Source organism: Anomaloglossus baeobatrachus, chromosome 4 (genome assembly GCF_048569485.1).
Source record: "Anomaloglossus baeobatrachus isolate aAnoBae1 chromosome 4, aAnoBae1.hap1, whole genome shotgun sequence".
Classification (NCBI taxonomy): domain Eukaryota; kingdom Metazoa; phylum Chordata; class Amphibia; order Anura; family Aromobatidae; genus Anomaloglossus; species Anomaloglossus baeobatrachus.
In genome coordinates, this window is record NC_134356.1 from 398,470,219 (window position 1) to 398,542,307 (window position 72,089).

Sequence of the window (72,089 nt, forward strand, 5' to 3'; positions counted from 1 at the left end):
AAAAATACGCTATTCTTAGCCGTCCCCAGGATGACACCGGGGTAGGTAGCAAAGTCTTTGCTGACCCATGACTTGTTCATCTTGGCTTCTTTTAAAAACAATGTAAGCAAGGGTTACTCCAAGCGGAGTCTCCCTTTTTTCCAAAAATTGGGCCACACAGACACCCACCCCATCAGTGGCAGCACTTGGGCCCTAGTTGCAAACAGGATGTTTTGATTTGCATCAAGCACATTCAAAAATACGCTATTCTTAGCCGTCCACAGGATGACACCGGGGTAGGTAGCAAAGTCTTTCCTGATCCCAGCTCTGTTCATCTTGGCTTCTTTTAAAAACACAGCAAGCAAGGGTTACTCCAAGCGGAGTCTCCCTTTTTTCCAAAAATTGGGCCACACAGACACCCACCACATCAGTGGCAGCACTTGGGCCCTAGTTGCAAACAGGATGTTTTGATTTGCATCAAGCACATTCAAAAATACGCTATTCTTAGCCGTCCCCAGGATGACACCGGGGTAGGTAGCAAAGTCTTTGCTGACCCATGACTTGTTCATCTTGGCTTCTTTTAAAAACAATGTAAGCAAGGGTTACTCCAAGCGGAGTCTCCCTTTTTTCCAAAAATTGGGCCACACAGACACCCACCCCATCAGTGGCAGCACTTGGGCCCTAGTTGCAAACAGGATGTTTTGATTTGCATCAAGCACATTCAAAAATACGCTATTCTTAGCCGTCCCCAGGATGACACCGGGGTAGGTAGCAAAGTCTTTCCTGATCCCAGCTCTGTTCATCTTGGCTTCTTTTAAAAACACAGCAAGCAAGGGTTACTCCAAGCGGAGTCTCCCTTTTTTCCAAAAATTGGGCCACACAGACACCCACCCCATCAGTGGCAGCACTTGGGCCCTAGTTGCAAACAGGATGTTTTGATTTGCATCAAGCACATTCAAAAATACGCTATTCTTAGCCGTCCCCAGGATGACACCGGGGTAGGTAGCAAAGTCTTTGCTGACCCATGACTTGTTCATCTTGGCTTCTTTTAAAAACAATGTAAGCAAGGGTTACTCCAAGCGGAGTCTCCCTTTTTTCCAAAAATTGGGCCACACAGACACCCACCCCATCAGTGGCAGCACTTGGGCCCTAGTTGCAAACAGGATGTTTTGATTTGCATCAAGCACATTCAAAAATACGCTATTCTTAGCCGTCCACAGGATGACACCGGGGTAGGTAGCAAAGTCTTTCCTGATCCCAGCTCTGTTCATCTTGGCTTCTTTTAAAAACACAGCAAGCAAGGGTTACTCCAAGCGGAGTCTCCCTTTTTTCCAAAAATTGGGCCACACAGACACCCACCCCATCAGTGGCAGCACTTGGGCCCTAGTTGCAAACAGGATGTTTTGATTTGCATCAAGCACATTCAAAAATACGCTATTCTTAGCCGTCCCCAGGATGACACCGGGGTAGGTAGCAAAGTCTTTCCTGATCCCAGCTCTGTTCATCTTGGCTTCTTTTAAAAACACAGCAAGCAAGGGTTACTCCAAGCGGAGTCTCCCTTTTTTCCAAAAATTGGGCCACACAGACACCCACCCCATCAGTGGCAGCACTTGGGCCCTAGTTGCAAACAGGATGTTTTGATTTGCATCAAGCACATTCAAAAATACGCTATTCTTAGCCGTCCCCAGGATGACACCGGGGTAGGTAGCAAAGTCTTTCCTGATCCCAGCTCTGTTCATCTTGGCTTCTTTTAAAAACACAGCAAGCAAGGGTTACTCCAAGCGGAGTCTCCCTTTTTTCCAAAAATTGGGCCACACAGACACCCACCCCATCAGTGGCAGCACTTGGGCCCTAGTTGCAAACAGGATGTTTTGATTTGCATCAAGCACATTCAAAAATACGCTATTCTTAGCCGTCCCCAGGATGACACCGGGGTAGGTAGCAAAGTCTTTCCTGATCCCAGCTCTGTTCATCTTGGCTTCTTTTAAAAACACAGCAAGCAAGGGTTACTCCAAGCGGAGTCTCCCTTTTTTCCAAAAATTGGGCCACACAGACACCCACCCCATCAGTGGCAGCACTTGGGCCCTAGTTGCAAACAGGATGTTTTGATTTGCATCAAGCACATTCAAAAATACGCTATTCTTAGCCGTCCCCAGGATGACACCGGGGTAGGTAGCAAAGTCTTTCCTGATCCCAGCTCTGTTCATCTTGGCTTCTTTTAAAAACACAGCAAGCAAGGGTTACTCCAAGCGGAGTCTCCCTTTTTTCCAAAAATTGGGCCACACAGACACCCACCCCATCAGTGGCAGCACTTGGGCCCTAGTTGCAAACAGGATGTTTTGATTTGCATCAAGCACATTCAAAAATACGCTATTCTTAGCCGTCCCCAGGATGACACCGGGGTAGGTAGCAAAGTCTTTGCTGACCCATGACTTGTTCATCTTGGCTTCTTTTAAAAACAATGTAAGCAAGGGTTACTCCAAGCGGAGTCTCCCTTTTTTCCAAAAATTGGGCCACACAGACACCCACCCCATCAGTGGCAGCACTTGGGCCCTAGTTGCAAACAGGATGTTTTGATTTGCATCAAGCACATTCAAAAATACGCTATTCTTAGCCGTCCACAGGATGACACCGGGGTAGGTAGCAAAGTCTTTCCTGATCCCAGCTCTGTTCATCTTGGCTTCTTTTAAAAACACAGCAAGCAAGGGTTACTCCAAGCGGAGTCTCCCTTTTTTCCAAAAATTGGGCCACACAGACACCCACCCCATCAGTGGCAGCACTTGGGCCCTAGTTGCAAACAGGATGTTTTGATTTGCATCAAGCACATTCAAAAATACGCTATTCTTAGCCGTCCCCAGGATGACACCGGGGTAGGTAGCAAAGTCTTTCCTGATCCCAGCTCTGTTCATCTTGGCTTCTTTTAAAAACACAGCAAGCAAGGGTTACTCCAAGCGGAGTCTCCCTTTTTTCCAAAAATCGGGCCACACAGACACCCACCCCATCAGTGGCAGCACTTGGGCCCTAGTTGCAAACAGGATGTTTTGATTTGCATCAAGCACATTCAAAAATACGCTATTCTTAGCCGTCCCCAGGATGACACCGGGGTAGGTAGCAAAGTCTTTCCTGATCCCAGCTCTGTTCATCTTGGCTTCTTTTAAAAACACAGCAAGCAAGGGTTACTCCAAGCGGAGTCTCCCTTTTTTCCAAAAATTGGGCCACACAGACACCCACCCCATCAGTGGCAGCACTTGGGCCCTAGTTGCAAACAGGATGTTTTGATTTGCATCAAGCACATTCAAAAATACTCTATTCTTAGCCGTCCCCAGGATGACACCGGGGTAGGTAGCAAAGTCTTTCCTGATCCCAGCTCTGTTCATCTTGGCTTCTTTTAAAAACACAGCAAGCAAGGGTTACTCCAAGCGGAGTCTCCCTTTTTTCCAAAAATTGGGCCACACAGACACCCACCCCATCAGTGGCAGCACTTGGGCCCTAGTTGCAAACAGGATGTTTTGATTTGCATCAAGCACATTCAAAAATACGCTATTCTTAGCCGTCCACAGGATGACACCGGGGTAGGTAGCAAAGTCTTTCCTGATCCCAGCTCTGTTCATCTTGGCTTCTTTTAAAAACACAGCAAGCAAGGGTTACTCCAAGCGGAGTCTCCCTTTTTTCCAAAAATTGGGCCACACAGACACCCACCCCATCAGTGGCAGCACTTGGGCCCTAGTTGCAAACAGGATGTTTTGATTTGCATCAAGCACATTCAAAAATACGCTATTCTTAGCCGTCCCCAGGATGACACCGGGGTAGGTAGCAAAGTCTTTCCTGATCCCAGCTCTGTTCATCTTGGCTTCTTTTAAAAACACAGCAAGCAAGGGTTACTCCAAGCGGAGTCTCCCTTTTTTCCAAAAATTGGGCCACACAGACACCCACCCCATCAGTGGCAGCACTTGGGCCCTAGTTGCAAACAGGATGTTTTGATTTGCATCAAGCACATTCAAAAATACGCTATTCTTAGCCGTCCCCAGGATGACACCGGGGTAGGTAGCAAAGTCTTTCCTGATCCCAGCTCTGTTCATCTTGGCTTCTTTTAAAAACACAGCAAGCAAGGGTTACTCCAAGCGGAGTCTCCCTTTTTTCCAAAAATTGGGCCACACAGACACCCACCCCATCAGTGGCAGCACTTGGGCCCTAGTTGCAAACAGGATGTTTTGATTTGCATCAAGCACATTCAAAAATACGCTATTCTTAGCCGTCCCCAGGATGACACCGGGGTAGGTAGCAAAGTCTTTCCTGATCCCAGCTCTGTTCATCTTGGCTTCTTTTAAAAACACAGCAAGCAAGGGTTACTCCAAGCGGAGTCTCCCTTTTTTCCAAAAATTGGGCCACACAGACACCCACCCCATCAGTGGCAGCACTTGGGCCCTAGTTGCAAACAGGATGTTTTGATTTGCATCAAGCACATTCAAAAATACGCTATTCTTAGCCGTCCACAGGATGACACCGGGGTAGGTAGCAAAGTCTTTCCTGATCCCAGCTCTGTTCATCTTGGCTTCTTTTAAAAACACAGCAAGCAAGGGTTACTCCAAGCGGAGTCTCCCTTTTTTCCAAAAATTGGGCCACACAGACACCCACCCCATCAGTGGCAGCACTTGGGCCCTAGTTGCAAACAGGATGTTTTGATTTGCATCAAGCACATTCAAAAATACGCTATTCTTAGCCGTCCCCAGGATGACACCGGGGTAGGTAGCAAAGTCTTTCCTGATCCCAGCTCTGTTCATCTTGGCTTCTTTTAAAAACACAGCAAGCAAGGGTTACTCCAAGCGGAGTCTCCCTTTTTTCCAAAAATTGGGCCACACAGACACCCACCCCATCAGTGGCAGCACTTGGGCCCTAGTTGCAAACAGGATGTTTTGATTTGCATCAAGCACATTCCAAATCCACAAGCATTTACTCTCCCCAGGATGACACAGGGGTAGTAAATTCCTTCTGGATCCATGACTTGTTCATTTTGATGAACGTCAGTCTGTCCACATTGTCACTGGACAGACGCGTGCGCTTATCTGTCAGCACACACCCAGCAGCACTGAATACACGTTCAGAGACAACGCTGGCAGCTGGACACGACAAAATCTCCAAGGCGTAAGTTGCGAGCTCTGGCCATTTTTGTAGGTTTGAAGCCCAAAAGGAGCAAGGCTCCAGTTGCACAGTCATGGCATCGATGTTCATTTGGAGATACTCCTGTATCATCCTCTCCAGCCGTTGACTATGTGTCAGACTTGTTGTCTCTGGTGGCCTTGCAAAAGAGGGTCTAAAAAAATTATGAAAAGATTCCATAAAATTGCTGTTACCGGCACCAGAAAAGGTCCTACTGGTACGGGTAGACTGTTGAAGATGACGAGACCGTCCCATGTTTGTCAAGTTACAACTGGGAGATTCACTCCCTGCACCTGCACGGTTGTTTGGTGGAAAAGCCGAGCTAAGATCTAGTAACAGCTTCTGCTGATACTCCTGCATACGTGCGTCCCTTTCTATGGCTGGAATTATGTCACAAAATTTGGACTTGTACCGGGGATCTAATAGTGTGGCAATCCAGTAGTCATCATCACTTCTAATTTTGACAATACGACTGTCATGTTGGAGGTAGTGCAACAAAAAGGCACTCATGTGTCTTGCGCAGCCATGCGGACCAAGTCCATGCTGTGTTTGTGGCATAGAGGTGCTACCCGTTCTTTCTTCCTCTGACATCTGACCCCAACCTCTTTCAACTGAAATTTGACCAAGGTCTCCCTCATCCGCTGAGTCTTCCATGTCCATGGACAGTTCGTCCTCCATTTCTTCATGTTCTCCTGCACCTTGCTCAACATTTCGCCTGCTACTATGCGCCCTTGTCGATCCCTGTCCCCCATGGTCCCATGCCTGCTGCGTTGGTGATGATGAACGTCTGGACCTTCGTGATGTTGTTGTCCCTTGCGCATATGAATCCTCCTGTAGTTCCTCCCCTTCATGTTGTCCCACCCCCTGACTCCGAATAGTGTTTAGCGTGTGCTCCAGCATGTAAATGACTGGAATCGTCATGCTGATAATGGCATTGTCAGAGCTAAACATATTCGTCGCCATGTCGAAACTGTGCAGAAGGGTGCATAGGTCCTTGATCTGAGACCACTCCATCAGGGTGATCTGCCCCACCTCTGCATCTCGTTGGCCCAGGCTATACGTCATGACGTATTGCACCAGGGCTCTGCGGTGCTGCCACAGTCGCTGTAACATGTGGAGAGTTGAATTCCAGCGTGTCGCCACATCGCATTTCAGGCGATGAACCGGCAGGCCGAAAGACTTCTGGAGCGATGCAAGTCGCTCTGCTGCGGCGCTTGAACGGCGGAAGTGAGCTGACAGTTTTCGTGCCCTGTTCAGAAGGCCATCTAGGCCGGGATAGTGTGTTAAAAATTGCTGCACGACAAGGTTCAACACGTGAGCCATACAAGGTACGTGTGTCACCTTGCCCAGGCGAAGTGCCGCACCCAGGTTTGCAGCATTGTCGCACACGGCCTTACCAGGCTGCAGTTTGAGTGGAGACAACCATTTATTAAACTCGGACCGCAAAGCTGACCACAACTCCTCAGCTGTGTGACTCTTATTACCAAGACATGTCAAGCTAAAGACCGCCTGATGCCGTTGCGCTCTGCTGCCAGCATAGTAATGAGGGGTGCGTGATTCCTTCTGCGCAGTGAGAACGCTGGTGGCCTGACCAGGCAGGCTTGGGGCGGAGGTGGAGGACCCAGATGAGGTGGAGGATGCAGAAGCAGTGGCGGAACTTGGACAGACAGAGGATTGACACACAAGTCGTGGGGACGGCAAGACTTGTGCAGCAGACCCTTCACCATCTATCACCATAGTTACCCAGTGCCCAGTCAGCGACATGTAACGTCCCTGTCCATGCTTACTGGTCCAAGTATCGGTGGTGAAATGCACCCGTTCACACACAGAGTTTCTCAAGGAAGCGGTGATGTTGTGTGCGACATGCTGGTGTAGCGCGGGCACACCTTTCTTAGAGAAGTAGTGGCGACTAGGCATCTGGTACTGGGGCACAGCGACAGACATAAGGTCTCTAAAATCCTGTGTGTCCACTAGGCGGAAAGGCAGCATTTCGGTAGCCAACAGCTTACAGAGGGATAGAGTCAACCTCTTAGCTTTGTCATGGGTCGGAGGAAGTGGCCTTTTATTTGACCACATCTGAGGGACAGAGATCTGGCTGCTGTGTGTAGACGGTGTTGAGTAGGGTGTCCCTTGAAAAATGCAGGTTTGTGAGGAAAGTGCAGGCGGAGACATGATGTTGCCTTCATCCAACGTTGGTGCTATCGATGTCTGAGAGAGCTGTACACACTCACTTGTTTCCCCTTCCAAACCAACTGACGACCTTACAAGCAAACTGCCTGTTGCGGTTACAGTGGTGGAAGTTTTGCGTGGAAAAACAGGTGTGGCAGCTGTCCCCACAGTCCTAGAAGATGAAGAGCGCGCGGATGCAGTGGAAGGGGCGGGCGGTGGATGGTTCGCTCCACTAGGCCGCATTGCAGCACGGTGAGCTTCCCACCGGGACTTATGATATTTAGTCATGTGACGATTCATGGAAGAAGTTGTCAAACTGCTGAGGTTTTGACCTCTACTAACAGAATCATGACAAATGTTACATATCACATGAGTTGGGCGATCTTTTTCGATGTGAAAAAAGGACCAGGCTAGGCAAGGCTTAGAGGCCATGCGACCTGTTGATCCACCCCGAATAATGCTCATAGGCAGAGTGGTGGCTGAGGATGCAGTTGTAGACGTGCTACCAGTGCTCCGACTCTGTCCAGGAAGGCGCAAGGTAACTTCGTCGTCGGTTGCATCCTCCTCCACCGCCTCTGTTGACCTCCTCGAGTGCCTGACTGGGGGTTGACAGTAGGTGGGATCTAGAACGTCATCATCAATTGTTGTGTTTGCACTCCCCTCCCCCTCAGACCGAGCCTCTTCTTGCCCTGACGGAATATTTAAGTTGTCATCCCAATCGGGTATCTGCGTCTCATCTTCATCAGTATGTTCCTCATTGTCTATAACCACAGGTGTTACAGTTTGTGACAAAGGGTCAACATTATGCTCAGAAACTTGGTCCTCACGGCCTGAATCTGAGTCACAAAGGTTCTGGGCATCACTGCAGACCATTTCCTGTTCTGTACTCACTGTAGCTTGGGAGCAGACCTCTGATTCCCAGGCTATAGTGTGACTGAACAGCTCTGCAGACTCAGCCATCTCAGTTCCACCATACTGTGCAGGGCTGATGGAGACTTCAGAGCTGGGAGAAAGCAAGTTTGATTGGGATGACAACTCAGAGGACTGGTGTTTTTTGGATGCGGTACTTGAAGTGGCAGAGAGGGCACTTGTTGGACCACTTGAGATCCATTCAAGCATTTTCCTTTTTTGCCCATCATCTACCTTTGTTCCTGTTGTTCGTGTCCGTAACAAAGGGAGCACATCGGATTGTCCACGGTAAGTAGTAGACATCTTACTTTTGCTGGTAGATGGTCTATCTTCAGCAGATGATAATGGAGCTTTGCCACCTTCCCCACGGACAAAACCTTTTTTGCCTTTTCCACCACGCCTCTTCCCCTTTCCACCAGCATCTGTCATTTTGCCACTCATGTTGATTGCGACAAGATTGTGGACTGAAAATGTGGTAGTAAAAATTGAGAGGTGGTGAAGATTGCAGTGGTGGTCTAGCTTTATTAACAGCAGAATAATAAAGAATAAATATCCCTGACAATGCAACTTAGTTATAATTAGTTGGAGTGTGCAACGCAGGCAGACGTGCTGCAAATGTCTTTGCACTAGTGGGACTATAGCAAAGTCCAATAGCCACGTATAGGATGCCACTAGGTACACTGAGTGTTTGCTAGTATAATGGCTTGGTTAGAATGAGTTGTAGTGTGCAACGCAGGCAGACGCGCTCTGCAAATGTCTTTGCACTAGTGGGACTATAGCAAAGTCCAATAGCCACGTATAGGATGCCACTAGGTACACTGAGTGTTTGCTAGTATAATGGCTTGGTTAGAATGAGTTGTAGTGTGCAACGCAGGCAGACGCGCTCTGCAAATGTCTTTGCACTAGTGGGACTATAGCAAAGTCCAATAGCCACGTATAGGATGCCACTAGGTACACTGAGTGTTTGCTAGTATAATGGCTTGGTTAGAATGAGTTGTAGTGTGCAACGCAGGCAGACGCGCTCTGCAAATGTCTTTGCACTAGTGGGACTATAGCAAAGTCCAATAGCCACGTATAGGATGCCACTAGGTACACTGAGTGTTTGCTAGTATAATGGCTTGGTTAGAATGAGTTGTAGTGTGCAACGCAGGCAGACGCGCTCTGCAAATGTCTTTGCACTAGTGGGACTATAGCAAAGTCCAATAGCCACGTATAGGATGCCACTAGGTACACTGAGTGTTTGCTAGTATAATGGCTTGGTTAGAATGAGTTGTAGTGTGCAACGCAGGCAGACGCGCTCTGCAAATGTCTTTGCACTAGTGGGACTATAGCAAAGTCCAATAGCCACGTATAGGATGCCACTAGGTACACTGAGTGTTTGCTAGTATAATGGCTTGGTTAGAATGAGTTGTAGTGTGCAACGCAGGCAGACGCGCTCTGCAAATGTCTTTGCACTAGTGGGACTATAGCAAAGTCCAATAGCCACGTATAGGATGCCACTAGGTACACTGAGTGTTTGCTAGTATAATGGCTTGGTTAGAATGAGTTGTAGTGTGCAACGCAGGCAGACGCGCTCTGCAAATGTCTTTGCACTAGTGGGACTATAGCAAAGTCCAATAGCCACGTATAGGATGCCACTAGGTACACTGAGTGTTTGCTAGTATAATGGCTTGGTTAGAATGAGTTGTAGTGTGCAACGCAGGCAGACGCGCTCTGCAAATGTCTTTGCACTAGTGGGACTATAGCAAAGTCCAATAGCCACGTATAGGATGCCACTAGGTACACTGAGTGTTTGCTAGTATAATGGCTTGGTTAGAATGAGTTGTAGTGTGCAACGCAGGCAGACGCGCTCTGCAAATGTCTTTGCACTAGTGGGACTATAGCAAAGTCCAATAGCCACGTATAGGATGCCACTAGGTACACTGAGTGTTTGCTAGTATAATGGCTTGGTTAGAATGAGTTGTAGTGTGCAACGCAGGCAGACGCGCTCTGCAAATGTCTTTGCACTAGTGGGACTATAGCAAAGTCCAATAGCCACGTATAGGATGCCACTAGGTACACTGAGTGTTTGCTAGTATAATGGCTTGGTTAGAATGAGTTGTAGTGTGCAACGCAGGCAGACGCGCTCTGCAAATATCTTTGCACTAGTGGGACTATAGCAAAGTCCAATAGCCACGTATAGGATGCCACTAGGTACACTGAGTGTTTGCTAGTATAATGGCTTGGTTAGAATGAGTTGTAGTGTGCAACGCAGGCAGACGCGCTCTGCAAATGTCTTTGCACTAGTGGGACTATAGCAAAGTCCAATAGCCACGTATAGGATGCCACTAGGTACACTGAGTGTTTGCTAGTATAATGGCTTGGTTAGAATGAGTTGTAGTGTGCAACGCAGGCAGACGCGCTCTGCAAATGTCTTTGCACTAGTGGGACTATAGCAAAGTCCAATAGCCACGTATAGGATGCCACTAGGTACACTGAGTGTTTGCTAGTATAATGGCTTGGTTAGAATGAGTTGTAGTGTGCAACGCAGGCAGACGCGCTCTGCAAATGTCTTTGCACTAGTGGGACTATAGCAAAGTCCAATAGCCACGTATAGGATGCCACTAGGTACACTGAGTGTTTGCTAGTATAATGGCTTGGTTAGAATGAGTTGTAGTGTGCAACGCAGGCAGACGCGCTCTGCAAATGTCTTTGCACTAGTGGGACTATAGCAAAGTCCAATAGCCACGTATAGGATGCCACTAGGTACACTGAGTGTTTGCTAGTATAATGGCTTGGTTAGAATGAGTTGTAGTGTGCAACGCAGGCAGACGCGCTCTGCAAATGTCTTTGCACTAGTGGGACTATAGCAAAGTCCAATAGCCACGTATAGGATGCCACTAGGTACACTGAGTGTTTGCTAGTATAATGGCTTGGTTAGAATGAGTTGTAGTGTGCAACGCAGGCAGACGCGCTCTGCAAATGTCTTTGCACTAGTGGGACTATAGCAAAGTCCAATAGCCACGTATAGGATGCCACTAGGTACACTGAGTGTTTGCTAGTATAATGGCTTGGTTAGAATGAGTTGTAGTGTGCAACGCAGGCAGACGCGCTCTGCAAATGTCTTTGCACTAGTGGGACTATAGCAAAGTCCAATAGCCACGTATAGGATGCCACTAGGTACACTGAGTGTTTGCTAGTATAATGGCTTGGTTAGAATGAGTTGTAGTGTGCAACGCAGGCAGACGCGCTCTGCAAATGTCTTTGCACTAGTGGGACTATAGCAAAGTCCAATAGCCACGTATAGGATGCCACTAGGTACACTGAGTGTTTGCTAGTATAATGGCTTGGTTAGAATGAGTTGTAGTGTGCAACGCAGGCAGACGCGCTCTGCAAATGTCTTTGCACTAGTGGGACTATAGCAAAGTCCAATAGCCACGTATAGGATGCCACTAGGTACACTGAGTGTTTGCTAGTATAATGGCTTGGTTAGAATGAGTTGTAGTGTGCAATGCAGGCAGACGCGCTCTGCAAATGTCTTTGCACTAGTGGGACTATAGCAAAGTCCAATAGCCACGTATAGGATGCCACTAGGTACACTGAGTGTTTGCTAGTATAATGGCTTAGTTATCAGTTGGAGTGTGCAGAGGACAAGAGGGTACAGTGGCAGGATTGTGGTGCTCTGGGTAGAGGAATGGAAGACTGCCTTTCTATTCCCTCCTAATGGTGAAATGCAGGTAGGAAATCCCTGACCTGGGCTACACAGACGCTGTTGCTGTTTGCAGGACCTGTCACCTATGGCTCTCTGACCCTGCCGGTTGGAGCCCTTAAAAGGACTGCTATAAAGTGCTCTCCCTAAGCTGTCTAACGCTGTGTATGCAGCGCATACAGCTGTATCGGCTATAGTACTCAGGAAGACGGAGCTGCGACAGTGATGTCTGACACCAAAGACGCAGAAGGCAGATAATGGCGTCCGTGAAGAAAATGTCCGGTTTTATAATGCAGGGACATGTGACATGCAGATCCTATCACACATGCCGTTGCTTCTCTGGCTCAAAGTCCACTTAGCTGTGTGTGTGTCTGGGATTGGCTGACATGCTGGCCCGCCCCACAAGACGCGCGCGCTTAGGGAAGGAAGACAAGAAAAAAAAAAAAAAAAAATGGCGATCGCCATTATAGAAACAGCAGTGATCTGAAGGCGCTGTTCACGCACACTATACACTGAAATGTGATAATAGTTTGATTCACAGAGTGACTTACACTATTACAGCAGAAACCAAGCTATGATTTAGCTGTTTTTTGGCTGCTAGAACCGTTCTCGAACGTTTCTAGAACTACCGAGCTTTTGCAAAAAGCTCGAGTTCTAGTTCGATCTAGAACATGCCCCAAAATCACTCGAGCCGCGAACTGGAGAACCACGAACCACGAACCGCGCTCAACTCTAGTGAGCACTGCATAAACTCAATTGGCAGCTTTGTACCTCAGTAATGACACAACAGAAGTTCAGCCATACTCTGTGTCAGTGTGCACTTTAATCTCTGGCTCGACTCTGCAGTGCCAGTGATTAGCGTGCAGTCTGACACTGTATGAGTGAGGAGTGGCTGAGCTTCTGTAGTGTTAATGCACACAATCATTGCCGGTTCCTGTCTGTAATTGACACTCTGCAAACAGAAGTCACCAATGAGTATTCATAAGTAGAGTTGATTGAACCCGTCAAAACCCGGGATCGGCGGATCACTGCCATGCAGCACCTCAACAGAGACACAGTAGGAGCTCAGGGATTCTTAGTGTCAGTGTGTATTTTAATCTCTAGCTCATCACTGCAGCACAAGTGATGCGCGTGCATTCTGACACATTATGAGTGGGAATGGCTGAGCTTCTGCAGTGTCAGTGTGCACAATCATTGCTTGTCCCTGTCTGTAATTGCCATGCAGTAGTGTGCTGCAAACAGAAGCCATCAATGAGTATTGATAAGTAGCGTTGATCGAACCCATCAAAAACCGGGACCGGCGGATTTTGAAAAGAGCCCGATCCACTCCGAAGTCAATGGGGACCAGAATCCAGAGATTAAAAACATTTGTGGAGAGGATAGGGGGGTTGGAGCATGCGTGGCATACTCACAGAGGCGCTGTCATGGCGGCACACTCCTTCCGGGTCACTCTTTTCTTTTACGGAGCCGACAATTCAATATTCACTACTTTGCTTGCCCACTGGCATGTGTAATTGGTTGCAATTAGATGCACCCCTACCCTGAGTGTCAGCGTGTCAGCTGACTGCAAGCAATCACAGGTGGCAGGATGGCCGGTGGGTGGGGAAAGCAGTGTATCGCTTGCAAGTGTGACTCTGTTTTTTTTTTGTTTTATTTATTGAAATAAATAATTAAAAAAAATCAAAAAAAGATGTGTGGTCCCCTCTAATTTTCATCCCCAGCCATGATAATGCCGGCTGGGGGCTGGTATTTTCAGCCCGCAGCCGCCCGGTATTGCCGCATCTATTAGATGTGACAATTCCGGTGCATTACTGGCTCTTCCCTGTGGCCTGGTGCTGTGCTAATTGGGGTAATAAGGGGTTAATAGCAGCGCATAGCTCCTACTAAGCCCTAGGTTTGTAATGGCACAGGCATCTATCAGATACCTGCATCACACTAACCTGTAAGTGAATGTAAATAAACAGACACAGAGAAAAATACTTTATTTGGAATAAAGTACAAAACACACACCCTCCTTCACCTCTGTATTAACCCCCAACACCCTGCAGCTCCGGCGTAATACACATGAGGTCCCACGACGACACATCCAGCTCGGTTACATCTCACAGCTAGCAGCCATAGAGAAGATTGCCAGCTATGAGTGTAGCCTATTACTGAGCCGTGATGAGCGATAACTGCAGCAGACACTGTCACAGGCTGGGGGCGCATCAGTCTGCAACCAATCACAGATGAGAGGACGGCCTGTGAGCGGGGAAAACACGCAAAGCTGTGTGTATGCGATTCACAGTACAGGAAGTGAATGCGCGACCCGGAAGCAGTGTGCTGCCATGACACCGAGTCCCAGTAAGTATAAAACTGTCACTTATTTGTTCTTTCGTTGATTTCTACTTTAATTGCCGAATCTGGATCATGCACCCGGAATCCTGGGTCCGTGTCCGGCACCCAAATATCATTTTTACAGTCCGTATCCGCTCAACCCTATTCATAAGGACAATGATCAGAGCTGTGCTCATACAGTGTCACTACAGAGCCTGTGATTGAGTTTAAGCAGTGCTTTCTTGAGTGCTGTCAGGTTATAAAAAAGTGCTTAGTATGAAAACTAAAGGGGCGTAAGAGTGCACCGAGCCATTGGCCATGCCAAAAGTGTGAACTGAACCCCCTCGATTGCATAAACATTTTTTTTATGGCAACTAAAGCAGTTTAATCTATACTACAGGTATTATTTTCAAAGGGGCTAAGATCCCCACATAATTGTATAAGTAGTTTAATTAGCTTTTGGAGGAGAAAGACTTTAAATCTTGTTATAGGGATATTGGAACATATCATAACATAAACGTTTCTAGTATATTGTGCTAAAAAGCCTAGATTTATCATTTTACTTGTGCCAATTTTTAATAAATGCCTCAGGTAATATATGGCCTGCAAGCACCCTGAAGTCAAATTATTCCATTATTTTTTTATTCAAGCGGTAGAGCTCTAAGCTTCATTTCAGCAGGAAATGAAAAGGACGTAGTTTAAAATATGTGCCTATTTTTTCATGTCTTCTATTCTAAATAAAGAAAGATTTGGCTTTAATATTCGTAGCATATTGGATGCAAAACAGATTTAAGTGAGTCAGTGCAAAATGACAGATTCACTGTCATGCTTCAATCAATCTGACATCTCTTTGTTTTGTTACATTGCAAGACTTCCAACACATCAGATGGTGGGAAATGTGGTCATATGGTGTGTAGTTAGTATGAATGTGTTTACCAGAAGTCTGAAACTAGTCGTCAGATTTTGGGGTCAAAATTTGTACAATCACGCATATTGTAAAATCTGTTTAAGTAATTTAATGTTATAATAGTTATTAAAGTGAGCAAAAGAACAGAAATTGGATTTAAAACCAATAATATAAAAGAAAGATAAATACTAAATTCGTACATACATAGAATATACTGCAAAATGTCTTTATAGCTTTGTTCGGTTGGAAATATAAAAACATCTTTCAAGTAAAATATTACACATACAAAATGTTATAGGGTTGTGGATATTCTTCACATGACATGTAAAATAACAAAATAACTCTGAAGGTATGAGCCCAGAGCTATGATGTGTGGTTGATTTTCCACCTAGATTTTCTTGTTGAAAAATCTGCAGCATGTAACAGTATTGTGCATGAAATCTCACCACATACTACTAAAAAAAACCTGAGGGAGAAATGACCTTATGGCTATGTGCGCACTGGAAAATGGAATTTTCTCAAGAAAATTCCGCAGGTATTCAAAGATTACCGCACCCGCAGTAAAAAAAAACGCGGCAAACCGCACCCGAAAACCGCATGCGGTTTGCTGCGGTTTTATCGCGGTATTGTTCGCGGTATTGCCGGGGTTTTGCCACGTGCGGGTTGGGATGTGCTTTATTGCATTCAATGCAATAAAGCACATTGAAGAAAAAAAAAAAAGTCATTTCATTCTGAGATAGTAGATAGATGAAGAGACAGAAGAATAGATAGAGGGATAGATAGATAGATAGACAGATAGAGGGATAGATAGATAGAGGGATAGACAGACAGATGGATAGAGGACAGATCGCTGCATTTCCCACGGTCGGCAGTGAGTTCACATTACCGGCCGTGGGAAATGACCGGTAATTACCTCTGCTGTCTCGCTGCGAGACAGCAGAGGTAATTCAGCGCTGTGTGTCAGTCGCGGCTGGATGTAAGCCTCGCAGGACGCCAGAGCTGTGGATTACGCTGGAGCTTTGTTTTGGGAGGGGTTAATAAAATGGTGAATGAGGCTTGTTTGTTTTATTTAAAATAAAGGATTTTTCTGTGTGTGTGTTTTATTCACTTTACTTACGGGTTGATCATGTCAGCTGTCACATAGACGCTGCCATGATCAAGCCTGGAGTTAATGGCGGCGATCCGCCACCATTAACTCTTTGTATTACCCTGACCGCCACTGCTACACGGCGGCAGGAAGAGCCGGGGACACTCCGGTAGTGCCGCATAATGCATGCGACAGTCCCGGGGCAGCTGCGGATGATATTCTCGGCTGCAGGAGGTGGGAGTGAGGCGGGGGACATTAACCCTTCCCCTCTCCCTCCCCAGCCTGAAAATACCGGGCCGCCGCTGTGTGCTTACCTCGGCTGGACGGTAAATATGCAACGGAGCCCACGTGCTTTGTTTTCTATATTTCCGTTTTCTTTCTATGTGTGTTCTATGTGTCTGTGTTCTATGTCTGTGATCTCTGTGTGTGTTTACTCTCTGCTTTGCTTCCTGTTCCTGTAATGACATCACTTCCCTGCAAAACCGCAGACAAGCGATGTACATTACCGGAGGTAAACCGCGAAATACCGCAGGGAATAACGCAGAAAAATGCAGTGAACCACACAGAATTTGCTGCCTGCGTTATTCCCTGTGGGATTTCACGATTAACATTGGAGTCAATGTAGTGAAATCCCGCAGCGACGTGTGGAAAAGAATTGACATGCAATTGTTTTTGCTGCGGGAATCCCGCAGCAAAACATGCAGCTGTCAAATTCCGCCTAGTGCGCACAGGATTTTTTTTGCCCATAGGTTTTGCTGGTGATTAACTGCAGAGATGTTATGAACATTTTCTGCAGCAAAACATGCAGCAAAACCGCAAAAAATCCGCGGCAAAATCCGGTAAGTGCGCACAGGGCCTATTAGTCCTATTAGGTCATGTTCTAAATACAGATTCTGTATTGAATATCATTAGTGATGAGCGAACGTGCTTGGCACCACTCGATATTCAATCTAGCATAGGGGTCCTCAGGACTCTCTGTACTCAATCGAATATCACTCGACATTCTCGTGTTCCCACTCGGGAGATAGTTATTCTTTTAATGTATTCTGGTGAAAATTTGGTAGTGCATAAATTCCTTAAAAATAACCCACATACAGCTGAAATCAAAAGTTTACATATACTTTCTGAAAAGACACATATGGATTTTTTCTCACTATCTGCCATGATATCAGAATAAAATTTTCCCGTTTTAACTTAATTACAGTTACTGAAATTATTCATATTTGCCAAATGCCAGAATAATGAAAGAGAATGTTTTAAGGCATTTTTATTACTTTCTGCAAAGTCAAAACTTTACATAGACTCAGAGTATTATGCCTTTAAACAATATGGGACAGCCCATATGATGATGGCATGTCTTTGTAAGTTTCTGATAGGTTTATTGGAAGATCTGAGTTAATAAAGCCAGCTTTACACCTTACAATTAGGTATGCGATCTCGTATGCGATGTGACACGCCCAGGTCGCATATGCGATTGAATGAGATTGCACATAGGTCGTTCATTTGCTGTTACACGTGCGTTAGTAGTCTATGTTAAATTGATCAATTTTGTGTGCGATCCTTTAGATCATGTGCTCTGCGACGTATGCATTGGGCACCTTTTTTTTTTCTTTATTTATTGACTTGCCAAGCGTGTGTAATGTGTAGGGATGTGTTTTTACTATGTCATCTGCCATTCAGCTCTGCTACATGGCCGCTGACAGCAGCCACAGACAGCCATGTAGCAGAGCTGAATGGCAGATGACAGCAGACACAGACAGAGCCGCACTGTCAGAATGAACTCGGGTGAACTTCACCCGACTTCATTGTCATGCTGCGGCTCTGTCTGTGTCGCGCCCTGATTAGCGGTCACCAGTGAAGGACTCACCGGTGACCGCTAAACTCCTGAGTAACTGAATTGAGCAGCCCTCTCTCATACCCACCAATCCCCGGCGCTGCACGGCATTCACACTGCTCCGGCGGCTTTTACTATTTTGAAAAAGCCGGCCGCCCATTAAACAATCTCGTATTCCCTGCTTTCCCCGCCCACCGGCGCCTATGATTGGTTGCAGTGAGACACGCCCCCACGCTGAGTGACAGGTGTCACACTGCACCCAATCACAGCAGCCGGTGGGCGTGTCTATACTGTGTAGTGAAATAAATAATTAAATAATTAAAAAAAACGGCGTGCGGTTCCCCCCCAATTTTAAAACCAGCCAGATAAAGCCATACGGCTGAAGGCTGGTATTCTCAGGATGGGGAGCTCCACGTTATGGGGAGCCCCCCAGCCTAACAATATCAGCCAACAGCCGCCCAGAATTGCCGCATACATTATATGCGACAGTTCTGGGACTGTACCCGGCTCTTCCCGATTTGCCCTGGTGCGTTGGCAAATCGGGGTAATAAGGAGTTATTAGCAGCCCATAGCTGCCAATAAGTCCTAGATTAATCATGTCAGGCGTCTATGAGACACCCTCCATGATTAATCTATAAATTACAGTAAATAAACACACACACGCCAGAAAAAATCCTTTATTAGAAATAAAAAACACACACATATACCCTGGTTCACCACTTTAATCAGCCCCAAAAAGCCCTCCATGTCCGGCGTAATCCAGGATGCTCCAGCGTCGCTTCCAGCGCTGCTGCATGGAGGTGACCGGAGCTGCAGAAGACACAGCCGCTCCGGTCACCTCCACGCAGGTAATGAAGACAGCCGCGCGATCAGCTGCTGTCACTGAGGTTACCCGCTGTCACTGGATCCAGCGGTGGCCGCGGGTAACCTCAGTGACAGCTCAGCTGATCGCGCTACTCACCGCCGCTCTTATCACCTACACGCAGCAACTGAGGTGAGTAGCGCGATCAGCTGAGCTGTCACTGAGGTTACCCGCGGCCACCGCTGCATCCACCGCTGGATCCAGTGACAGCGGGTAACCTCAGTGACAGCAGCTGATCGCGCGGCTGTCTTCATTAGCTGCGTGGAGGTGACCGGAGCGGCTGTGTCTGCTGCAGCTCCGGTCACCTCCATGCAGCAGCGCTGGAAGCGACGCTGGAGCATCCTGGATTACGCCGGACATGGAGGGCTTTTTGGGGCTGATTAAAGTGGTAAACCAGGGTATATGTGTGTGTTTTTTATTTCTAATAAAGGATTTTTTCTGGCGTGTGTGTGTTTATTTACTGTAATTTACAGATTAATCATGGAGGGTGTCTCATAGACGCCTGACATGATTAATCTAGGACTTATTGGCAGCTATGGGCTGCCAATAACTCCTTATTACCCCGATTTGCCAACGCACCAGGGCAAATCGGGAAGAGCCGGGTACAGTCCCAGAACTGTCGCATATAATGTATGCGGCAATTCTGGGCGGCTGTTGGCTGATATTGTTAGGCTGGGGGGCTCCCCATAACGTGGAGCTCCCCATCCTGAGAATACCAGCCTTCAGCCGTATGGCTTTATCTGGCTGGTTATAAAATTGGGGGGAACCGCACGCCATTTTTTTAAATTATTTAATTATTTATTTCACTACACAGTATAGACACGCCAACCGGCTGCTGTGATTGGGTGCAGTGTGACACCTGTCACTCAGCGTGGGGGCGTGTCTCACTGCAACCAATCATAGGCGCCGGTGGGCGGGGAAAGCAGGGAATACGAGATTGTTTAATGGGCGGCCGGCTTTTTCAAAACAGTAAAAGCTGCCGGAGCAGTGTGAATGCCGTGCAGCGCCGTGGATCGGGGATCGGTGAGTATATGAGAGAGGGGGATAGACTGACATGGACAGAGAGAGAGGGACAGAGATAGTGACCGACTGACAGAGATTAGGGAATGACAGACATTGTGAGGCGCTTCAGAACGCAGCTTTTCAGCTGCACTCTGAAACAGAGCTTTTTTAAGCTGCGGTGCAGAGCGCACACCTGCGCACATAGCATCAGACACCAAAATCGTATGAGGGATGTCACACGTTACAATTCACTAGGTTCATACAACAAAACGCTCAATGTATGAGGAATAAACAACGTGTATGCGATCACCGTATTTTCGGTCAATCTTGATCGCACGTAGGTTTCACACGCAAATACGTCACGAACGATGCAGGATCTGTGTCACTTACAACTTGACTCCGACGACGGATTGAAAGATTTATTGAAGCGTGTAAAGCAGGCATAAGAGACACATCTGTGGATGTATTTTAATGCACACCTGAAACACACTGCTTCTTTGTGTAGCATCATGGAAAAGTCACGGTAGCTCAGTACTTCGCTCTGTAGTCTTGCAGCGCTGGTGTCCTAGGTTCATATTCCACTAAGAACAATATCTGCCAGGGGTTTGTATGTTCCCTCCATGTTTGCATGGGTTTCCTCCTAGTACTCCGGTTTCCTCCCACACTTCAAAGACATACTGATAAATGATTTAGATTGTAAGCCACAATGGGGACAGTGATGCTTATGTATGTAAAATGCTGTGGAATATGTTAACGCTATAGAAAAAATAAAGATTATTATTATTATAAAGTCAAAAGAAATCAGCCAAGATCTCAGGTAGAGAATTGTGGCATTTTTGCAAGTCTGGTCCATCCTTGGGTCCAATTTCCAGCTACCTGAAGGTGCCTCGTTCATCTGTACAAACAATTACACCCAAGTACAAACAAGAAAACAAGATGGAATGTGAAGCTATCATACCACTCAGGAAGGAGACAGGTTCTGTGTACCAGAGATGAATGTGCTTTGGTCAGACATGTGCATATCAATCCTAGAACAAAAGCAAAAGACGTTGTGAAGATGCTGGCAGAAGCTGGTAAGATTGTGTCATTATCCACAGTGACAGGAGTACTGCATCGATATGGGCTGAAATGCCACTCTGCCAGGAAGAAACCATTAAGGTACCGTCACACTAAGCAACGCTCCAGCGATCCCACCAGCAAACTGACCTGGCAGGGATCGCTAGAGCGTTGCTACACGGGTTGCTGATGAGCTGTCACACAGGCAGATCTCACCAGCAACCAGTGACCAGCCCCCAGCCAGCAGCGACGCATGGAAGCGATGCTGTGCTTGGTAACTAAGGTAAATATCGGGTAACCAACCCGATATTTACCTTGGTTACCAGCGCACACCGCTTATTACTGGCTCCCTGCACTCCTAGCCAGAGTACACATCGGGTTAATTTGCCCGATGTATATTCTGCTACGTGTGCAGGCAGCAGGAAGCCGGCTTCTGCAGACGCTGGTAACCATGGTAAACATCGGGTAACCAAGAAGCCCTTACCTTGGTTACCTGATATTTACCTTCATTACCAGCGTCCGCCGCTCTCACGCTACCAGTGCTGGCTCCCTGTTCCCTGCACTGCTAGCCACAGTACACATCGGGTTAATCACCCGATGTGTACTCCGGTTACGTGTGCAGAGAGCAGGGAGCCGGCACTGGCAGCGTGAGAGCGGCAGACGCTGGTAACAAAGGTAAATATCGGGTAACCAAGGTAAGGGCTCCTTGGTTACCCGATATTTACCGTGGTTACCAGAGTCCGCAGAAGCCGGCTCCTGCTGCCTGCACATTCAGTTGTTGCTGTCACACACAGCGATGTGTGCGGGAGAGCAACAGCTAAAAAATGGTCCAGGACATTCAGCAACAACCAGCAACCTCACAACAGGGGCCAGGTTGTTGCTGGATGTCACACACAGCGACATCACTAGCAACATCGCTGCTATGTCACAATAGTCGTGCCTCAGCAGCGATGTTGCTAGCGATGTTGCTTAGTGTGACGTGGCCTTTACTCTCAAAGAAACATAAAAAACCCAGATTAGTGTTTGCAAATGCACACAGCAATAAAGACCTGTATTTTTGAGACATGTCCTGTGGTCTGAAAAAACTACAATTGAACTGTTTGGCCATAATGACAATGGTTATTACATTTGGATGGAAAAAGGGAGAAGCTATGAAACCTAAGAACACCATCCCAATTGTGAAACACTGTGGTGGCAGCATCATTTTCTGGGGTTGTTTTGCTGGAGGAGGGACTAGTGCACTTCACAAAATAGATGGCATCATGAGGAAGGAATATTATGTGGCAATACTGAAGCAACATTTCAAGACATTAGCCAGGAACTTAAAGTTGGGCAGAAATGGGACTTACAAATGGACAATGATCCAAAGCATACTGCCAAACTGGTTATAAAGTGGATTAACTATAACAAAGTCAATGTTTTGGAGTGGCCATCACAAAACCCTGATATCAATTCTTTTGAAAATTTCTGGGTAAAGCTAAAAAGGCAGGTGCGAGTAAGGCGACCTGAAAACATGGCTCAGTTACAACAGTTCTGTCAGAAGGAATGGGCACAAATTCCTACCAACTATTGTGAGAAGCTTGAAAAAGGATATAAAAAATGTTTGACCCAAGTCATAGCTTAATGGCCATGGTACCAAATACTAATGAAATGTATGTAAACTTTTGACTTTGCAGAAAGTAATAAAAATGCCTTAAAACATTTTGACTCTCATTAATATGGCATTTGGCAAATATAAATAATTTTGGGAATCATAATTGACCAAAAAAAGGAAATATTTATTCTAATTTCATATCAGATAGTGAGAAAAACATGTAAAGCTCTGGCAAGAATTAAGAAACCACTGCAAATTTTTCAGTTTTTCAGATTTTTCTCTTGATAGGTATATTTTTGAGTAAAATGTAAATTGTTCTTTTATTCTATAAACTACTGGCAACATGTCTCCAAATTTCGAAGCAATACATTTTGTATTTTTTTTCTGAAAATGAGAAATGGTCAAAATAGCAAAAAAAGCATTGCTTTCAGACCTCAAATAATGAAAAGAAAACAAGTTCATAATCATTAAAAAACAACAATACTAATGTTTTAACTCAGGAAGAGTTCAGAAATCAATATTTTGTGGAATAATCATGATTTTAATCACAGCTTTCATGCTTCTTGGCATGGTTTCCACTAGTCTTTCATACTGCTTTTGGGTGACCTTATGCCACTCCTGGTGCAAAAATGTAAGCAGTTCTTTTTTGTTTGATAGCTTGTGACTATCTTCCTCTTGATTACATTTCAGAGGTTTTCAATGGGGTTCAGGTCTGGAGATTGGATTGGCCATGACAATGATCTACAAAAGGAATGGCAAATGGCAGCTGGGGTCAAGTACACGGCTAGAACAGATCGTAACAGACTCCTAGAAGCAAGGCTGCACACACTGTGCAGACTCGGCGATGGTGTACTTCTCAGTGTGCTGCAATGATCTCACAATATTGCAGTCTGTGGCACCTTTGATATATACCTACAATTGACTCATAGTTGCATATATAAAAATATAAATTAGTCTCCAAGTGGATTCTTTATATCAATTTATTTTATTAGTAGAAAAATTATGTTTTTATGGATACACACAGTGCAGATAGTGCTTATAAAACCCAAAAATATGTTAAGGTAAACAACTCACAGGGCAGCGTAACCTAGGTTCCATGCACAGCAAATTCATTTATATATATATATATTTGTACATATAGTAGAACCAGACATGAATAAATTATATCAAAAAGAGCAGTATTCAGTATTATATTGAGCAAATAAATATACATATAGGTAAATAAAGTGCTTAGTTATTGTGCTTCTATGCTTGCTTCGCATATTGCCATATTGCACTTTACCATATTGCACGCACACATCCCAAATATTATACAAAAAATTCTACAAAAAATTATTATTATCAAATGGGATTTGTATTACGTTATTAAAATACACATATATATATATATATATATATATATATATATATATATATATATATATATATATACAGTATATATATATATATATTGCATATAAATTAGCCCAATTGCAAAGTTGATGCTCAGATCTTGACAATCCACTTACACAAGAAGTCTCAAAACTCCACTGTATTAAACAACACACGGGTGGCCATGATAATAACAGATTACATGAGAAGATACAAATCCCATTTGATAATAATTTTTTGTATAATTTTTCTACTAATAAAATAAATTGATATAAAGAATCCACTTGGAGACTAATTTATATTTTTATGTATGCAACTATGAGTCAATTGTAGGTATATACTAATGTTGGGGACCATAGTAAATAAGACAACATAATTATAATATGGATCTGGTGATTCTAATCTTAAGGTTCTTGTGGCACCTTTGATGTGGCTTCTTTGGCTGCTGTTGCTAATGCTGCTGATGTTACTAACAAGTGCTTTAGTGGCACTACCTTCAAAGGTATATTAACAGCTGTTAATTTTACAATTTAGCTTTTTTTGGTGTATGAAGAACTTAATATCTTTCTTTTACTCATTGTTTTGTGTTCTCCTTAGTTACATTTTTTGTAAATAGAGACTCTTTTTCGGGTGTCCTTGTGTATTGCCAGTAGTGGCAGGGTTCTCACAGCACTAGGCCTACACCTGTCACTCATCCACCTCTGACCGATCAATGATTAAGCTAGAAATGCTGGGCCAGGCCTTGTTCCAGGCCTTGTCCCATGCATCCATGCTGCCCTATTATACTATTGTTTATTTGTGCCAGGCGCACAGTTATGAATAAGCATTTATCTTCAGTGATATACATGTGTTGGTGACCCACACAAGTATAAAAATCTTTTTATCTCTACTCGGATATTTTACCAGAACCACAGAATTATCAATCCGTATTTATATGCTGAGATGTCTATTTGTGGCAGTATGCAGGAACACAGATTTAGCAGTCAGAATTTAAATGCTGAAATTTCAATTGCTGCTAGAACCACAGAATTGGCAATCAGTGTTTAGATGCTGAAATGCGTATTTGTGCCAAGAGCACAAAGGTGTGAATTAGTATTTATCTGAAGTGAAATATATGCTGCACCAGCATCCTCCCCAATCTGTAGCAATCTCAAAATGGAGCTGACAGCACATGTCCACTTCTTATATGCAAAGAGACATGTGATTTAGGTAGCCAATGACACAAGCCCTTGTGTCTAAATGTTGTGGATGGGTTCTCCACCCTGATTGGATTCTGGAACATCCACACATTAAGTTAAGAAAAAGAAAACAGTCCTCCGTGGGGAGAAGTCAGCTCTGACCTCTCCCCACCCAGTTCCCTCATCAAACACCTCCCCCACTTAACATACAGGACAACTAAGCCAAAGTGATAATAAGGTAGAAAAAAAGCATTAGTGCAAATGTGAACAGTTACTGAGCAAAGGACAAATTTTACCAATTTTGAGAAAAGTGATCAGGAATCTAAACTCTTATCCAAATAGGGTTTTCAGATTTTGTAACCTTTTTCAAACAAGTTCACTCATCTCTAATTACTGGATCTTGCTGTAAAAATGTTACTTTCATTTGCAAAGAGAGATGCCAGCAGCGAATTTTGATGATTTATGTGACTGATCAATCCACAGACAATCATTAGTAATCTCATTGATAGCATGCTTGGCATATAACGTTATGTATTTCTGCCCATGGGACACATTTGAAACTAAATAAATCAAAATATTTTTAAAATGTTGTTTTCAGATTTTTCATAATTTTATAATTTCCATATCAATAACATTTCTATCAATCCCATGATTTCCATTATTTCATGCCTCTTTTTTTCAGTCTGTTGCAAATTCAATGTTGAGGATTGTGGCTTAGTCAAATAACTATAGAAAAGAAACATTAAAGCTGTAATTATAAGCCATACTGCATTATAATGGCATTAAAATGTGAAAAGTCACCAAATATGATTGAACAGAATATCACAATATTAACAGTTTAATACCAATTTTCACATATATCACTAACATTTTCAGTTATTTTATTTTAATATTAAAAAAAAAACAACAAAAAAAAATGCCTTGGATTATGTGGATGACAAAATTAACTACGCCAATTATAATTATCAATACATTACTTAGCGAGGAAACTGCTGTGAGCATTGTCACTTTCGAAAGATGTACTCAAGCTAAATTATATGTTTTATAATTACACGCTTGCTTATGTCTCTTGTTTGTCTAATAGGTACAATGAGCACATTGTTGCATTCCATGTTTCGAGTTTAAACTCCATAAGAAATATATTTTTTAAGAATTTGTAAATAATCAGAATTAGGACTTGTTGAGATGACCGAATAAACTGAATGTGTGCTATCCATTTTTTATTGCATAACCCACTGAACTATGTTATTCAGTGGGGCAGTGCAGATGACCGATTTTTTTGGTAGGGGCAGTGTAGAATGGCATCTGATTTTTACAGACATATTATAACTCTGTTGCATATGAAACTGTGAATGGTCCTGTAAATATTTAATAACTGCTGAGTGAAAAACCATAGTTGCATAATGATCTCAGATGCAGCAGTTGTGACCACGACTTTGCCTGATGGAAAAGGTGGCTCACCAACCCGGTACCTACGTCAGCTGAATGTACATCCAGGGACTGATTGCTCTCACTGACAGAAACAAAATTATAGTCTTGTACTTCTGATACGTTTTAATGGCTAACTAAAATAAAATAAATAATGTTACAAATCAAGCTTTAGAGACTTCTCAGGTTCTTTCATCAGGCATGGGGTGTGCATCGAGCTGAAAAATATTGCTACACAGAGACCTGTTGGGTCCCTGCACTGCAATATATGGCACCAGCCAAACAGAGGCTGGCAACTGATGTCAGTGTGCCCGTGGCAATGAGGTCATGTATCGTCATTGCAGATAAGCCAATGTCAGCTGCCAGCCACTATGCCAGCTACATATTAGGATTCCACACAATATGGGAGCCGAGAAAGGTGAGTAAAATGTTTTTTGTTTTATGCGTTAGAGACAGAACAGGGACTATATATACCAGGAAGGTTCCTAAGATAAGGACATATCTACCAAGAAGGGGCCCAAGGTAAGGACACATATATCAGGATGGGGACATACAGTATTTCACAAAAGTAAGTACACCCATTTTGTTTTTGTAAATATTTTTGATCTTTTCATGGAACAACACTGAAGATATGATACTTTGCTACAATGAAAAGTAGTCAGTGTACAACTTGTACAGCAGTGTAAAGTAAGTGTGTCCTCTAATTAACTCAACACATAGCTGTTAATGTGTAAACTGCTACCAACACACTAAGTACACCCCTAAGTGAAAATGGTTAAATTGTGCCCAATTAGCCATTTTCCCTCCAAAGTGTCATGTGACTCATTAGTGTTACAAGGTCTCAAGGGTGAATAGGGAGCAGGTGTGAAAAATGTGGTGTTACCATATCCTCTCATACTGGTCACTGTAAGTTCAATAGTTCAATATGGCACCTCATGGCAGAGAATTCTTTGAGTATCTGAGAAAAGGAATTGTTGCTCTATGTGGCGCCCCTGATTGTCAGGTGCCACAGGGTACTACAACTAACCTCGGATTCCTTGAAGACCAGTGCCGGTACCCACCACAACACACACACAAATCCATTCCCTCTTCCCCAGACTGGGTGACAGGCTAGAGATAGAACTGATGGATGGCCACCTATTGGTCGGGACTCATCCAATCCACTACTCAGAAACCTGGAAGGAGGAGGGGCTAGTCAGTGGAGTGATGGGAAACGGACATCTTGTCAGACATTCAGTCAGTTAGACGTGAAGTGAGTAAGACGTTCAGTCAGAAGTCAGTACACAGACGGAAAGTGTAAAGTGACTGATTGAGTAAAAAGGAGTACGGTTGCCAGGAAGCGTACAGTAAGAGTACTCATTGGACCGCGCACCGGCAGAATACAGAGCCCTAGTTCAGGAAGATGCTTCAGGCTCACCTGATAAGAATCTTCCCGGTGAGGGGACCATCAAGGACCTTACCGACATTAGTGTCCGGGGCACAGCAGCAAAGAGGAAACCTGGAAACGGGGACAGAGGTCTGACCCAAGAGAGGTTCATGCCGCCTGCCATATTTTTGCTAGAACTCTAAAACTGGAGGCGACCCCAAAACGCACCAAGCTAAGGGGACCCACCAACTACCAACCGATGCATGGAAGTAAAGCTCACCAGATCACTACATCGGCACTGGAACAAAGGGAATACCGGATTGGTAGAGACTAGCATCAGTCGGGTTGCAGACACTCTAAACCAGTGAGTAAAGCACAAGTTAAACCACAGCCCCTGTGTTGTCTGAATTCTTCCTACAGCTCTGCATCTATATACTACAACCACCATCATCCTCCCATGGGACCTAGCTCTACTTGCGGAGAGCCATCCCATCAAAGCTGCCTAATACCACCAGCCCCAGCAGTGAGAGACTTTGCTGCTGCAGCTTTCCCTATATAGCCGAATACCGCAAGTGGCGTCACGAAAAACTAATTATTTTAATTTTTCCTTGTACAAAACCCCTTTTAAGCGACCCCCAGGTTCACGGAACCAGGCAATTGCCACCCGTGATACATCCCAGTGAATAAAAGGCCTGGGACCGAGTACCCCAAAGTCCTGGGGTGCGTCACTCTACATAAATATGCCTAGGATATAAGAAGATTAAAACTGAGCTGCAGCATGGTGGCCAAGACCATACACATATGAGTGCTGCCAGCATTGTTGCAGAGGATGAAGTGGTGTTAGGATCAGATCATACCCTGCATACTGCATAAAATTGATCTCCATGGCTGTTGTCCCAGAATGAGACTTCTTTTAAAGAAGATGCACAAGAAAACCCACAAAGATAGCTGAAGACAAGCAGACTAAGGACATAGATTACTGTAACAATGTCCTGTGGTCTGATGAGACAAAATAAATATGTTTGGTTACCTACCATGGTGTCAAGCGTGTGGCAGCAACCAGGTGAGGCTTACAATGACAAGTGTGTCTTGCCTTCAGTCAAGCATGGTGGTAGCTTGGTGGTGGAAGTCATGTTTTTGGGCTGAATGAGTGCTTCTGGCTGTGAGGTGCTACAGATTATTGAGTAAATCTAAATAGGAGAGAAAAGGCGCAATAGGGTCTTACCCGATATATTGGGTGGGAAAGATCATGTAAAAGTGATGCACTCACCTGATCGGGTTGTGCCAGTCACAACTAGAGATGAGCGAACCGGTCCCGGTTCGGCTCGAGGTCGGTTCGCCGAACGGACCTCCCGTTCGAGTTCGGCTCGTCGAACGTTCGACGAACCGAACTCGAGCCAATAGGAAACAATGGCAGGCAATCACAAACACAGTAAAACACCTAGAAAACACCCTCAAAGGTGTCCAAAAGGTGACAAACAACTCAAACACATTGGAAAGTGACAAGGACATATACTCATGCGAAAACAAAACAGCTGGACAAGGAAAAAGAGGAGGACACACAGATATAGGCATGGCACACCATTCTAAAATCATGTAAAACACCGCAAGGTGACTCCAAGCATAGTCTCCCTTTTTTTCCAAAAATTGGGCCCCACACCCACCCACCCATTCAGTGGCAGCAGTTGGGCCCCAGTTGTACAATTCACAGCTAGATTTGCAGCAAGCACATTCAAAAATACGCCATTCTTATCCGTCCCCAGGATGACACCGGGGTAGGTAGCAAAGTCTTTCCTGATCCCAGCTCTGTTCATCTTGGCTTCTTTTAAAAACACAGCAAGCAAGGGTTACTCCAAGCGGAGTCTCCCTTTTTTTCCAAAAATTGTGCCCCACACACACCCACCCATTCAGTGGCAGCACTTGTGCCCTAGTTGTACACTTCACAGCTAGATTTGCATCAAGCACATTCAAAAATACGCCATTCTTATCCGTCCCCAGGATGACACCGGGGTAGGTAGATAAAGTCTTTGCTGACCCATGACTTGTTCATCTTGGCTTCTTTTAAAAACAATGTAAGCAAGGGTTACTCCAAGCGGAGTCTCCCTTTTTTTCCAAAAATTGTGCCCCACACACACCCACCCATTCAGTGGCAGCACTTGTGCCCTAGTTGTACACTTCACAGCTACATTTGCATCAAGCACATTCCAAAATACGCCATTCTTATCCGTCCCCAGGATGACACCGGGGTAGGTAGCAAAGTCTTTCCTGATCCCAGCTCTGTTCATCTTGGCTTCTTTTAAAAACAATGTAAGCAAGGGTTACTCCAAGCGGAGTCTCCCTTTTTGTCCAAAAATTGGGCCCCACACACACCCATTCAGTGGCAGCACTTGTGCCCTAGTTGTACACTTCACAGCTAGATTTGCATCAAGCACATTCAAAAATACGCCATTCTTATCCGTCCCCAGGATGACACCGGGGTAGGTAGATAAAGTCTTTGCTGACCCATGACTTGTTCATCTTGGCTTCTTTTAAAAACAATGTAAGCAAGGGTTACTCCAAGCGGAGTCTCCCTTTTTTTCCAAAAATTGGGCCCCACACACACCCACCCATTCAGTGGCAGCACTTGTGCCCTTGTTGTACACTTCACAGCTAGATTTGCATCAAGCACATTCCAAAATACGCCATAATTAACCGTCCCCAGCATGACACCGGGGTAGGTAGCAAAGTCTTTCCTGATCCCAGCTCTGTTCATCTTGGCTTCTTTTAAAAACACAGCAAGCAAGGGTTAATGTTACGGGGGGCTGTCTGATAATAACCGAAAGGAGTATCAGACAGTCAGGGTCCACCGTGCAAAGACTTTGCTGCAGACTATGGCAGATTGCAATACCTCTGTTAACTCACAGAAGGATATAATAAGTAAGTAAAGCAATTCCTCCCTTACTTGGAGGGTGTGTGGAATGATCTCTGTTAATAATCACAGAGACAAAGGCAATGTGTGCGAAATGGCACCTACCTAGGTCCGCTCTTCTAGTGGTGCAAAAGAGACGAACAGCAGCATAAGCCGCACAAAGCTCCTACCTGCGTTCGCTCCACTAGTGTGCGAGGACACGAACCACTAGATATGGCACCTGCCTAGGTCCGCTCTTCTAGTGGTGCAAAAGAGACAAACAGCAGCGTAAGCCGCACAAAGCTCCTACCTCTGTTCGCTCCCCTAGTGTGCGAGGATACGAACAACTGCCAGACGCAGTATAAGGAACGTTACCCTAGCGGCAACGTCCACCTACGAGTAGAATCACAAGGCCCAGCCAGACCATGTGCCTCAGGCACCTGCCTATGTCCGCTCCCCTAAGAGGTAAGGATACGGACAGCAGCCGAAGCTGTAAGGTATAAGAACGCTACCCTGCCGGTAGCGCTCACCTAGCATAGACAGAGGAATGCCTAGAGGAACGCGCACAGAGCGTCTACTCATATGCATGAACCAAGAGGACTGAGCACCATGCGGCGTGTGTCAGGGTCTTATATAGACTCTGTGCCTCATCCAAGATGGAGGACACCAGAGCCAATCCGCTGCCAGAACGACAGGAGTGACGTCATGCTGGCCTATCACCGAGCAAGACGTCACAAGCACATGACCAGCGACCAATCGGCATAGAAGGTGTCAGAGACATGTGACCTCGTGTCAGCGATGATGTCACCCGCACATGTGCAATGGCTCCAAGATTGGACTTTGTCTCCGGCGCTCGCACATGTGCAGTAGCAAGAAATCTGGACTTAGTCTCCAGCGCTCGCACATGTGCAGTAGCAAGAAATCTGGACTTAGTCTCCAGCGCTCGCACATGTGCAGTAGCAAGAAATCTGGACTTAGTCTCCAGCGCTCGCACATGTGCAGTAGCAAGAAATCTGGACATAGTCTCCAGTGCTCGCAGCAACCGTAACAGTACCTCCCCCTCAAGGGCCCCCCTCCCGGTGACGCAGGTAATCGGCAACTAAGTCGGGAGCATGGACAGCCTCCTCAGGCTCCCAAGAGCGATGTTCCGGGCCATAGCCCTCCCAATCTATCAAGAAGAACCTGCGCCCTCTAACCATCTTAGAACCAACTATGGCTCGGACCTCATAGCTAGAGCGAGAGGAATCAGAGGCAGGAGAGTGCACTTCACGAGCGTGAGGTAAAATAGCCGGCTTTAGCAGTGAGACATGGAATTTGTCATGAATCCTAAGATGGACAGGTAACTTCAATTGATAGACTACAGGATTTACCTGTCGAAGAACCTCATAAGGACCCAGGAAGCGAGGAGAAAATTTGACAGAGCTCACTCTAAGTCTCACGTGTTTTGCTGAGAGCCACACAAAGTCCCCTGGAGAAAAGACAGGAGCCGGGCGACGAAACCGATCGGACACCGTCTTCATACGGTCCTTAGCTGCTTGGATCGACTCTTGAGTCCGATCCCAAACCTCTCTGGCATTAGTTGCCCAGTCGGCCACAAGAGGAGGAGGTGCAGCAGCGGGAAACGGTACCGGTACCCTAGGGTGTTGCCCATTATTGAGTACGAACGGTGTCTGCCCAGTGGCCTCAGCCAGCGAATTGTTAAGGGCAAATTCTGCCCAGGGTAGGAGGGAGGACCAGTTATCGTGGTTCTCAGCAACAAAGTGTCGAAGGTATATAATCATAGATTGATTGGTACGTTCAACCAAACCATTAGTCTTCGGATGGTATGCCGAAGAGAGATTCAACTCAATTTGCAGAAGGCTACAAAGATCTCGCCAGAAACGGGAAGTAAATTGCGGGCCTCTATCACAAATGATACGATCTGGCATCCCGTGAAGCCTAAAGACATGCTTGAGGAATAGTTTGGCTAGTACCCTGGAAGATGGGATTCTCGATAACGGTACGAGATGAACCATCCGGGAGAAATGGTCCGTAATGACCCACACAAATCTATGTCCCTGTGAACATGGAAGATCACCCACAAAGTCCATGCCTACCACCTCCCATGGTCTATCTGGCACTGGTAAAGGATGCAAGAGCCCAGCCGGTCTCTGCCGTAATGGACGGTTGCGAGCACACGAGTAGCAGGAACCGACATATCTCTTGACGTGGCTGGCTAAGTGTGGCCACCAATACCACCTCTCCAGTAACTCTCGTGTCCGCCTAATACCAAAATGCCCACCCACCTTTGAGGTGTGGGCCCATGACAGTATATCATTCTGTCGATCAGGCGGAACAAAGGTCTTGCCCGGTGGGATTTGGTCTAACGTCACAGGGGAGAGCGTATGAAAAACCCTGGAGGGAAGGATAAGACGAGGTTCGTCAATCTCTTCCTGGGTAGAAAGCATAGAGCGAGACAGGGCGTCTGCCTTGTTATTCTTACTCCCAGACAGATAGTTGATGGAGAAGTGAAAGCGGGAGAAAAACAAGGACCAGCGGGCTTGGCGAGGATTCAGACGCTGAGCGGTTTGTAAGTACGTCAGATTCTTATGGTCTGTATAGACCTGGAAAGGATGTTTCGCTCCTTCCAGCAAGTGACGCCACTCCTCCAAGGCTAATCTCAAGGCGAGCAGTTCCCTATCCCCAATGGTATAGTTTCTCTCTGCCGGTGAAAAGGTTTTAGCAAAGAAGAAACACGGCCTTTTTCTACCTGCACCGTTCTTTTGATACAAGACCGCACCAGCACCCACTGAAGAGGCATCAACCTCTAAGAGGAAGGGCTTATTCTCATCGGGTCTTTGAAGAACGGGAGCAGTTGAAAAGTGTCTTTTTACTGCCTCAAAAGCCTGAGATGTCTCAGTAGACCAGGCTTTGGGATTAGCACCTTTCTTAGTCAAGGCCACCAAAGGGGCCACCAAAGTAGAAAAATGGGGTATGAACTGCCTGTAATAATTTATGAATCCTAAGAAGCGTTGCACCGCCTTCAAGGAATGAGGTTCGGACCATTGCAGGACAGCAGAGAGCTTCGCAGGATCCATAGCCAGACCCTCTTGTGAGATAATGTAACCCAAAAAAGGCAATGAGGACTGCTCGAATACACATTTCTCGAGTTTAGCAAACAATGAGTGCTCCCTTAAACGGGAAAGGACACGAACGACATCCTGACGATGAGTCTCCAGATCAGGAGAAAAAATCAGGATGTCGTCTAGATACACCACTACTGAGGATAACAGTAAATCCCTGAACACATCGTTTACGAAGTCCTGAAATACTGCGGGTGCATTACATAACCCAAAAGGCATGACGAGGTATTCATAGTGACCGTCTCGGGTGTTAAAAGCGGTCTTCCATTCGTCACCCTTTCGAATTCGTACCAAGTTATACGCACCCCGCAGATCCAACTTCGTAAAAACTTGAGCTCCTCTCAGTCTGTCAAAGAGCTCCGAAATTAAAGGTAATGGGTATTTGTTCTTTATTGTGATTGCGTTGAGACCCCTGTAATCTATGCAGGGACGCAAATCACCCTCTTTCTTCCGAACAAAGAAAAACCCAGCTCCCGCGGGAGAGACAGACTTACGAATGAACCCCTTCTCTAAACTCTCTCTTATATAGGTCGACATGGCCTCCGACTCAGGTATCGACAGGGGGTAAACCCTGCCTTTAGGTGGAACCGAACCTGGGATAAGGTCTATGGCACAGTCATACGGCCTATGGGGTGGAAGAACCTCAGCACCCTGTTTGGAGAACACGTCAGCGAAATCCAAATAGGGTGTAGGTATGGGAGAGAGATCAGTTGATGCAACCGCAACGACCTTAGGTGGTAAGGGAAGACATCGGGACTGACATTTCGAACCCCAACTAATAATGCTGTCAGACTCCCAGTCAATGTGAGGAGCATGAGTCCGAAGCCATGGAAGACCCAGAAGGACGTCGTCTATACCCTCAGGCAAAACAAGAAAAGAAATCTCCTCTATGTGACCCTGAGACAGGGAAAGGCGCAAGGGAACTGTCCTCAATGTAATGGAGTCAGACAACATAGTTCCATTAACAACACGGACAGGAATAGGCGCCTCTAACATGATAGAGGGAATATTGTGTCCCTTTACAAATCCTGAGGACACAAAAATCCCGTCAGCTCCGGAATCCACAAAAGCCATAATAGGCCATGTATTCTCAGATAACGAGAGCTGACCTGGGATACAACACTTAGAGGGTGCAGAAGACGTCTCTAGTAACCCCCCTCTAATGGTTACTAGGCCAGGGAGTTTCCCTGACGACTAGGACACTTGTTGGCATAGTGCCCAGCCTGACGACATACGTAACATATAGGAGGACCAGACTTGCGTAGTCTGGAGAACGTATGACCTAACTCCATAGGAGTGGGAGATGTTTCAGATGCTGAGGAAGATGGTAGTGGACCCTCAACAACTGGAATAGCCCGATGCTTAGGGCGTGAGGAAGAGACCTCGAGTCTACGTTCCTTATGGCGTACATCGATCCTCGTTGCTACTGTGATCAAGTCCTCCAGAGAAGCAGGGACCTCACGAGTAGCAAGGGCATCCTTGACATAGCCTGCCAACCCTCTCCAGAAGATAGGAATCAACACCTTCTCTGGCCAATCTAGTTCTGCCACCAGAGTTCTAAAAGCAATGGCATAAGAACTAGTGGATAACGAACCCTGAGATAGATCTAACAGTCTCAGGGCCGCATCATGGGTAACCTGCGGACCCATGAATACCGCCTTAAGAGCATCAAGAAAGTCTTGATGTCTCAGAGTAACCACATCAGAGCGCTCCCATAGGGGAGTCGCCCATTCTAAGGCTTTGTCCTGAAGTAAGGAGATGATAAAGCCTACTCTGGACCTCTCCGTAGAGAAGCGAGAAGAGTTGACCTCTAGGTGTATCTGACACTGACTAATGAAACCACGACATGATCTGGCATCGCCAGAATATCTGTTTGGCAGAGCAAGTCGAGGATCATGTGCAGATGTCACCATGGTCTGAGGTTTATCCTCTATACTCTTGAGTCGTGACTCAAGTACTTGTATGTAACGGTGTAACTGCTGATATTCTGCCATAACTGCCAGACCCTTGGCTCAGTCCTAATGTTACGGGGGGCTGTCTGATAATAACCGAAAGGAGTATCAGACAGTCAGGGTCCACCGTGCAAAGACTTTGCTGCAGACTATGGCAGATTGCAATACCTCTGTTAACTCACAGAAGGATATAATAAGTAAGTAAAGCAATTCCTCCCTTACTTGGAGGGTGTGTGGAATGATCTCTGTTAATAATCACAGAGACAAAGGCAATGTGTGCGAAATGGCACCTACCTAGGTCCGCTCTTCTAGTGGTGCAAAAGAGACGAACAGCAGCATAAGCCGCACAAAGCTCCTACCTGCGTTCGCTCCACTAGTGTGCGAGGACACGAACCACTAGATATGGCACCTGCCTAGGTCCGCTCTTCTAGTGGTGCAAAAGAGACAAACAGCAGCGTAAGCCGCACAAAGCTCCTACCTCTGTTCGCTCCCCTAGTGTGCGAGGATACGAACAACTGCCAGACGCAGTATAAGGAACGTTACCCTAGCGGCAACGTCCACCTACGAGTAGAATCACAAGGCCCAGCCAGACCATGTGCCTCAGGCACCTGCCTATGTCCGCTCCCCTAAGAGGTAAGGATACGGACAGCAGCCGAAGCTGTAAGGTATAAGAACGCTACCCTGCCGGTAGCGCTCACCTAGCATAGACAGAGGAATGCCTAGAGGAACGCGCACAGAGCGTCTACTCATATGCATGAACCAAGAGGACTGAGCACCATGCGGCGTGTGTCAGGGTCTTATATAGACTCTGTGCCTCATCCAAGATGGAGGACACCAGAGCCAATCCGCTGCCAGAACGACAGGAGTGACGTCATGCTGGCCTATCACCGAGCAAGACGTCACAAGCACATGACCAGCGACCAATCGGCATAGAAGGTGTCAGAGACATGTGACCTCGTGTCAGCGATGATGTCACCCGCACATGTGCAATGGCTCCAAGATTGGACTTAGTCTCCGGCGCTCGCACATGTGCAGTAGCAAGAAATCTGGACTTAGTCTCCAGCGCTCGCACATGTGCAGTAGCAAGAAATCTGGACTTAGTCTCCAGCGCTCGCACATGTGCAGTAGCAAGAAATCTGGACTTAGTCTCCAGCGCTCGCACATGTGCAGTAGCAAGAAATCTGGACATAGTCTCCAGTGCTCGCAGCAACCGTAACAGTTACTCCAAGCGGAGTCTCCCTTTTTTTCCAAAAATTGGGCCCCACACACCCACCCATTCAGTGGCAGCACTTGTGCCCTAGTTGTACACTTCACAGCTACATTTGCATCAAGCACATTCAAAAATACGCCATAATTAACCGTCCCCAGCATGACACCGGGGTAGGTAGCAAAGTCTTTCCTGATCCCAGCTCTGTTCATCTTGGCTTCTTTTAAAAACAATGTAAGCAAGGGTTACTCCAAGCGGAGTCTCCCTTTTTTACAAAAATTGGGCCCCACACAGACACCTTATCAGTGGCAGCACTTGTGCCCTAGTTGCAAACAGGATGTTTTGATTTGCATCAAGCACATTCCAAATCAACAAGCATTTACTCTCCCCAGGATGACACAGGTGTAGTAAATTCCTTCTGGATCCATGACTTGTTCATTTTGATGAACGTCAGTCTGTCCACATTGTCACTGGACAGACGCGTGCGCTTATCTGTCAGCACACACCCAGCAGCACTGAATACACGTTCAGAGACAACGCTGGCAGCTGGACACGACAAAATCTCCAAGGCGTAAGTTGCGAGCTCTGGCCATTTTTCTAGGTTTGAAGCCCAAAAGGAGCAAGGCTCCAGTTGCACAGTCATGGCATCGATGTTCATTTGGAGATACTCCTGTATCATCCTCTCCAGCCGTTGACTATGTGTCAGACTTGTTGTCTCTGGTGGCCTTGCAAAAGAGGGTCTAAAAAAATTATGAAAAGATTCCATAAAATTGCCGTTACCGGCACCAGATACGGTCCTACTGGTACGGGTAGACTGTTGAAGATGACGAGACCGTCCCATGTTTGTCAAGTTACAACTGGGAGATTCCCTCCCTGCACCTGCACGGTAGTTTGGTGGAAAAGCCGAGCTAAGATCGAGTAACAGCTTCTGCTGATACTCCTGCATACGTGCGTCCCTTTCTATGGCTGGAATTATGTCACAAAATTTGGACTTGTACCGGGGATCTAATAGTGTGGCAATCCAGTAGTCATCATCACTTCTAATTTTGACAATACGACTGTCATGTTGGAGGTAGTGCAACAAAAAGGCACTCATGTGTCTTGCGCAGCCATGCGGACCAAGTCCACGCTGTGTTTGTGGCATAGAGGTGCTACCCGTTCTTTCTTCCTCTGACATCTCCCCCCAACCTCTTTCAACTGAAATTTGACCAAGGTCTCCCTCATCCGCTGAGTCTTCCATGTCCATGGACAGTTCGTCCTCCATTTCTTCATGTTCTCCTGCACCTTGCTCAACATTTCGCCTGCTACTATGCGCCCTTGTCGATCCCTGTCCCCCATGGTCCCATGCCTGCTGCGTTGGTGATGATGAACGTCTGGACCTTGGTGATGTTGTTGTCCCTTGCGCATATGAATCCTCCTGTAGTTCCTCCCCTTCATGTTGTCCCACCCCCTGACTCCGAATAGTGTTTAGCGTGTGCTCCAGCATGTAAATGACTGGAATCGTCATGCTGATAATGGCATTGTCAGAGCTAAACATATTCGTCGCCATGTCGAAACTGTGCAGAAGGGTGCATAGGTCCTTGATCTGAGACCACTCCATCAGGGTGATCTGCACCACCTCTGCATCTCGTTGGCCCAGGCTATACGTCATGACGTATTGCACCAGGGCTCTGCGGTGCTGCCACAGTCGCTGTAACATGTGGAGAGTTGAATTCCAGCGTGTCGCCACATCGCATTTCAGGCGATGAACCGGCAGGCCGAAAGACTTCTGGAGCGATGCAAGTCGCTCTGCTGCGGCGCTTGAACGGCGGAAGTGAGCTGACAGTTTTCGTGCCCTGTTCAGAAGGCCATCTAGGCCGGGATAGTGTGTTAAAAATTGCTGGACGACAAGGTTCAACACGTGAGCCATACAAGGTACGTGTGTCACCTTGCCCAGGCGAAGTGCCGCACCCAGGTTTGCAGCATTGTCGCACACGGCCTTACCAGGCTGCAGGTTCAGTGGAGACAACCATTTATTAAACTCGGACCGCAGAGCTGACCACAACTCCTCAGCTGTGTGACTCTTATTCCCAAGACATGTCAAGCTAAAGACCGCCTGATGCCGTTGCGCTCTGCTGCCAGCATAGTAATGAGGGGTGCGTGATTCCTTCTGCGCAGTGAGAACGCTGGTGGCCTGACCAGGCAGGCTTGGGGCGGAGGTGGAGGACCCAGATGAGGTGGAGGATGCAGCAGCTGTGGCGGAACTTGGACAGACATAGGATTGACACACAAGTCGTGGGGACGGCAAGACTTGTGCAGCAGACCCTTCACCATCTATCACCATAGTTACCCAGTGCCCAGTCAGCGACATGTAACGTCCCTGTCCATGCTTACTGGTCCAAGTATCGGTGGTGAAATGCACCCGTTCACACACAGAGTTTCTCAAGGAAGCGGTGATGTTGTGTGCGACATGCTGGTGTAGCGCGGGCACACCTTTCTTAGAGAAGTAGTGGCGACTAGGCATCTGGTACTGGGGCACAGCGACAGACATAAGGTCTCTAAAATCCTGTGTGTCCACTAGGCGGAAAGGCAGCATTTCGGTAGCCAACAGCTTACAGAGGGATAGAGTCAACCTCTTAGCTTTGTCATGGGTCGGAGGAAGTGGCCTTTTATTTGACCACATCTGAGGGACAGAGATCTGGCTGCTGTGTGTAGACGGTGTTGAGTAGGGTGTCCCTGGAAAAATGCAGGTTTGTGAGGAAAGTGCAGGCGGAGAGATGATGTTGCCTTGATCCAACGTTGGTGCTATCGATGTCTGAGAGAGCTGTACACACTCACTTGTTTCCCCTTCCAAACCAACTGACGACCTTACAAGCAAACTGCCTGTTGCGGTTACAGTGGTGGAAGTTTTGCGTGGAAAAACAGGTGTGACAGCTGTCCCAACAGTCCTAGAAGATGAAGAGCGCGCGGATGCACTGGAAGGGGCGGGCGGTGGATGGTTCGCTCCGCTAGGCCGCATTGCAGCACGGTGAGCTTCCCACCGGGACTTATGATATTTATTCATGTGACGATTCATGGAAGAAGTTGTCAAACTGCTGAGGTTTTGACCTCTACTAAGAGAATCATGACAAATGTTACATATCACATGATTTGGGCGATCTTTTTCGATGTCAAAAAAGGACCAGGCTAGGCAAGGCTTAGAGGCCATGCGACCTGTTGATCCACCCCGAATAATGCTCATAGGCAGAGTGGTGGCTGAGGATGCAGTTGTAGACGTGCTACCAGTGCTCCGACTCTGTCCAGGAAGGCGCAAGGTAACTTCGTCGTCGGTTGCATCCTCCTCCACCGCCTCTGTTGACCTCCTCGAGTGCCTAACTGGGGGTTGACAGTAGGTGGGATCTAGAACGTCATCATCAATTGTTGTGTTTGCACTCCCCTCCCCCTCAGACCGAGCCTCTTCTTGCCCTGACCGAATATTTAAGTTGTCATCCCAATCGGGTATCTGCGTCTCATCTTCATCAGTATGTTCCTCATTGTCTATAACCACAGGTGTTACAGTTTGTGACAAAGGGTCAACATTATGCTCAGAAACTTGGTCCTCACGGCCTGAATCAGAGTCACAAAGGTTCTGGGCATCACTGCAGACCATTTCCTGTTCTGTACTCACTGTAGCTTGGGAGCAGACCTCTGATTCCCAGGCTATAGTGTGACTGAACAGCTCTGCAGACTCAGCCATCTCAGTTCCACCATACTGTGCAGGGCTGATGGAGACTTCAGAGCTAGGAGAAATCAAGTGTGATTGGGATGACAACTCAGAGGACTGGTGTTTTTTGGATGCGGTACTTGAAGTGGCTTAGAGGGCACTTGTTGGACCATTTGAGATCCATTCAAGCATTTTCCTTTTTTGCCCATCATCTACCTTTCTTCCTGTTGTTCGTGTCCGTAAAAAAGGGAGCACATCGGATTGTCCACGATAAGTAGTAGACATCTTACTTTTGCTGGTAGATGGTCTATCTTCAGCAGATGATAATGGAGCTTTGCCACCTTCCCCACGGACAAAACCTTTTTTGCCTTTTCCACCACGCCTCTTCCCCTTTCCACCAGCATCTGTCATTTTGCCACTCATGTTGATTGCGACAAGATTGTGGACTGAAAATGTGGTAGTAAAAATTGAGAGGTGGTGAAGATTGCAGTGGTGGTCTAGCTTTATTAACAGCAGAATAATAAAGAATAAATATCCCTGACAATGCAACTTAGTTATAATTAGTTGGAGTGTGCAACGCAGGCAGATGCGCTCTGCAAATGTCTTGGCACTAGTGGGACTATAGCAAAGTCCAATAGCCACGTATAGGATGCCACTAGGTACACTGAGTGTTTGCTAGTATAATGGCTTAGTTATAATTAGTTGGAGTGTGCAACGCAGGCAGATGCGCTCTGCAAATGTCTTGGCACTAGTGGGACTATAGCAAAGTCCAATAGCCACGTATAGGATGCCACTAGGTACACTGAGTGTTTGCTAGTATAATGGCTTAGTTATAATTAGTTGGAGTGTGCAACGCAGGCAGATGCGCTCTGCAAATGTCTTGGCACTAGTGGGACTATAGCAAAGTTCAATAGCCACGTATAGGATGCCACTAGGTACACTGAGTGTTTGCTAGTATAATGGCTTAGTTATAATTAGTTGGAGTGTGCAACGCAGGCAGATGCGCTCTGCAAATATCTTGGCACTAGTGGGACTATAGCAAAGTCCAATAGCCACGTATAGGATGCCACTAGGTACACTGAGTGTTTGCTAGTATAATGGCTTAGTTATAATTAGTTGGAGTGTGCAACGCAGGCAGATGCGCTCTGCAAATGTCTTGGCACTAGTGGGACTATAGCAAAGTCCAATAGCCACGTATAGGATGCCACTAGGTACACTGAGTGTTTGCTAGTATAATGGCTTAGTTATAATTAGTTGGAGTGTGCAACGCAGGCAGATGCGCTCTGCAAATGTCTTGGCACTAGTGGGACTATAGCAAAGTCCAATAGCCACGTATAGGATGCCACTAGGTACACTGAGTGTTTGCTAGTATAATGGCTTAGTTATAATTAGTTGGAGTGTGCAACGCAGGCAGACGTGCTGCAAATGTCTTGGCACTAGTGGGACTATAGCAAGTCCAATAGCCACGTATAGGATGCCACTAGGTACACTGAGTGTTTGCTAGTATAATGGCTTAGTTATAATTAGTTGGAGTGTGCAACGCAGGCAGATGCGCTCTGCAAATGTCTTGGCACTAGTGGGACTAAAGCAAAGTCCAATAGCCACAGATAGGATGCCACTAGGTACACTGAGTGTTTGCTAGTATAATGGCTTAGTTATGAGTTGGAGTGTGCAGAGGACAAGAGGGTACAGTGGCAGGATTGTGGTGCTCTGGGTAGAGGAATGGAAGCCTGCCTTTCTATTCCCTCCTAATGGTGAAATGCAGGGAGGAAATCCCTGACCTTGGCTGCACAGACGCTGGCGCTGTTTTCAGGACCTGTCACCTTAACTCTGACCCTGCCGGTTTGAGCCCTTAAAAGGACTGCTATAAAGTGCTCTCCCTATGCTGTCTAACGCTGTGTATGCAGCGCATACAGCTGTATCGGCTATAGGACTCAGGATGACGGAGCTGCGACAGTGATGTCTGACACCAAAGACGCAGAAGGCAGATAATGGCGTCCGTGAAGAAAATGTCCGGTTTTATAATGCAGGGACATGTGACATGCAGATCCTATCACACATGCCGTTGCTTCTCTGGCTCAAAGTCCACTTAGCTGTGTGTGTGTCTGTGATTGGCTGACATGCTGGCCCGCCCCACAAGACGCGCGCGCTTAGTGAAGGAAGACAAGAAAAAAAAAAAAAAATGGCGATCGCCATTATAGAAACAGCAGTGATCTGAAGGCGCTGTTCACGCACACTATACACTGAAATGTGATAATAGTTTGATTCACAGAGTGACTTACACTATTACAGCAGAAACCAAGCTAGGATTTAGCTGTTTTTTGGCTGCTAGAACCGTTCTCGAACGTTTCTAGAACTATCGAGCTTTTGCAAAAAGCTCGAGTTCTAGTTCGATCTAGAACATGCCCCAAAATCACTCGAGCCTAGAACTGGAGAACCACGAACCGCGCTCAACTCTAGTCACAACTCCTTTACCAGCATAACGTGAGCGCCAAAAAGGTCCAGCAGCAGCCCTGTTGCACAAGTAGAATATCAACGGAAGAAAAAGAAAAAAACAGGTATTTTGCCGCGCTTGAAGACCATAGACTATGATGTCAGGCAAATAATTCTTTTTATTTCATCCTACGCGTTTCGGAGACCACAACTGTCTCCTTCTTCAGGGAAAGGAACTGTTACAGAAGCCAAGGAAGAGTGCTTTTATAAAGCAGTCAAAAAGAAGGGGGAGGGAAAACAGGGGAGTTTTCCCTCCCCCTTCTTTTTGACTGCTTTATAAAAGCACTCTTCCTTGGCTTCTGTAATAGTTCCTTTCCCTGAAGAAGGAGACAGTTGTGGTCTCCGAAACGCGTAGGATGAAATAAAAAGAATTATTTGCCTGACATCATAGTCTATGGTCTTCAAGCGCGGCAAAATACCTGTTTTTTTCTTTTTCTTCCGTTGATATTCTACAGATTATTGAGGAAATCATGAATACCAACATGTTCTGTGACACACTGAAGAAGAGCATGATCCCCCAAATAGGAAGCTAGGCTGCAGGACATTATTGGAACATGATAATAAATCCAAACACACCTCCCAGATGACCAGTGCCTTGCCACAGAAGCTGAGGGTAAAGGTTCTGGATTGGCCAAGTATGTCTCCAGACCTAATCCCTATTGAGCATCTGTTGGGGATCCTCAAATGGAAAATAGAAGAGTGCAAGGTCTCTAACAATCACCAGCTCCATAATGTCATCATGAAGGAGTTGAAGAGGATTCCAGTTGCAACCTGTGAAGCTCTAGTGAACTCCATGTCCAAGATAGTTAAGGTAGTGCTTGAAAATAATGGTGGCCACACAAAATTTTGACACTTTGGGAACAATTTGGTCAGTTTCACTTAGTAGTGTACTCACTTTTGTTGTCAGTAATTTAGACATTTATGGCTGTGTGTTTAGGGGCAACATCAAATTTTCACTGTTATGCAAATTGATTACTTTTTTATATAGTAACAGCATGTCATATTTTCAGTGTTGTCAGATGAAAAAATATAATGAAATATTTACAAAAATGGGAGGAGTGTACCCACTTTTTTGATATTCTGTATGTACCAGTATGTGGGAAAATTTTACCTGGAAGGGGCTGAGAATGGAGACATATATACCAGGAAGGATCCCAGAATGGCGACATATATATCAGAATGGGGGACATATTTACCTGGAATGGGCCCAGGATGGGAGACATATACACCAGGATGGGGGACATATATACCAGGATGAGGGCATATTTACTAAGAAGGGGCCCGGGATGGGGGTAGATTTTCTAAGATGTGGAATATATTTCCCAGGATGGGGGTCATATGTATCATGGAGAGGCCCAGTATGGGGGACATAGGTACAGAATGGGGGAAGTTGCTACTTAATGAAGGTCTTTCTAGGATTAGGATGCTACAAGAGCCCATGCATCTCACCACATGCGGGGGGCAATATGGCCCATCAGACTCTAGTTTTGCCAGTTCATATGGACTGTACAAGGATAGCATGTGACAAATTGTCATACTTTTTTGGATGAAAATGAACTAAGCCATATAGGGATATGTACAGTCAGGGCCAGAAATATTTGTGACACAAGTTTTGTTATTTTAGCTGTTTACAAAAACATGTTCAGAAATACAATTATATATATATATATATAATATGGGCTGAAAGTGCACACTCCCAGCTGCAATATGAGAGTTTTCACATCCAAATCGGAGAAAGGGTTTAGGAATCATAGCTCTGTAATGCATAGCCTCCTCTTTTTCAAGGGACCAAAAGTAATTGGACAAGGGACTCTAAGGGCTGCAATTAACTCTGAAGGCGTCTCCCTCGTTAACCTGTAATCAATGAAGTAGTTGAAAGGTCTGGGGTTGATTACAGGTGTGTGGTTTTGCATTTGGAAGCTGTTGCTATGACCAGACAACATGCGGTCTAAGGAACTCACAATTGAGGTGAAGCAGAACATCCTGAGGCTGAAAAAAAAGAAAAAATCCATCAGAGAGATAGCAGACATGCTTGGAGTAGCAAAATCAACAGTCGGGTACATTCTGAGAAGAAAGGAATTGACTGGTGAGCTTGGGAACTCAAAAAGGCCTGGGCATCCACGGATGACAACAGTGGTGGATGATTGCCGCATACTTTCTTTGGTGAAGAAGAATCCGTTCACAACATCAACTGAAGTCCAGAACACTCTCAATGAAGTAGGTGTATCTGTCTCTAATACAAAGGGTTCACATCTAGATGCAAACCATTCATCAATTCCAAAAATAGACAGGCCAGAGTTAAATTTGCTGAAAAACACCTCATGAAGCCAGCTCAGTTCTGGAAAAGTATTCTATGGACAGATGAGACCAAGATCAACCTGTACCAGAATGATGGGAAGAAAAAAGTTTGGAGAAGAAAGGGAACGGCACATGATCCAAGGCACACCACATCCTCTGTAAAACATGGTGGAGGCAACGTGATGGCATGGGCATGCATGGCTTTCAATGGCACTGGGTCACTTGTGTTTATTGATGACATAACAGCAGACAAGAGTAGCCGGATGAATTCTGAAGTGTACCGGGATATACTTTCAGCCCAGATTCAGCCAAATGCCGCAAAGTTGATCGGACGGCGCTTCATAGTACAGATGGACAATGACCCCAAGCATACAGCCAAAGCTACCCAGGAGTTCATGAGTAGAGATGAGCGAACCGGTCGCGGTTCGGCTCGAGGTTGGTTCGCCGAACGGACCTCCCGTTCGAGTTCGGTTCGTCGAACGTTCGACGAACCGAACTCGAACTGCATAGGAAACAATGGCAGGCAATCACAAACACAGAAAAACACCTAGAAAACACCCTCAAAGGTGTCCAAAAGGTCACAAACAACTCACAACACATGGGAAAGTGACAAGGACATATACTCATGCGAAAACAAAAGAGCTGGACAAGGAAAAAGAGGAGGACACACAGATATATGAGTATATGCAAGGAAACATGCCATTATTGTGCAACTTGAGCCCTGCTCATTCTTGGCTTCCAATCTTGATAAATTGCCTGAGCTCGCCACGTACGTCTTGGGGATCTTGTCGTGTCCTGCAGCCAGCGTTCTCTCGGAACCTGTCTTCAGTGCTGCTGTGGGTCTGCTGGCAGATAAGCACACGTGTCTGTCCACTGACAATGTGGACATGGCTCTCAGAGGACTTTTCTTCCCCGGGGTCAGCCAGGGGACGGGAAAGGCACGCGTATTTTTGAGAGTGCTTCATGCAAAGCATCTTTTTCTTTTTCAAAAGGGGGCTCAACCGATGCCAGTCAAGTGGGGTGTGTGTGGCCCAGTGAGTGGCAACGAGGGAGACTGTGGTTGGAGTCCCCTCGCTGTGTTTCTAAAAGAACCAAGATGAACAAGTCATGGCTCTCAGAGGACTTTTCTTCCCCGGGGTCAGCCAGGGGACGGGAAAGGCATGCGTATTTTTGAGAGTGCTTCATGCAAAGCATCTTTTTCTTTTTCAAAAGGGGGCTCAACCGATGCCAGTCAAGTGGGGTGTGTGTGGCCCAGTGAGTGGCAACGAGGGAGACTGTGGTTGGAGTCCCCTCGCTGTGTTTCTAAAAGAACCAAGATGAACAAGTCATGGCTCTCAGAGGACTTTTCTTCCCCGGGGTCAGCCAGGGGACGGGAAAGGCACGCGTATTTTTGAGAGTGCTTCATGCAAAGCATCTTTTTCTTTTTCAAAAGGGGGCTCAACCGATGCCAGTCAAGTGGGGTGTGTGTGGCCCAGTGAGTGGCAACGAGGGAGACTGTGGTTGGAGTCCCCTCGCTGTGTTTCTAAAAGAACCAAGATGAACAAGTCATGGCTCTCAGAGGACTTTTCTTCCCCGGGGTCAGCCAGGGGACGGGAAAGGCACGCGTATTTTTGAGAGTGCTTCATGCAAAGCATCTTTTTCTTTTTCAAAAGGGGGCTCAACCGATGCCAGTCAAGTGGGGTGTGTGTGGCCCAGTGAGTGGCAACGAGGGAGACTGTGGTTGGAGTCCCCTCGCTGTGTTTCTAAAAGAACCAAGATGAACAAGTCATGGCTCTCAGAGGACTTTTCTTCCCCGGGGTCAGCCAGGGGACGGGAAAGGCACGCGTATTTTTGAGAGTGCTTCATGCAAAGCATCTTTTTCTTTTTCAAAAGGGGGCTCAACCGATGCCAGTCAAGTGGGGTGTGTGTGGCCCAGTGAGTGGCAACGAGGGAGACTGTGGTTGGAGTCCCCTCGCTGTGTTTCTAAAAGAACCAAGATGAACAAGTCATGGCTCTCAGAGGACTTTTCTTCCCCGGGGTCAGCCAGGGGACGGGAAAGGCACGCGTATTTTTGAGAGTGCTTCATGCAAAGCATCTTTTTCTTTTTCAAAAGGGGGCTCAACCGATGCCAGTCAAGTGGGGTGTGTGTGGCCCAGTGAGTGGCATCGAGGGAGACTGTGGTTGGAGTCCCCTCGCTGTGTTTCTAAAAGAACCAAGATGAACAAGTCATGGCTCTCAGAGGACTTTTCTTCCCCGGGGTCAGCCAGGGGACGGGAAAGGCACGCGTATTTTTGAGAGTGCTTCATGCAAAGCATCTTTTTCTTTTTCAAAAGGGGGCTCAACCGATGCCAGTCAAGTGGGGTGTGTGTGGCCCAGTGAGTGGCAACGAGGGAGACTGTGGTTGGAGTCCCCTCGCTGTGTTTCTAAAAGAACCAAGATGAACAAGTCATGGCTCTCAGAGGACTTTTCTTCCCCAGGGTCAGCCAGGGGACGGGAAAGGCACGCGTATTTTTGAGAGTGCTTCATGCAAAGCATCTTTTTCTTTTTCAAAAGGGGGCTCAACCGATGCCAGTCAAGTGGGGTGTGTGTGGCCCAGTGAGTGGCAACGAGGGAGACTGTGGTTGGAGTCCCCTCGCTGTGTTTCTAAAAGAACCAAGATGAACAAGTCATGGCTCTCAGAGGACTTTTCTTCCCCGGGGTCAGCCAGGGGACGGGAAAGGCACGCGTATTTTTGAGAGTGCTTCATGCAAAGCATCTTTTTCTTTTTCAAAAGGGGGCTCAACCGATGCCAGTCAAGTGGGGTGTGTGTGGCCCAGTGAGTGGCAACGAGGGAGACTGTGGTTGGAGTCCCCTCGCTGTGTTTCTAAAAGAACCAAGATGAACAAGTCATGGCTCTCAGAGGACTTTTCTTCCCCGGGGTCAGCCAGGGGACGGGAAAGGCACGCGTATTTTTGAGAGTGCTTCATGCAAAGCATCTTTTTCTTTTTCAAAAGGGGGCTCAACCGATGCCAGTCAAGTGGGGTGTGTGTGGCCCAGTGAGTGGCAACGAGGGAGACTGTGGTTGGAGTCCCCTCGCTGTGTTTCTAAAAGAACCAAGATGAACAAGTCATGGCTCTCAGAGGACTTTTCTTCCCCGGGGTCAGCCAGGGGACGGGAAAGGCACGCGTATTTTTGAGAGTGCTTCATGCAAAGCATCTTTTTCTTTTTCAAAAGGGGGCTCAACCGATGCCAGTCAAGTGGGGTGTGTGTGGCCCAGTGAGTGGCAACGAGGGAGACTGTGGTTGGAGTCCCCTCGCTGTGTTTCTAAAAGAACCAAGATGAACAAGTCATGGCTCTCAGAGGACTTTTCTTCCCCGGGGTCAGCCAGGGGACGGGAAAGGCACGCGTATTTTTGAGAGTGCTTCATGCAAAGCATCTTTTTCTTTTTCAAAAGGGGGCTCAACCGATGCCAGTCAAGTGGGGTGTGTGTGGCCCAGTGAGTGGCAACGAGGGAGACTGTGGTTGGAGTCCCCTCGCTGTGTTTCTAAAAGAACCAAGATGAACAATTCATGGCTCTCAGAGGACTTTTCTTCCCCGGGGTCAGCCAGGGGACGGGAAAGGCACGCGTATTTTTGATAGTGCTTCATGCAAAGCATCTTTTTCTTTTTCAAAAGGGGGCTCAACCGATGCCAGTCAAGTGGGGTGTGTGTGGCCCAGTGAGTGGCAACGAGGGAGACTGTGGTTGGAGTCCCCTCGCTGTGTTTCTAAAAGAACCAAGATGAACAAGTCATGGCTCTCAGAGGACTTTTCTTCCCCGGGGTCAGCCAGGGGACGGGAAAGGCACGCGTATTTTTGAGAGTGCTTCATGCAAAGCATCTTTTTCTTTTTCAAAAGGGGGCTCAACCGATGCCAGTCAAGTGGGGTGTGTGTGGCCCAGTGAGTGGCAACGAGGGAGACTGTGGTTGGAGTCCCCTCGCTGTGTTTCTAAAAGAACCAAGATGAACAAGTCATGGCTCTCAGAGGACTTTTCTTCCCCGGGGTCAGCCAGGGGACGGGAAAGGCACGCGTATTTTTGAGAGTGCTTCATGCAAAGCATCTTTTTCTTTTTCAAAAGGGGGCTCAACCGATGCCAGTCAAGTGGGGTGTGTGTGGCCCAGTGAGTGGCAACGAGGGAGACTGTGGTTGGAGTCCCCTCGCTGTGTTTCTAAAAGAACCAAGATGAACAAGTCATGGCTCTCAGAGGACTTTTCTTCCCCGGGGTCAGCCAGGGGACGGGAAAGGCACGCGTATTTTTGAGAGTGCTTCATGCAAAGCATCTTTTTATTTTTCAAAAGGGGGCTCAACCGATGCCAGTCAAGTGGGGTGTGTGTGGCCCAGTGAGTGGCAACGAGGGAGACTGTGGTTGGAGTCCCCTCGCTGTGTTATACATGCTTTTAGAAGGGCATGACATGGCTTGGAGGTTGACTTTCATAAAATGCAAACTGTTGGCTACCAAAATGCTGCCTTTCCAACAACTGTGGTTATAGGCAATGAGGAACATACTGATGAAGATGAGACGCAGATACCCGATTGGGATGACAACTTAAATATTCGGTCAGGGCAAGAAGAAACTCGGTCTGAGGGGGAGGGGAGTGCAAACACAACAATTGATGATGAAGTTCTAGATCCCACCTACTGTCAACCCACAGTCAGACACTCGAGGAGGTCAATAGAGGCGGTGGAGGAGGATGCAACCGACGTCGAAGTAACCTGGCGCCTTCCTGGACACAGTCGGAGTACTGGTAGCACGTCTACAACTGCATCCTCAGCCACCACTCTGCCTCTGAGCATTATTCGGGGTGGATCAACAGGTCGCATGGCCTCTAAGCCTTGCCTAGCCTGGTCCTTTTTTGACATAAAAAAAGATCGGCCAAATTATGTGATCTGTAACATTTGCCATGGTTATCTTAGTAGAGGTCAAAACCTCAGCAGTTTGACAACTTCTTCCATGAATCGTCACATGAATAAATATCATATGGCCTGGTGGGAAGCTCACCGTGCTGCAATGCGGCCTAGTGGAGCCAACCATCCACCGCCTGCCCCTTCCAGGGCATCCGCGCGCTCGTCATCTTCTAGGACTGTGAGGACAGCTGTCACACCTGTTCTTCCACCCACAACTTCCACCACTGTAACCGCAACAGGCAGTTTGCTTGGTAGGTCGTCAGTTGGTTTGGAAGGGGAAACAAGTGAATGTGTACAGCTCTCTCAGACATCGATAGCACCAACTTTGGATGAAGGCAACATCATGTCTCCGCCTGCACTTTCCTCCCAAAGCTGCATTTTTCCAGGGACACCCTACTCAACACCGTCTACACACAGCAGCCAGATCTCTGTCCCTCAGATGTGGTCAAATAAAAGGCCACTTCCTTCGACCCATGACAAAGCGAAGAGGTTGACTCTATCCCTCTGTAAGCTGTTGGCTACAGAAATGCTGCCTTTCCGCCTAGTGGACACACAGGATTTTAGAGACCTTATATCTGTCGCTGTGCCCCAGTACCAGATGCCTAGTCGCCACTACTTCTCTAAGAAAGGTGTGCCCGCGCTACACCAGCATGTCGCACACAATATCACCGCTTCCTTGAGAAACTCTGTGTGTGAACGGGTGAATTTCAGCACCGATACTTGGACCAGTAAGCATGGACAGGGACGTTACATGTCGCTGACTGGGCACTGGGTAACTATGGTGATAGATGGTGAAGGGTCTGCTGCACAAGTCTTGCCGTCCCCACGACTTGTGTGTCAATCCTCTGTCTGTCCAAGTTCCGCCACTGCTTCTGCATCCTCCACCTCATCTGGGTCCTCCACCTCCGCCCCAAGCCTGCCTGGTCAGGCCACCAGCGTTCTCACTGCGCAGAAGGAATCACGCACCCCTCATTACTATGCTGGCAGCAGAGCGCAACGGCATCAGGCGGTCTTTAGCTTGACATGTCTTGGGAATAAGAGTCACACAGCTGAGGAGTTGTGGTCAGCTCTGCGGTCCGAGTTTAATAAATGGTTGTCTCCACTCAACCTGCAGCCTGGTAAGGCCGTGTGCGACAATGCTGCAAACCTGGGTGCGGCCCTTCGCCTGGGCAAGGTGACACACGTGCCTTGTATGGCTCACGTGTTGAACCTTGTTGTCCAGCAATTTTTAACACACTATCCCGGCCTAGATGGCCTTCTGACCAGGGCACGGAAACTGTCTGCAGTGCTCACTTCCGCCGTTCAAGCGCCGCAGCTGAGCGACTTGCATCGCTCCAGAAGTCTTTCGGCCTGCCGGTTCATCGCCTGAAATGCGATGTGGCGACACGCTGGAATTCAACTCTCCACATGTTACAGCGACTGTGGCAGCACCGCAGAGCCCTGGTGCAATACGTCATGACGTATAGCCTGGGCCAACGAGATGCAGAGGTGGGGCAGATCACCCTGATGGAGTGATCTCAGATCACGGACCTATGCACCCTTCTGCACAGTTTCGACATGGCGACGAATATGTTTAGCGCTGACAATGCCATTATCAGCATGACGATTACAGTCATTTACATGCTGGAGCACACGCTAAACACTATTCGGAGTCAGGGGGTGGGACAACAGGAAGGGGAGGAACTACAGGAGGATTCATATGCGCAAGACACAACAACATCACCAAGGTCCAGACGTTCATCATCACCAACGCGGCAGGCATGGGACCATGGGGGACAGGGATCAACAAGGGCGCATGGTAGCAGGCGAGATGTTGAGGAAGGTGCAGGAGGACATGAAGATATGGAGGACGAACTGTCCATGGACATGGAAGACTCAGCTGATGAGGGGGACCTTGGTCAAATTTAAGTTGAAAGAGGTTGGGGGGAGATGACAGAGGAAGAAAGAACGGTTAGCACCTCTATGCCACAAACACAGCGTGGACTTGGTCCGCATGGCTGCGCAAGACACATGAGTGCCTTCTTGTTGCACTACCTCCAACATGACCCTCGTATTGTCAAAATTAGAAGTGATGATGACTACTGGCTTGCCACACTATTAGATCCCCGGGACAAGTCCAAATTTTGTGACATAATTCCACCCATAGAAAGGGACGCACGTATGCAGGAGTATCAGCAGAAGCTGTTACTCGATCTTAGCTCGGCTTTTCCACCAAACAACCGTGCAGGTGAAGGGAGTGATTCTCCCAGTTGTAACTTGACAAACATGGGACGGCCTCGTCATCTTCAACAGTCTACCCGTACCAGTAGGACCGTATCTGGTGCTGGTAACAGCAATTTTATGGAATCTTTTCATAATTTTTTTAGACCCTCCTTTGCAAGGCCACCAGAGACATCAAGTGTGTCACATAGTCAACGGATGGAGAGGATGATACAGGAGTATCTCCAAATGAACATCGATGCAATGACTTTGCAAATGGAGCCTTGCTCCTTTTGTGCTTCAAATCTAGAAAAATGTCAAGAGCTCTCCAGTTACGCCTTGAAGATTTTGTCGTGTCCAGCTGCCAGCGTTGTCTCTGAACGTGTCTTCAGTGCTGCTGGGTGTGTGCTGACAGATAAGCGCACGCGTCTGTCCAGTGACAATGTGGACAGACTGACGTTCATCAAAATGAACAAGTCATGGATCCAGAAGGAATTTACTACCCCTGTGTCATCCTGGGGAGAGTAAATGCTTGTGGATTTGGAATGTGCTTGATGCAAATCAAAACATCCTGTTTGCAACTAGGGCACAAGTCCTGCCACTGATGGGGTGTCTGTGTGCCCAATTTGGGGAAAAAAGGTAGACTCCGCTTGGAGTAACCCTTGCTTGCTGTGTTTTTTAAAAATGATACAAGATGAACAGATCTGAAGGCAAGATGAAGGCAACATCATGTCTCCGCCTGCACTTTTCTCACAAACCTGCATTTTTCCAGGGACACCCTACTCAACACCGTCTACAGACAGCAGCCAGATCTCTGTCCCTCAGATGTGGTCAAATAAAAGGCCACTTACTGCGACCCATGACAAAGCTAAGTGGTTGACTCTATCCCTCTGTAAGCTGTTGGCTACCAAAATGCTGCCTTTACGCGTAGTGGACACACAGGATTTTACAGACCTTATGTCTGTCGCTGTGCCCCAGTACCAGATGCCCAATCACCACTGCTTCTCCAAGAAAAGCATGCCCGCGCTACACCAGCATGTCGCACACAACATCACCACTTCCTTGAGAAAATCTGTGTGCGACAGGGTGCATTTCAACACAGATACTTGGACCAGTAAGCATAGACAGGGTCATTACATGTCACTGACTGGGCACTGGCAAACTATGGTGAGAGATGGAGAAGGGTCTGCTTTACAAGTCTTGCCGTCCCCACGAGTTGTTTCAATCCTTGTTCTGTATGTAGAAGTTAATACACTGCTTCTGCCTCTTCAACCTCGTGTGGGTCCTCTACCTTGGCGCAAACCCTGTGTGGTCAGGCCACCCTTCCTTGCAACTGCGCACAAGGACTACCACACACCTCCTTACTATGCTGGCAGCAGAGCTCAATGCCATCAGGCGGTCAAAGTTTTACTTTGAAATGTATGGGAAATGTGAGTCACACCGCTATTACAGAGAATAGTAGTCAGGCAGGGTCAAAACATTAATTGAGGAACAGGAACAGAATGGGACGGCCAGGAAAGAATCAGAAAACAAGCAGAGGTGAAATGCCTATCGGCCAACAAGGTACATAAACAGCAAGCAGGAAAAGTAGTCAGGTAACAAGCACACAAAATCATAAAACTGAACTGGGGGTAAAATTAACCAGAGGTTCATAGCTATGTCTGGCAGTGGTCTGCAGACAGGATGGGCATAAAAAAGGGTGTGGTGTCTTCCCATTGGTTGTAGCTGAATGATGGTATTTCATCTGTGAGATACCCACCAGCTACATTCAGCCAGAGATTCTGCATCTGTCAAGGTAATGCAGCCCAGTGGGTGAGCATAACCTGCGTCCACCTGCGCCGCTGGCATCGACTACTCTCCCATCATCAGCACTATTCATGAAAGGAACACGTTGTCACCTGGCGACCGGAGTACAAATTGACGGAGCGGACTCCGTTGGTGACTTAACAGCCGTGTGCGGCAATGATGCAAACCTGGCTGCGGGCCATCCTCAGGGCAATGTGACACACGTGCCTTTTAGGGCTCACGTGTTGAACCGAATTCGCCAGCAATTTTTAAAACACCATCACGGCCTACATGGCCTTGTGCAGTGGGCACGCTCGCTATGTGCTCACTTCCATCGTGCGCACACAGCAGCTCAACAACTTTCATCACTCCGGAAGTCTTAGGGTCTGGCAGTTAAACGCCGTAAATGCGATGTTTCGACACGCAGGAATTGGAATCTGCACATGTTGCAGCGTGTGTGGCAGCACCGCAGAGCCCTGCTGAAATACGGTAAGACATATAGCCTGGGATAACTTGATCCAGAGGTGGTGCAGATCACGCTGCTGGAGTGGTGTCAGATCAAGGACCTATGCACCCTGCTACACAGTTTTGAAATGTCGACGAAGATGTTTAGCACTGGCAATGTCATTCTCAGCGTGACAATTCTGGTCATCTACATGATGGAGCACACTGTAATTATTATTCGGAGTCAGGTGTTGGGACAAGAGGAAGGGGAGGAAGTACAGGAGGAGTCATATGCGGAAGGGATAACAAGATCTACGAGGTCCAGATGGTCAGCGGCACCTATGCAGCAGTCATGGTGAGGGAGAGGGATTAACAAGGGCGCATAGTATCAGCAAAAAGTGTTGATGAAAGTGCAGGAGCCCATGAAGAAATGGAGGACGAACTGGCGATGGGCATGGAAGACTCAGCAGATGAGTGAGAGCTTGCTCACATTTCGGTTGTGCGAGGTTGGGGGGATAGGGCAGAGGAAGGATGCACGATTCTCACCTCTCTGCCACCAACACACCAAGGACTTGGTCCTCCTGGATGCACAAGACACATGAGCGCCTTCTTGCTGCACTACCTACATGACCCTCGGATTGTATGAATTTGAACTAATCCTGAATACTGGGTTGCCACACTGTTAGATCCTCGGTACAAGACAAAATTTGGCGAACTAATTCCTGCCATAGAAATAGACGCACGTATACAGGAGTATCTGCAGAATGTGGTACGCAATCTTAGATCTACTTGTCCACTAAACACCAGTGCTGCACAGAGTGAATCTCAACGCTTTGTCATGGATAGGAGGAAATGGTCTTTTACTTGTCCACATCGGAGGGACCGAGGGATGGCTGCTGTGCTGAGATGGCGTTGAGTACGGTGTCCCTGCACAGTTGCACTTTTGGTCATATCCCAAAATGAGTTGAAAAAGGACAGATGCTGTTGGAAAGGGGAACAGGTGTGTTGGAAAGGGGAAAAAAGTTTTGGTCCGTGGATTTGGTGCTTAAGCAACTGTAACATTTGCTGAAGAAACAACATCTGTTACAGTGGGACTGGCAGATTTGGATAAAGTGGTATATAATCTGTGACCGCTATATAACGAAAATTAATAAGAAAAGAAAGAGAAAGGTATATATCCCCATCAGCAGTCAGTGTCCACCGTGCTCCCAGTTGGAAAAGGAGAGGTTGGCAACTTGAAGGTTTGGTGGAGGATACAGAGCTGTGTGGCTATGAAACTAATAGTAGCCTGAACTGAGTTAGACGCCATTCGGATCTGGAGACTGTGAGCCCTGTTAGCGTCACAGGGTCCACATGCCCACCCAGCCCAGGAACTCCCTGTTAACAACACAGGGGCCATTGAGTACGCTGACCGTGTGCGTAGGGGCCACACCTGTGGACAGCAGGCGCATCAGCAGCAGCAGGCCTGTTAATGCCACTGGGCTGCACAAGCAGGACTGTTAGGACAGGAGCTGGTGTTAACCGTTCTGCGTTACCAACTGTGGTGGTGGCCTGCATCCACCACCCGATCCCTGCCTACCTCTGGCCTAAAGCCGCAATGGGTTCAACACATGGAGGTGTGCTCTTTCGGAGCATAATAGAAGACTGCGCACCTCCTTGTTGGCTCCAGCCCCTTTTATAACCTGGGTCCGCCCCAAACCAGGGTGAACCACAATGCACCTCCTGGAGACAAAAGTAGAGTGACACGTCATGAGTGGCATAACTAGCGTCCTATTTGGAAACGCAACTTCAATGATGACCTCATGGCTGCCATGACCCAAACACCTCACCAGTCATCGTCTGAGCATCAATAATGCGGTGACAAGTCATAGGTGTGGGCCTCTGCAAGCCATTTGGGAGGACACCTGATGCCCTGTGGTCTATATGGGACCCCCACATCAGGGCCAGGGCCAAAGAGTTCATTACCGGACCTAGTCTCTGATGCAGGAAGTGCCTGAGCATGCTCAGTAGCATGAAATACAGTCTCTGAAAAAAGACTATCAGCTTTAGCATGGTGTCTATGCCCAAAACAGGACTTATACCCGGCACGGAATGCAAGCACCTGTGCAAAGAGGCTTTTCACACTTAGTGTGGGAGCATGCGCTGTATCCCGAAATGAAAACTTAGCGTCAGGAATGGCACAGTCAGGCTGAGCATACTCACTAGGCGAAACACTGTAATTATGCTGCAGCTGGAGTACATCGGCACACGCATGCGCACTAGCTGCCTCTCCACACTTAGACGTGGAGGGGAAATTTGTCTTGGAGATGCTGTCTATGAACAGAAGGAAAAGCTAAAGGAAGCCTGACTTTCTATCCCTCCGAATTATGAAATGCAGCAATGAATTCCATGAGTTTGCTATAACATTAGCGTAGCAAAATGTGCATGAGGGTGTGATGTAGAGGTGCTAGAAATAGCTTGTCACCAGTGGTGCACTAATGGAATACAACAGCCAGTTCTATGATGCCACAAAATGGCAGTATTTTGTGCTATCATTATAGCTTATTAAAAACAGAGCACGAGGTTGTCATGCAGAGGTGCTGCACATAGATTTGCAGTAGTGTGAATTGACAAAAGTACAATAGCCACGTTTAGGATACAACTAGGTACAGTGAGTGTTTGCTAGTATAATGGCTGAGTTTAAAAAAGTTTGAGTGTGCAAGGCAGGCAGATGTCCTGCAAATAACGTTCCAATACTGTGAATTGACAAAAGTACAATAGCCACGTTTAGGATACAACTAGGTACAGTGAGTGTTTGCTAGTATAATGGCTGAGTTTAAAAAAGTTTGAGTGTGCAATGCAGGCAGACGTGCTGCTAATAACGTTCCAACACTGTGAATTGACAAAAGTACAATAGCCACGTTTAGGATACAACTAGGTACAGTGAGTGTTTGCTAGTATAATGGCTGAGTTTAAAAAAGTTTGAGTGTGCAATGCAGGCAGACGTCCTGCAAATAACGTTCCAATACTGTGAATTGACAAAAGTACAATAGCCACGTTTAGGATACAACTAGGTACAGTGAGTGTTTGCTAGTATAATGGCTGAGTTTAAAAAAGTTTGAGTGTGCAATGCAGGCAGACGTCCTGCAAATAACGTTCCAATACTGTGAATTGACAAAAGTACAATAGCCACGTTTAGGATACAACTAGGTACAGTGAGTGTTTGCTAGTATAATGGCTGAGTTTAAAAAAGTTTGAGTGTGCAATGCAGGCAGACGTGCTGCAAATAACGTTCCAATACTGTGAATTGACAAAAGTACAATAGCCACGTTTAGGATACAACTAGGTACAGTGAGTGTTTGCTAGTATAATGGCTGAGTTTAAAAAAGTTTGAGTGTGCAATGCAGGCAGACGTCCTGCAAATAACGTTCCAATACTGTGAATTGACAAAAGTACAATAGCCACGTTTAGGATACAACTAGGTACAGTGAGTGTTTGCTAGTATAATGGCTGAGTTTAAAAAAGTTAGAGTGTGCAATGCAGGCAGATGTCATGCAAATAACGTTCCAATACTGTGAATTGACAAAAGTCCAATAGCCACGTATAGGATGCCACTAGGTACACTGAGTGTTTGCTAGTAAAATTGCTTAGTTTAAAAAAGTTGTAGTGTGCAATGCAGGCAGACGTGCTCTGCAAATGTCTTTGCACTAGTGGGACTATAGCAAAGTCCAATAGCCACGTATAGGATGCCACTAGGTACACTGAGTGTTTGATAGTAAAATTGCTTAGTTTAAAAAAGTTGTAGTGTGCAATGCAGGCAGACGTGCTCTGCAAATGTCTTTGCACTAGTGGGACTATAGCAAAGTCCAATAGCCACGTATAGGATGCCACTAGGTACACTGAGTGTTTGTTAGTAAAATTGCTTAGTTTAAAAAAGTTGTAGTGTGCAATGCAGGCAGACGTGCTCTGCAAATGTCTTTGCACTAGTGGGACTATAGCAAAGTCCAATAGCCACGTATAGGATGCCACTAGGTACACTGAGTGTTTGCTAGTAAAATTGCTTAGTTTAAAAAAGTTGTAGTGTGCAATGCAGGCAGACGTGCTCTGCAAATGTCTTTGCACTAGTGGGACTATAGCAAAGTCCAATAGCCACGTATAGGATGCCACTAGGTACACTGAGTGTTTGCTAGTAAAATTGCTTAGTTTAAAAAACTTGGAGTGTGCAATGCAGGCAGATGTGCTCTGCTAATGTCTTTGCACTAGTGGGACTATAGCAAAGTCCAATAGCCACGTTTAGGATGCCACTAGGTACACTGAGTGTTTGCTAGTAAAATTGCTTAGTTTAAAAAAGTTGTAGTGTGCAATGCAGGCAGACGTGCTCTGCAAATGTCTTTGCACTAGTGGGACTATAGCAAAGTCCAATAGCCACGTATAGGATGCCACTAGGTACACTGAGTGTTTGCTAGTAAAATTGCTTAGTTTAAAAAAGTTGTAGTGTGCAATGCAGGCAGACGTGCTCTGCAAATGTCTTTGCACTAGTGGGACTATAGCAAAGTCCAATAGCCACGTATAGGATGCCACTAGGTACACTGAGTGTTTGCTAGTAAAATTGCTTAGTTTAAAAAACTTGGAGTGTGCAATGCAGGCAGATGTGCTCTGCTAATGTCTTTGCACTAGTGGGACTATAGCAAAGTCCAATAGCCACGTTTAGGATGCCACTAGGTACACTGAGTGTTTGCTAGTAAAATTGATTAGTTTAAAAAAGTTGTAGTGTGCAATGCAGGCAGACGTGCTCTGCAAATGTCTTTGCACTAGTGGGACTATAGCAAAGTCCAATAGCCACGTATAGGATGCCACTAGGTACACTGAGTGTTTGCTAGTAAAATTGCTTAGTTTAAAAAAGTTGTAGTGTGCAATGCAGGCAGACGTGCTCTGCAAATGTCTTTGCACTAGTGGCACTATAGCAAAGTCCAATAGCCACGTATAGGATGCCACTAGGTACACTGAGTGTTTGCTAGTAAAATTGCTTAGTTTAAAAAACTTGGAGTGTGCAATGCAGGCAGATGTGCTCTGCTAATGTCTTTGCACTAGTGGGACTATAGCAAAGTCCAATAGCCACGTATAGGATGCCACTAGGTACACTGAGTGTTTGCTAGTATAATGGCTTCGTTATAATTAGTTGGAGTGTGCAACGCAGGCAGATGCGCTCTGCAAATGTCTTGGCACTAGTGGGACTATAGCAAAGTCCAATAGCCACGTATAGGATGCCACTAGGTACACTGAGTGTTTGCTAGTAAAATTGCTTAGTTTAAAAAAGTTGTAGTGTGCAATGCAGGCAGACGTGCTCTGCAAATGTCTTTGCACTAGTGGGACTATAGCAAAGTCCAATAGCCACGTATAGGATGCCACTAGGTACACTGAGTGTTTGCTAGTAAAATTGCTTAGTTTAAAAAAGTTGTAGTGTGCAATGCAGGCAGACGTGCTCTGCAAATGTCTTTGCACTAGTGGGACTATATCAAAGTCCAATAGCCACGTATAGGATGCCACTAGGTACACTGAGTGTTTGCTAGTAAAATTGCTTAGTTTAAAAAAGTTGTAGTGTGCAATGCAGGCAGACGTGCTCTGCAAATGTCTTGGCACTAGTGGGACTATAGCAAAGTCCAATAGCCACTTATAGGATGCCACTAGGTACACTGAGTGTTTGCTAGTAAAATTGCTTAGTTTAAAAAACTTGGAGTGTGCAATGCAGGCAGATGTGCTATGCTAATGTCTTTGCACTAGTGGGACTATAGCAAAGTCCAATAGCCACGTTTAGGATGCCACTAGGTACACTGAGTGTTTGCTAGTAAAATTGCTTAGTTTAAAAAAGTTGTAGTGTGCAATGCAGGCAGACGTGCTCTGCAAATGTCTTTGCACTAGTGGGACTATAGCAAAGTCCAATAGCCACGTATAGGATGCCACTAGGTACACTGAGTGTTTGCTAGTAAAATTGCTTAGTTTAAAAAAGTTGTAGTGTGCAATGCAGGCAGACGTGCTCTGCAAATGTCTTTGCACTAGTGGGACTATAGCAAAGTCCAATAGCCACGTATAGGATGCCACTAGGTACACTGAGTGTTTGCTAGTAAAATTGCTTAGTTTAAAAAAGTTGTAGTGTGCAATGCAGGCAGACGTGCTCTGCAAATGTCTTTGCACTAGTGGGACTATAGCAAAGTCCAATAGCCACGTATAGGATGCCACTAGGTACACTGAGTGTTTGCTAGTAAAATTGCTTAGTTTAAAAAACTTGGAGTGTGCAATGCAGGCAGATGTGCTCTGCTAATGTCTTTGCACTAGTGGGACTATAGCAAAGTCCAATAGCCACGTTTAGGATGCCACTAGGTACACTGAGTGTTTGCTAGTAAAATTGATTAGTTTAAAAAAGTTGCAGTGTGCAATGCAGGCAGACGTGCTCTGCAAATTTCTTTGCACTAGTGGGACTATAGCAAAGTCCAATAGCCACGTATAGGATGCCACTAGGTACACTGAGTGTTTGCTAGTAAAATTGCTTAGTTTAAAAAAGTTGTAGTGTGCAATGCAGGCAGACGTGCTCTGCAAATGTCTTTGCACTAGTGGGACTATAGCAAAGTCCAATAGCCACGTATAGGATGCCACTAGGTACACTGAGTGTTTGCTAGTAAAATTGCTTAGTTTACAAAACTTGGAGTGTGCAATGCAGGCAGATGTGCTCTGCTAATGTCTTTGCACTAGTGGGACTATAGCAAACTCCAATAGCCACGTTTAGGATGCCACTAGGTACACTGAGTGTTTGCTAGTAAAATTGATTAGTTTAAAAAAGTTGTAGTGTGCAATGCAGGCAGACGTGCTCTGCAAATGTCTTTGCACTAGTGGGACTATAGCAAAGTCCAATAGCCACGTATAGGATGCCACTAGGTACACTGAGTGTTTGCTAGTAAAATTGCTTAGTTTAAAAAACTTGGAGTGTGCAATGCAGGCAGATGTGCTCTGCTAATGTCTTTGCACTAGTGGGACTATAGCAAAGTCCAATAGCCACGTATAGGATGCCACTAGGTACACTGAGTGTTTGCTAGTATAATGGCTTCGTTATAATTAGTTGGAGTGTGCAACGCAGGCAGATGCGCTCTGCAAATGTCTTGGCACTAGTGGGACTATAGCAAAGTCCAATAGCCACGTATAGGATGCCACTAGGTACACTGAGTGTTTGCTAGTAAAATTGCTTAGTTTAAAAAAGTTGTAGTGTGCAATGCAGGCAGACGTGCTCTGCAAATGTCTTTGCACTAGTGGGACTATAGCAAAGTCCAATAGCCACGTATAGGATGCCACTAGGTACACTGAGTGTTTGCTAGTAAAATTGCTTAGTTTAAAAAAGTTGTAGTGTGCAATGCAGGCAGACGTGCTCTGCAAATGTCTTTGCACTAGTGGGACTATAGCAAAGTCCAATAGCCACGTATAGGATGCCACTAGGTACACTGAGTGTTTGCTAGTAAAATTGCTTAGTTTAAAAAAGTTGTAGTGTGCAATGCAGGCAGACGTGCTCTGCAAATGTCTTTGCACTAGTGGGACTATAGCAAAGTCCAATAGCCACGTATAGGATGCCACTAGGTACACTGAGTGTTTGCTAGTAAAATTGCTTAGTTTACAAAACTTGGAGTGTGCAATGCAGGCAGATGTGCTCTGCTAATGTCTTTGCACTAGTGGGACTATAGCAAAGTCCAATAGCCACGTTTAGGATGCCACTAGGTACACTGAGTGTTTGCTAGTAAAATTGATTAGTTTAAAAAAGTTGTAGTGTGCAATGCAGGCAGACGTGCTCTGCAAATGTCTTTGCACTAGTGGGACTATAGCAAAGTCCAATAGCCACGTATAGGATGCCACTAGTTACACTGAGTGTTTGCTAGTAAAATTGCTTAGTTTAAAACACTTGGAGTGTGCAATGCAGGCAGATGTGCTCTGCTAATGTCTTTGCACTAGTGGGACTATAGCAAAGTCCAATAGCCACGTTTAGGATGCCACTAGGTACACTGAGTGTTTGCTAGTAAAATTGCTTAGTTTAAAAAAGTTGTAGTGTGCAATGCAGGCAGACGTGCTCTGCAAATGTCTTTGCACTAGTGGGACTATAGCAAAGTCCAATAGCCACGTATAGGATGCCACTAGGTACACTGAGTGTTTGCTAGTAAAATTGCTTAGTTTAAAAAAGTTGTAGTGTGCAATGCAGGCAGACGTGCTCTGCAAATGTCTTTGCACTAGTGGGACTATAGCAAAGTCCAATAGCCACGTATAGGATGCCACTAGGTACACTGAGTGTTTGCTAGTAAAATTGCTTAGTTTAAAAAAGTTGTAGTGTGCAATGCAGGCAGACGTGCTCTGCAAATGTCTTTGCACTAGTGGGACTATAGCAAAGTCCAATAGCCACGTATAGGATGCCACTAGGTACACTGAGTGTTTGCTAGTAAAATTGCTTAGTTTAAAAAAGTTGTAGTGTGCAATGCAGGCAGACGTGCTCTGCAAATGTCTTTGCACTAGTGGGACTATAGCAAAGTCCAATAGCCACGTATAGGATGCCACTAGGTACACTAAGTGTTTGCTAGTAAAATTGCTTAGTTTAAAAAACTTGGAGTGTGCAATGCAGGCAGATGTGCTCTGCAAATGTCTTTGCACTAGTGGGACTATAGCAAAGTCCAATAGCCACGTTTAGGATGCCACTAGGTACACTGAGTGTTTGCTAGTAAAATTGATTAGTTTAAAAAAGTTGTAGTGTGCAATGCAGGCAGACGTGCTCTGCAAATGTCTTTGCACTAGTGGGACTATAGCAAAGTCCAATAGCCACGTATAGGATGCCACTAGGTACACTGAGTGTTTGCTAGTAAAATTGCTTAGTTTAAAAAAGTTGTAGTGTGCAATGCAGGCAGACGTGCTCTGCAAATGTCTTTGCACTAGTGGGACTATAGCAAAGTCCAATAGCCACGTATAGGATGCCACTAGGTACACTGAGTGTTTGCTAGTAAAATTGCTTAGTTTAAAAAACTTGGAGTGTGCAATGCAGGCAGATGTGCTCTGCTAATGTCTTTGCACTAGTGGGACTATAGCAAAGTCCAATAGCCACGTATAGGATGCCACTAGGTACACTGAGTGTTTGCTAGTAAAATTGCTTAGTTTAAAAAAGTTGTAGTGTGCAATGCAGGCAGACGTGCTCTGCAAATGTCTTTGCACTAGTGGGACTATAGCAAAGTCCAATAGCCACGTATAGGATGCCACTAGGTACACTGAGTGTTTGCTAGTAAAATTGCTTAGTTTACAAAACTTGGAGTGTGCAATGCAGGCAGATGTGCTCTGCTAATGTCTTTGCACTAGTGGGACTATAGCAAAGTCCAATAGCCACGTTTAGGATGCCACTAGGTACACTGAGTGTTTGCTAGTAAAATTGATTAGTTTAAAAAAGTTGTAGTGTGCAATGCAGGCAGACGTGCTCTGCAAATGTCTTTGCACAAGTGGGACTATAGCAAAGTCCAATAGCCACGTATAGGATGCCACTAGGTACACTGAGTGTTTGCTAGTAAAATTGCTTAGTTTAAAAAAGTTGTAGTGTGCAATGCAGGCAGACGTGCTCTGCAAATGTCTTTGCACTAGTGGGACTATAGCAAAGTCCAATAGCCACGTATAGGATGCCACTAGGTACACTGAGTGTTTGCTAGTAAAATTGCTTAGTTTAAAAAAGTTGTAGTGTGCAATGCAGGCAGACGTGCTCTGCAAATGTCTTTGCACTAGTGGGACTATAGCAAAGTCCAATAGCCACGTATAGGATGCCACTAGGTACACTGAGTGTTTGCTAGTAAAATTGCTTAGTTTAAAAAACTTGGAGTGTGCAATGCAGGCAGATGTGCTCTGCAAATGTCTTTGCACTAGTGGGAATATAGCAAAGTCCAATAGCCACGTTTAGGATGCCACTAGGTACACTGAGTGTTTGCTAGTAAAATTGATTAGTTTAAAAAAGTTGTAGTGTGCAATGCAGGCAGACGTGCTCTGCAAATGTCTTTGCACTAGTGGGACTATAGCAAAGTCCAATAGCCACGTATAGGATGCCACTAGGTACACTGAGTGTTTGCTAGTAAAATTGCTTAGTTTAAAAAAGTTGTAGTGTGCAATGCAGGCAGACGTGCTCTGCAAATGTCTTTGCACTAGTGGGACTATAGCAAAGTCCAATAGCCACGTATAGGATGCCACTAGGTACACTGAGTGTTTGCTAGTAAAATTGCTTAGTTTAAAAAACTTGGAGTGTGCAATGCAGGCAGATGTGCTCTGCTAATGTCTTTGCACTAGTGGGACTATAGCAAAGTCCAATAGCCACGTATAGGATGCCACTAGGTACACTGAGTGTTTGCTAGTATAATGGCTTCGTTATAATTAGTTGGAGTGTGCAACGCAGGCAGATGCGCTCTGCAAATGTCTTGGCACTAGTGGGACTATAGCAAAGTCCAATAGCCACGTATAGGATGCCACTAGGTACACTGAGTGTTTGCTAGTAAAATTGCTTAGTTTAAAAAAGTTGTAGTGTGCAATGCAGGCAGACGTGCTCTGCAAATGTCTTTGCACTAGTGGGACTATAGCAAAGTCCAATAGCCACGTATAGGATGCCACTAGGTACACTGAGTGTTTGCTAGTAAAATTGCTTAGTTTAAAAAAGTTGTAGTGTGCAATGCAGGCAGACGTGCTCTGCAAATGTCTTTGCACTAGTGGGACTATAGCAAAGTCCAATAGCCACGTATAGGATGCCACTAGGTACACTGAGTGTTTGCTAGTAAAATTGCTTAGTTTAAAAAAGTTGTAGTGTGCAATGCAGGCAGACGTGCTCTGCAAATGTCTTTGCACTAGTGGGACTATAGCAAAGTCCAATAGCCACGTATAGGATGCCACTAGGTACACTGAGTGTTTGCTAGTAAAATTGCTTAGTTTAAAAAAGTTGTAGTGTGCAATGCAGGCAGACGTGCTCTGCAAATGTCTTTGCACTAGTGGGACTATAGCAAAGTCCAATAGCCACGTATAGGATGCCACTAGTTACACTGAGTGTTTGCTAGTAAAATTGCTTAGTTTAAAACACTTGGAGTGTGCAATGCAGGCAGATGTGCTCTGCTAATGTCTTTGCACTAGTGGGACTATAGCAAAGTCCAATAGCCACGTTTAGGATGCCACTAGGTACACTGAGTGTTTGCTAGTAAAATTGCTTAGTTTAAAAAAGTTGTAGTGTGCAATGCAGGCAGACGTGCTCTGCAAATGTCTTTGCACTAGTGGGACTATAGCAAAGTCCAATAGCCACGTATAGGATGCCACTAGGTACACTGAGTGTTTGCTAGTAAAATTGCTTAGTTTAAAAAAGTTGTAGTGTGCAATGCAGGCAGACGTGCTCTGCAAATGTCTTTGCACTAGTGGGACTATAGCAAAGTCCAATAGCCACGTATAGGATGCCACTAGGTACACTGAGTGTTTGCTAGTAAAATTGCTTAGTTTACAAAACTTGGAGTGTGCAATGCAGGCAGATGTGCTCTGCTAATGTCTTTGCACTAGTGGGACTATAGCAAAGTCCAATAGCCACGTTTAGGATGCCACTAAGTACACTGAGTGTTTGCTAGTAAAATTGATTAGTTTAAAAAAGTTGTAGTGTGCAATGCAGGCAGACGTGCTCTGCAAATGTCTTTGCACTAGTGGGACTATAGCAAAGTCCAATAGCCACGTATAGGATGCCACTAGGTACACTGAGTGTTTGCTAGTAAAATTGCTTAGTTTAAAAAAGTTGTAGTGTGCAATGCAGGCAGACGTGCTCTGCAAATGTCTTTGCACTAGAGGGACTATAGCAAAGTCCAATAGCCACGTATAGGATGCCACTAGGTACACTGAGTGTTTGCTAGTAAAATTGCTTAGTTTAAAAAAGTTGTAGTGTGCAATGCAGGCAGACGTGCTCTGCAAATGTCTTTGCACTAGTGGGACTATAGCAAAGTCCAATAGCCACGTATAGGATGCCACTAGGTACACTGAGTGTTTGCTAGTAAAATTGCTTAGTTTAAAAAAGTTGTAGTGTGCAATGCAGGCAGACGTGCTCTGCAAATGTCTTTGCACTAGTGGGACTATAGCAAAGTCCAATAGCCACGTATAGGATGCCACTAGGTACACTGAGTGTTTGCTAGTAAAATTGCTTAGTTTAAAACACTTGGAGTGTGCAATGCAGGCAGATGTGCTCTGCTAATGTCTTTGCACTAGTGGGACTATAGCAAAGTCCAATAGCCACGTTTAGGATGCCACTAGGTACACTGAGTGTTTGCTAGTAAAATTGCTTAGTTTAAAAAAGTTGTAGTGTGCAATGCAGGCAGACGTGCTCTGCAAATGTCTTTGCACTAGTGGGACTATAGCAAAGTCCAATAGCCACGTATAGGATGCCACTAGGTACACTGAGTGTTTGCTAGTAAAATTGCTTAGTTTAAAAAAGTTGTAGTGTGCAATGCAGGCAGACGTGCTCTGCAAATGTCTTTGCACTAGTGGGACTATAGCAAAGTCCAATAGCCACGTATAGGATGCCACTAGGTACACTGAGTGTTTGCTAGTAAAATTGCTTAGTTTACAAAACTTGGAGTGTGCAATGCAGGCAGATGTGCTCTGCTAATGTCTTTGCACTAGTGGGACTATAGCAAAGTCCAATAGCCACGTTTAGGATGCCACTAAGTACACTGAGTGTTTGCTAGTAAAATTGATTAGTTTAAAAAAGTTGTAGTGTGCAATGCAGGCAGACGTGCTCTGCAAATGTCTTTGCACTAGTGGGACTATAGCAAAGTCCAATAGCCACGTATAGGATGCCACTAGGTACACTGAGTGTTTGCTAGTAAAATTGCTTAGTTTAAAAAAGTTGTAGTGTGCAATGCAGGCAGACGTGCTCTGCAAATGTCTTTGCACTAGTGGGACTATAGCAAAGTCCAATAGCCACGTATAGGATGCCACTAGGTACACTGAGTGTTTGCTAGTAAAATTGCTTAGTTTAAAAAAGTTGTAGTGTGCAATGCAGGCAGACGTGCTCTGCAAATGTCTTTGCACTAGTGGGACTATAGCAAAGTCCAATAGCCACGTATAGGATGCCACTAGGTACACTGAGTGTTTGCTAGTAAAATTGCTTAGTTTAAAAAAGTTGTAGTGTGCAATGCAGGCAGACGTGCTCTGCAAATGTCTTTGCACTAGTGGGACTATAGCAAAGTCCAATAGCCACGTATAGGATGCCACTAGGTACACTGAGTGTTTGCTAGTAAAATTGCTTAGTTTAAAAAAGTTGTAGTGTGCAATGCAGGCAGACGTGCTCTGCAAATGTCTTTGCACTAGTGGGACTATAGCAAAGTCCAATAGCCACGTATAGGATGCCACTAGGTACACTGAGTGTTTGCTAGTAAAATTGCTTAGTTTAAAAAAGTTGTAGTGTGCAATGCAGGCAGACGTGCTCTGCAAATGTCTTTGCACTAGTGGGACTATAGCAAAGTCCAATAGCCACGTATAGGATGCCACTAGGTACACTGAGTGTTTGCTAGTAAAATTGCTTAGTTTACAAAACTTGGAGTGTGCAATGCAGGCAGATGTGCTCTGCTAATGTCTTTGCACTAGTGGGACTATAGCAAAGTCCAATAGCCACGTTTAGGATGCCACTAGGTACACTGAGTGTTTGCTAGTAAAATTGATTAGTTTAAAAAAGTTGTAGTGTGCAATGCAGGCAGACGTGCTCTGCAAATGTCTTTGCACTAGTGGGACTATAGCAAAGTCCAATAGCCACGTATAGGATGCCACTAGGTACACTGAGTGTTTGCTAGTAAAATTGCTTAGTTTAAAAAAGTTGTAGTGTGCAATGCAGGCAGACGTGCTCTGCAAATGTCTTTGCACTAGTGGGACTATAGCAAAGTCCAATAGCCACGTATAGGATGCCACTAGGTACACTGAGTGTTTGCTAGTAAAATTGCTTAGTTTAAAAAAGTTGTAGTGTGCAATGCAGGCAGACGTGCTCTGCAAATGTCTTTGCACTAGTGGGACTATAGCAAAGTCCAATAGCCACGTATAGGATGCCACTAGGTACACTGAGTGTTTGCTAGTAAAATTGCTTAGTTTAAAAAAGTTGTAGTGTGCAATGCAGGCAGACGTGCTCTGCAAATGTCTTTGCACTAGTGGGACTATAGCAAAGTCCAATAGCCACGTATAGGATGCCACTAGGTACACTGAGTGTTTGCTAGTAAAATTGCTTAGTTTAACCCCTTCACGACCATGGACGGAAAGATCCGTCCTTGTGCCCTGGGCCTTAACGACCAAGGACGGATCTTTCCGTCATGGCGGAATCGCGGCACCGGAGCCTCCGGTGACTGCAATATGTTAACAAAAACCGCAGATTCGGGGAGGAGGGGACCTGTTCCTGACCTTAGGAGGGGTGGTGCCTCCTCCCCGGACCTACGGAGGCTGTGATTGGCTGACAAACGCTGCTCAACCAATCACAGCCACTGTAATGTTCCAGCCATTTAAAATGACTGAAACATTGAAATCCAGCCGTGGCCAGTGCAGCTGTAGCACTGGCCATTGGCTGGAGCTGGGTGACCTCACTGGATCACCCTCCCCCAGCTCCAATGCTCTGATTGGAGAGATCGGCCTTGTGACCGATTTCTCCAATCACAGTGGAGCTGTTGCCAGTGACCGCCCCCATCAGCTTCACTTGTCCCTGCAGCACGCCAGCACACTGAGAACAGTGAGTGTACACAGTGCAATGGCAGGGCGACAAGCTCCGGTCCCATGCTGTTATGGACCGGAGCATGGGACCCGGAAGTTGCCACGCTGCCATTGCACTGTACGAAAAGCGTCCCGATCCGCCGCCGCTGCCCTCTGCGATATGTCTCCCCGATCTCCTGCCCGCACCCTCACACCTCCCGATCCGCTGCCTCCGCCGCCCTCCATCTGCCACAGTGCCACCGCTTCCCCCAATCTGCTACCCGGCCCCTCACCTCCGTGCAGCAGATCGGAGGGAGCGGTGGCACTATGACAGATGGAGGAGGACAGGGATCGTGCACCCTGTCCTCCTCCATCTGTCAGTGCCACCGCTCCCTCCGATCTGCTGCCCGGCCCCTCCCCCTCGTGATCGGTGCCCGCCCCCTCCCCTCCGTGATGTGCTGCTCGCCCCCTCCCCTCCGTGATGTGCTGCTCGCCCCCTCCCCTCCCCTCCGTGATGTGCTGCTCGCCCCCTCCCCTCCGTGATGTGCTGCTCGCCCCCTCCCCTCCCCTCCGTAATGTGCTGCTCGCCCCCTCCCCTCCGTGATGTGCTGCTCGCCCCCTCCCCTCCCCTCCGTGATATGCTGCTCGCCCCCTCCCCTCCCCTCCGTGATGTGCTGCTCGCCCCCTCCCCTCGCCTCCGTGATGTGCTGCTCGCCCCCTCCCCTCCCCTCCGTGATGTGCTGCTCGCCCCCTCCCCTCCCCTCCGTGATGTGCTGCTCGCCCCCTCCCCTCCCCTCCGTGATGTGCTGCTCGCCCCCTCCCCTCCGTGATGTGCTGCTCGCCCCCTCCCCTCCGTGATGTGCTGCTCGCCCCCTCCCCTCCGTAATGTGCTGCTCGCCCCCTCCCCTCCGTGATGGGCTGCTCGCCCCCTCCCCTCCCCTCCGTGATGTGCTGCTCGCCCCCTCCCCTCCCCTCCGTGATATGCTGCTCGCCCCCTCCCCTCCCCTCCGTGATGTGCTGCTCGCCCCCTCCCCTCCCCTCCGTGATGTGCTGCTCGCCCCCCTCCCCTCCCCTCCGTGATGTGCTGCTCGCCCCCTCCCCTCCGTGATGTGCTGCTCGCCCCCTCCCCTCCGTGATGTGCTGCTCGCCCCCTCCCCTCCGTGATGTGCTGCTCGCCCCCTCCCCTCCGTGATGTGCTGCTCGCCCCCTCCCCTCCGTGATGTGCTGCTCGCCCCCTCCCCTCCGTGATGTGCTGCTCGCCCCCTCCCCTCCGTGATGTGCTGCTCGCCCCCTCCCCTCCGTGATGTGCTGCTCGCCCCCTCCCCTCCGTGATGTGCTGCTCGCCCCCTCCCCTCCGTGATGTGCTGCTCGCCCCCTCCCCTCCGTGATGTGCTGCACGCTCCCCCCACCTCTCACCCCCGTGGTCAGCTACCCGCCCCCTCCCCTGTCACCGCCGTGATGTGCGCTCCCTCCCCTGTCACCGCCGTGATGTGCGCTCCCTCCCCTGTCACCGCCGTGATGTGCGCTCCCTCCCCTGTCACCGCCGTGATGTGCGCTCCCTCCCCTGTCACCGCCGTGATGTGCGCTCCCTCCCCTGTCACCGCTGTGATGTGCGCTCCCTCCCCTGTCACCGCCGTGATGTGCGCTCCCTCCCCTGTCACCCCCGTGATCTGTGCTCCCTCACCTGTCACCCCCGTGATGTGTGCTCCCTCCCCTGTCACCCCCGTGATCTGCTGTCCACTCTCCCTCCACCTCTCACCCCCGTGATCTGCGCTCTGCTCACCTGTCTCCCCCGTGATTTGCGCGCTCTCACCTCTCACCCCCGTGATCTGTGCTCCCTCACCTGTCACCCCCGTGATCTGTGCTCTCCCTCACCTCTCACCCCCGTGATCTGTGCTCTGCTCACCTGTCTACTCCGTGATCTGTGCTCTGCTCACCTGTCTCCTCCGTGATCTGCGCTGCGCTCCCTCCCCCACCTCTTACCCTCCCCGATCTGCTGCCTCCTTCATCTCCTGTGATCCAGCTGCCTAGATCCATCCTGTAGGGTAACTATCCCCAATCTCACCTCCCACTCCCCTTCCCACCCATCCCTCCCAACCCACTCCCTCCCCCCATCCTCTGCCGCTACTGCATCCACTGCGCCCTCTCCCATCCGCCCCCACCCTATCCCAGCCGCCGTCTCACAATCACAGATGCTCCCTTTAGATGCCGCTGCCCCCCCATCTGCTGCCGCCCCATCTGCCGCCCCCTCCCCCCCATCTTCCGCTGGTTTTTTTTTTCTATGCCATGGGGGTCTAGTTTCCAAAATGGGGTCACATGTGGGGGAGCTCCACTGTTTCGGCACCTCAGGGGGTCTCCAAACAGCATGGAATACGCTAATTATCCCAGACAATTTTGCGTTTGAAACGTCAAATGACGCTCCTTGCCTTCCGAGCCCTGCTGTGCGCCCAAACATTTGAGTTCCACCACATATGAGGTATCTGCGTACTCAGGAGAAATTGCACAATACATT